This window comes from Palaemon carinicauda, chromosome 7 (assembly GCF_036898095.1).
Source record: "Palaemon carinicauda isolate YSFRI2023 chromosome 7, ASM3689809v2, whole genome shotgun sequence".
Taxonomy (NCBI): Eukaryota; Metazoa; Arthropoda; class Malacostraca; order Decapoda; family Palaemonidae; genus Palaemon; species Palaemon carinicauda.
The window spans coordinates 136,870,638-136,942,726 of record NC_090731.1 but is presented as its reverse complement, the minus strand read 5'-3'; the positions used below and the strand labels follow the sequence as shown (position 1 = coordinate 136,942,726).

The 72,089-nt window shown below is 43.9% G+C and overlaps 1 protein-coding gene across 1 annotated transcript; it reads left to right on the top strand.

Annotated features, from left to right (window-relative positions):
• The first annotated feature begins 14,574 nt into the window (after positions 1-14,574).
• LOC137644028 (gastrula zinc finger protein XlCGF57.1-like) lies at positions 14,575-49,236 on the top strand. The gene is made up of 3 exons (XM_068376911.1): positions 14,575-14,898; positions 46,710-46,790; positions 47,383-49,236. Exon 3 carries the CDS (start codon positions 47,474-47,476, stop codon positions 48,881-48,883), a length of 1,410 nt encoding a protein of 469 aa, XP_068233012.1. The 5' UTR covers positions 14,575-14,898; positions 46,710-46,790; positions 47,383-47,473; the 3' UTR covers positions 48,884-49,236.
• Positions 49,237-72,089: the final 22,853 nt, after the last annotated feature.

The window sequence follows — 72,089 nt, the reverse complement described above, 5'->3', positions numbered from 1 at the left end:
CCCTGGCTGACTGTGATCCTGACACGTCGCATTTCCAATTAATATGGTTATACTTTTTATTTTATGTTAGGCGTCACCATATTGACAGCTGTGTGTGTATTTATGAAAATCTTCGCATTTTATGTGCGGATGCATTAAAACTAAAGGTGAAACTTTAATAAGGAGTCTCAGTTAATGTCATAATTCGGTGCTACGCTATCAGCTATATATAAAGGACTTTCACTACCCATTAAAGAGGATCGGGGATATATATATATATATATATATATATATATATATATATATATATATATATATATATATATATATATATATATATATATATATAGCCCACACACGCACACAAACACAACCCTAGTTGGAAAAACAGGATGCTATGAACACAAGGGTTCCAACAGGGAAAATAGCTCAGTGAATAAAGGAAATAAGGAAATGAAAAAAAAAAAACTCTAGTATATATCAGAGCCTATTGTAAAAATATAAATATCTTAAGATAAATAATAACGTTGAAATAAATTTGTCAATTATAAACCATGAAGAGAGGATCATAGCCTGTAATATAAAAACATTCATCGCGAGTTTGAAATTCTGAAGTTCCACCGATTCAACTGCCTGATTACATTTATCATTCCACAATCTAGTTACAGCTGGAATATAACTTCTAGAATAGCCTACTGTGTGGTGTTAAAGCTTATAATGGTAAAGGTAAAAATGTTAGAATTAATTGCATAACTAGTACTACGTACAAGATGATACAATCTTGGAAGATCTGAATGCAAATGATGGTTAAAAAAAAATAATAATAATTATGCAACATGCATAAAGAACCAACTGAAAAAAGGGTGCCAGAAATTACTAGATCAGGATTAAGAAATTTGATAGACTGCAAGCTTTTGTCTGTAGACCAGACACGAGAATAGTCGAAACAAGGTAAAATAAGAAAATAAAATCTTTTGGATAGATTTTCACATGTACATTTTATCTCTATTTGCTTCATGACATGGGCATTGCCTTAAACAAATTTAAGACAACTTAATATACAACTATGTATTTGGAAATATATGCTAGCTCAGTTTCCAATAAAGCAAATTAGATTTGTGCTCTTTAGTTTTGGTGGTAAATTACGTTACTTCGTTTATTTTTTGCATTACATTTCTGGTCTCATGCTAACTGATGGTGCTAGTCTGGCTTTGTGAAGCAGAGGGTGCACTCAGACTCATTTTTGAAGCAGAGGATGCTCTCACGACGGTTTTTTTTTTTCTTTTCTTTTTTATATACAGAAGATGCTCTCAGGCCCGGATTTTAAATGGAAGGTCCTCTCAGACCCAATTTTATAAGCGAAATGTGCTCTCAGCCCCCCCCCCCCCTTTTTTTTAAATTAGAAAGTACTCTTAGACTAAACTTTTGATGCAGAAGGTGCTTTCGCATCCATTTTTCTTTTAGCAGAAGGAACTTTTTGACCATTGTTTTTTTTTTTAATAAAGCCGCTCTCATATCCAGATTTTAAAGTAAAAGGTGCTTCTAGACCCATGGTTAAGCTGAATGTGCTATCAGACCGAATTTGAAGGTCAGTCCAAAGATATGAAGCAGAAGGTGTCTTTGGCCCAATTCTTGAAGCAGAAGGTGCTTTCAGACCCAATCTCTCTAGCAGAAAGTGCTCTCAGACCGAATTTGAAGTTCTTTGATCCAGTTTTCTGTGAGGAAGGTGCTCTTCTTTGCAGAAGGTGCTCTCAGACCAAATTTGAAGCTCTTCGATCCAGTTTTCTATACAGAGGGTGCTCTTAAACCGAATTCAAAGCTCTTAAATCCAATTTTCTAAGCAGAAGGTGCTCTCAGACCGAATTTGAAGCTCTTCTACTCAGTCTTCTAAGCAAAATGTACTCTCAGACCCAATTTTGGAAGCAGAATGTGTTCTCAGTCTCTCAGACCCAGTTCTTGAAGAAGAAGGTGCTCTCAGACAACCTTTTAAGCAGAAGGTGCCCACAAACCGAATTTGAAGCTCTCAGATCCAATTTTTTAAGCAGAAGGGGCTCTCAGACTTAATTATGAAAACAAAAGGTGCTCTGAGACCCAATTCTTGAAACAGGAGATGCTCTTAGACCAAATCTTTTAAGCAGAACTTGCTTTTAGACCGATTTTTTTTTAAAATAAAAAGTGCTGTGAGACCGTGTTTAACTAGAAGGTGTAAAGCTATTCCTCCATTCTGCTTCCTTTCTTGTATCTTGCTGTCCAACCTTCTAGCTTTACACTTCATAGAGCAAATATTGGGTTTTAACCCAGTTATTCCTCTGCTCTGAGTATCCTTCCCATCTCCAGACACAAATTCTATAAATGTAATTTTATGAATCAGACAATTTTTGCAAGAGAAGATGCTCTTATACAATTTCAACATTTGTATATGCAATTCAAAGTTGGATTTATATAAGTCATGTTCCCTTCGCCCATGGGTTTCATTTCCTCTAATACATTTCCTTAGAATATGTATTAATTTAAACTTGATGTATTTTCAAAATTGCATAAGTGCTTCATAACCTCGAATGAAACTGGTGTGCCGATAGAGTTCAAGGTCAATGTTAGCATCATACTTTTAAGATAAAATGTCGGCTAAGAATTTAACCATGGCTATAACTTTTGAACTTTTGTAAGCTAGAGACTTCATATTTGTAATTCATAACCCACTGATTAGGCCATTGTATATAGGGAGCTCAAAGTCAAGGTTGACATCCAACTTTGGGGTAAAAATATCAAATAGAAGTTCAATTATTATTAATTACTTTAGAACTATACAAGATTGAAGCTTCACATCTGGCTGTCATGATCTAGTAATAAGGTACTTGCAGAATGAGAACAATGTCATTTTTAGTAACCAACTATATGAGATAATGTTTCACATTTGGCCTGCATAATTTACTTAGAGTAAATATGTGTATAGTAAAATCAAGGTTAATGTCGTACTAGAAAACAGAGGTCAGATATTAATTTTACTATTGCTTATAGAATTCAGGTTCATTAATAACTGCTTTTCGGCACGAGAAAGATCAGGTATTCTGCTATGTCATTATACAACAGATGCAGGCATAGAGAGACGCTGTACTATGGTAGTGCATTCCTTAGTTGATGGAATGAGCATTTTGAAGATTTGTTGAATGTGAAACATAGAAGAATGTGAATTAAACAATAGTGTGAAGGATTTGATTAGTGAAACGTTGAAAGGGATTGTGAGAGTGAATTGAATGACGAGTTCAAACTGTTCAGTATGTTCATTCTTAATTTCAACCATAAGAGCTTAGACTGGCTGATCCCCAATTAACTGAATGAATAGCACGGCATTTTGATGAGTCCCTTGTACCGCATAACATAACTTCATGAACAACAGCTTTCTGGGGAGGTTATCGGAAAGTAAGGTAGTAGTATCTTTTTTTCTTTTGGTGACAGGACTACTGCTTGAAACCCTGTGAAAACTCCTACTGATTTTTGTTGGTGGTGAAACCAATTTTTCCAGGTTATCCAGTCTTGCCGGACTATGGATGTATAGTTTTCTTCTACATTGCCAACCGTACTGTACCAGGGGTAATGTCAATTGCCGGCCTTTCAGCTGGTTGACCACGCTTGAATGTATTTTAAGATTGTGCTTAGTGTGTCTTTGAAGAATTTTTTTTTCTTTTTCTTTTTTTAAAGATCTCGAGGCTTACAGTCTGTGAGTAGCTTGTTTATTTGAGTCATTTCTAGCAATACTGTCAGGCTGCACAAACATGACGTTTGTTCAATGAGATGTGTTTGCTCCAGTGAGAGTCTTATCACGGGTCATTATTGTCTAGGATGGCTATCGCTGGACAGCCTGAAGCCAGTTCATAAGGGCAAACAGTGTTTTCTCTGTCATAATTTTCCCCTGTTGTATACAAATTTAGAACATCTTGTTAGCTTACACCAAGGAAAAAGTTTGCAGAAGGTCACCTATCTTGCGACTCTTTGAGTCTATGTACAGTTAATTACAACTGAATTTTGAAAGTAGTTCTGTTTTTGGTGATATGTTATATATAAAGAAAACAAAGGTGCCACTTCTACATCCTTACAATGTATAGAGAAGTCATTTCCAGAAGAATTCTTAAGCCAGCTTAAAAATTGTCGAAAAAATTTACCAGGCTCTTCGTGATTTTCCAATTCATGCACAGCAGGTGGCCACTTCATGATATCCTCTTTTGATAGCTTTCTTTCAGAAGTCGAGCTATAGTGTTTATCAATTGCTCGTCACTTACACCTCTATAATTTATCACAGCTTCTGCGTATGGCCCTCCAGCTGTTATGTTGTGCACGATTGTGCTCTGATATTTGTGATAGTGGTCATGGCAACATAACTTATTTCCAAACTATTCCTTCAATAACTGTTGATTCTGCTTCTTTTGGTCGATGACACATCAAAACCATAGTTCATTGTCAGATTATTGTAGTCCTACAGAAGACCTTGTGGTGTTTTGGGCTCATGCATTTGCAGTACAAGGGAGCGGGCTCTACGAAAAAATCCCCCGAAGGAAAAATCCCCCATGGAAAATATCCCCTCAGCAATAATCCCCCGCAGGAAAAAATCTCCCCAAAGGTAAAAAATAAAAATATGTATCATTAAAGTAATATATTGTGTTTTCATACAGCAAATTTAAAAAAGTCGAGATATAAAACAAAATAACAACATAATCTATAATGTAATTAAGAATGATTTAAAACCTAAGATTAAAAGATAAAAGGCAAGAGTTTGGCATTTACTATTAATTTAGAAACTAAGATTAACAGCTAGCAAGGAACTGAGTGACAGAAACTTCATGTAACGCTTGTTCTTTTCGAATACACCGTATGAAATTCCAAATGTTAGTATGGAAACAACCAACCAATGAAGCAAAACTTCGATGCCAACCTTCCACTGCATTATTCACTCTTGAATACATATTCCAAACACGTCAAATCTTGCGGGTCTTGCCGATATAAGTATCTTCAAAATAATCCAGTACCTCATTTGTATCTTCAGTTAAATATTCTGCAATTACCTCAAAAGCTTCATCTACTTTATCTGGTATATCCTGAATGGCTAAAGTGGAAGAAACGCCCTTTGATTTCCGTATGAGGAAATATTATTAAGATGCTATTCATCATAGCTTTTTTCAAAATCTAGCTTAAATACTTAATTTAGAAAACTTTAAAACCAATTCTCTCATTAGCTGTGTGTTATGACTTCTTTTCTAGCCTTATCTTTTCAGTCAGTTAGAAAAGATACCTCCAAGCGAACTCTTCGCCATATCTCACCACTGTATTTATATTTGAAAATATATACAATAATTAACCCAATGGAATTCATTAGCTCTAACAGAGGTAGGATGAAAATAGTTTATGAAGGCTATGTTTATCTGACACAAAAGGAATTGGCCAACAATGTGATATCTTATGAGCGTGAACTACGGCATTCGAGGTTACAGATCAAGCCCAAAATAAAAGTGGAAGACAATGAAGTACTTAATGAAATTAATGAGCACACACATGGCCCAAATGTGAACCGGATAGAAAATATTAAAGCACTGCAAGATATGAAGAGAAGAGCTAGAGATACACAAGACTCAACAAATTATTTCTCAGGCCGTTGAGGGTATGGATGAAAGTGTTTATGCAAGTCTGCCGACAGTAGTTTGTTTTATTTCCCTGTTTTGAAAGTTTCCAGATGAAAATCGTTAAGTATTTAAAGAAACCGTTTGCGTAAATGAGCAATCTACTCTTTCAAACACTCAATTTTCTACAATTTCTTTTTTTTTTAATTTCCCCATTGAAAGCTTTTGCTTGTATATATACATTTAAATTTAGTGTTGGGGGATTTTTCCTCCGGGGGATTATTGCTGGGGGGATTTTTTCCAAGGGGGAGTTTCTCCTTCGGGGGATTTTTTCCTGGCACCAGGGAGCGGCCATGCTGGAATAACATGTGTTTATCTTCAACAAAGTGCTTATTCTGAAGGTGCAATTTAGAATCATCACATTCTTTGCTTTGTAATGGACGAATATATTTTTTCCAACAAGATCTGATATCTAATTTCAGAGGTAAATTTATCATTAGCTTCATTAATGACAGCTAGGACTCAGTCCCTTGTTGCACCATCTTCTAGATGTGTGCAATTTGAATGTTTTCCATACATTTCTTTTTGTATCTTCTTTCATGCACCAGATACAGAGATCTTTGTAATGTAATGCCCCTGTTTTACATCTGGGCAACCTAGGTTGAACTTCATGTTCACTCAAGTTTGGATTTGAAAGATTGCCAAGTGTATCTATTTTGCACGCTTCCGAGCTTGTTCAAGCTGTCGCTGACTTGAAAATTTTGCTTTTCAAAGCTTATGAAATAAGATCCTTTGTGGTTCATCATCATTATTATTATTATTATTATTATTATTATTATTATTATTATTATTATTATTATTATTATTATTATTATTACTGTTGTTGTTGTTGTTGTTGTTATTATTACTAGCATAGCTATAACCTTAGTTGGAAAAGCAGGATACTATAAGCCCAAGGGCTCCAACAGGAAAAAATAGCCCAGTGAGGAAAGTAAATAAGAAAATAAGTAAACTATAAGAGAAGTAATTAAAAATTAAAATTAAATATCTTAAGAACAGTAACAATATTAAAACAGAACTTTGATATATAAACTATAAAAAGAGACTTACAGTATGCCAGTCTGTTCAGTATAAAAACATTTGCTGCAAGTTTAAACTTTTAAAGTTATGCTGATCCAACTACCCGATTAGGAAGATCATTCCAAAACTTGGTCACAGCGGGAATAAAACCTCTAGTCTAGAATACTGTGTAGTATTGAGCCTCAGGATGGAGAAGGCCTGCCTATTAGAATTAACTGCATACCTAGTATTGCAAACAGGATGGTACTCTCCGGGAAGATCTTAATGTGAATGCTGGTCAGACTTATGAAAATTCTTATCTAAGTTAAGGTAAATTGTCTGGTTTCAGTTCTAGTTTCATCAGAATAGATGCTCACCAGAACGTTAACCGGGTAGCACAACCCCCTGTGTGGTGCCAACTACAGCAGTTGCCTCCCCATTAAACAGCTTAAACTCATGGTCCCAGGCTGTGATTGATCTGCTGTCATGCGAATGCAAGGCAAACACGTTACCACTATACTAGCCAAAAACTAATTCAATGACGGTGCCAAGATTAACTTCTAGATCAGGAATAAGAAATTTAATTGATTATAAGATCCTGTCCAACTAATAAAGATGAGAATCTGCAGCTGAAGACCAGACATGAGAACAATACTCAAAACAGTGTAGAATGAAAGAATTAAAACACTTCTTCAGAATAGATTGATCATCAGAAATCTTACAAGACTTTCTCAACAAACCATTTTTTGTGCAATTGAAGAAGACACAGACCATATGTATTTTTCAAAAAGGAAAAATTTGCTGTCGAGGATCCCTCTTAAAATTTTAAGAGTCATAAAGAGTTAAAGAAACATTATCAATGCAGAGTTTTGGATGTTGAGGAGCAATAGTCCTTGACCCACTTACTATCATACTTTGAGTTTAGTTAGGATTCAACTTCATGCCTGATAATTTGCACCATGCACTAATTTTAACGAGACCTTTATTAAGGGACTCAGCAACCCCAGATATGCATTCAGGAGATGGAATTGATGCAAAGAGAGTACCTTCATCAGCATATGTAACGGCCTTGCTTTCTAGGCCAAACCACAAGTCATGTGTTTACACAGTAGTATGAAAAGGGATAGGACAAAAACATTACCCTGAGGAACACCAGACATCACATCCCTATACTCACTTTAGTGCCCATCAACAACAACTCTTTACGTTCTATCATTTGAAAATTCAATAATGATGTTAAGAAAAGACTCACCCACTCCCAACTGTTTGAGTTTGAAAACAAGGACCTCATGATTAACACGGTCAAAGACAGCACTAAAATCAAGTCCAATCATACAAACTTCCTGACAACAATCAAGGGATTCCTGTACAGCATTGGAAATTGTAAGAAGAGTATCACATGCTCCAAGGCCTTTATGAAAGTCAAATTGCAAACTAGAGAACAGATGATTACCTTCAGCAAACCCTTTTAAACATTTTACCAAAAGACTTTAAAAACTTTAGATAATATGGGAGTTGTGGAAATTGGGTAGTAATCAGTTAGACTTGAGCTACCACAAACACATTTACGTAGTGGAGTAACATTACCAATTCTCCAACAATTGCTAAAAGCTCCTCTTCTTTCTACTTGCACAAAATAGCAGATAACTTTGGAGCTAAGAAATCTGTAGTCTTCATAAGAAGAAGAAATACAATTTGGTTTTACACCTCCATAATCATTAAGTTACATCAAGCGAGCTTTAATTTCACGAAATCAAAAAGCTAAACTAGTTATTTTAGCTACAGGAAAACAGGGATGAAGAAGATAAAGTTTCTCATTACTCTGCTTACTGTCAACCACATCAGCCAAAAGGGTGGCCTTTTCCTTTGGACAGTGAGTGACTGAGCCATCTGGTTTAAGTAAAGGAGGAACTGTTGCCTCTCACCAAAGAGTGCAGATTTAAGGGTAGCCTACCACTTATGTCCTGGGTTGTACCAGAAATGGTTTCTTTTATGGTTACTCTGTATTCCTTTTCAATTGAAGCATAAACTCTCTGAGCAAAATCTCTAAGCTGAGTATAATTATTCCAAGTCAATCTGATCTGCTTCCCTTCTAAAGATGATAGTCCTCCTGCTTCTCCAAATAAACACGTCTACAATCATCATTGAAACATGGTTTGTCTTTCACTTGGTACCTTGGCACACGAGAAAAGATATGCACATCAATTATGTTGATTCTCTTTCAGGGAAACAACAGTATCAACACTATTATATAATTGTGACCAATTGAAGCCCAAAAGATCACTCAAAATGCTATTCCAATCTTCTTGAGATTTAAAAAAACAAATTTATATGAGTATGATACATCGGAGATCAAGGCATAATCAGATGTCCCAACTGGAGAACCAAAATTACTTGTTATACCCCTAGAGGAGTCGGAATATACGAGGTCCAAACAGTTACCAGACTTGTGAGTAGCTTCACTTAAGATTTATTCACAGCCAGATTCAGAAGCAAAGTCCAAAGCTCTTAAGCCATGGCAATCATTAGGAGAAACAGAAATGAACCACTTCCTGTGGTGAGCATGGAAATCACCAACAAAAACAAAAGAGGTCTTTCTATCATCATCTTGGATCTTAGCCCTAATGGTGAGAAGACATTCGTAAATAGAATCAGCCATATAAGGATTCTGATGGACAAACACAAATAGAAGTTGTTATGCATGCTAATTTTGCCATGTAAATCATCATGCCTGTCTAAGCCTTTCCACTTTATACGCATGTCTTTAAGCCGAGACAAAAGATGTGCAGGATAATAAGACTAATTTTCATCACTTTTTTTTTTCTTTTGCATATTATACATAACATATTGTCATTCACCTTTGCCCTTTCATATCTAGGAATGACTTTAACAGTGCTTCAGACAACTTTATATAGTTCTTGGAAAGAAAAGAAAAGATAATCTGTAACGCCAAGGATCAAACATGTTCAAGGACAATAGAAACAACACAAATGCAAATTCTAATAATAGCTGAATCAAATTTTTGAGGGTCTGTGATTGATATTTAGACATCTTTTCAATGTTTATATATATATATATATATATATATATATATATATATATATATATATATATATATATATATATATATATATATATATATATATATCTCGCCTATAGCATGATGATCTGTGTATTTATGCGAGCTAAATTTGAATTGCCAAATATCAATAGAGATTTTTTTAACGTCTGAACTAAGTCAGCCCTGAACTGGCCATCAGCGTATTTGTGATGTCCACGTTATTTTTTTTCTTGTTATCTGTTATGACTGATTTAATTTTCAAGAAATGCTATGAAAATAAATGGCTCGTGTGTTATAAGTGTAAATACACTCGAGTGGAAGTGCAAAGCACTGCTGATTGTCAATATATGCTGATAAATGAATGGTCTAAGAGAAACTGAGGGCCAGCTTGGATTTTGCCACTTTACGGAGTTAGCCCACCCCGCTAATTTTGCAGAGTAATAGCACATGATATGAAAAATATCATTTAAAGTCTGTCCCCAAATAGTGGTCACGGACCCTTTATATTTTTAATTTGACTATTAATGTAAGAAGTTGCAGGTCAAGGCTTCCACTTTAGGAATTTTTACCCTAAACTAGGGTAATTGGTACCTCTTTAGGATGGAGTTTAGAGTGATGACATTTTAAGCTAATTCTAGGGTAATCAACTCAAATTATAACTCGTTCAATATGGATATAACCTAGGTTTATTTCCTCACAACCAGAAAAAGTCAACAAACAAAAAACAAGGAGCATTGGCAGCTTTGTTGTTGCAAACGATCCAATTAAAAGGTCAGCACGTAAAATAGAATTTCAGATGTGTGCCTTCCTAGTTGAGCACCAATTACCCATATCTCTTTGTGAACGCCAACTAGGCCCAATGAAAGCTTGGTTTTCAGATGCCATGTGTCTAAAGGAAGTAAAATTCTGGAAATAAAGAGCTTCTGATTCAATAATTAGACGATTTTGGCAACATTTTTGGGAGAAAATTGTATGGAATATTAAGAGAGAGGCTCTTTTTCATAATAATATATGAGACAACAGCTCGTGGTACTGCAAAAAGACTACGTATATTGGTACAATATTTTGATAAAGATAAGGTAGAAAATGTTAAAGTTTGATTTTTGGTTATGTGTGATATATCTCTCCATTTATTTCATTCTAATACTTTCTATCTACCTTCGTAGTCGGATTAAGAAAAACACCTTTGCACTCGTTGCGTTTTAATGCCCAAATGAAGTTACAATCGTTCGTTGTAGATTGCCCAGGACTTGTATCCGGACGTGGGCTCTTTGACCATTAGTCTTAGCCCCCCCCCCCCCCCCCAAAAAGAGGTCACAAGGTACGGGTGACAGAACAACACCTTACAGCGTCGTCTCGCCATATGGGCCGGGGTTGTTTACAATATGGTAAGGGAACGACCGACGAAGAAACTATTGAAGAAAAAAGAATATAATGAAAAAATTAAGATTTATTAAAGGAAATGGCCCTCTGCCTTATATCAGAGAAATGTATCTGGATAAGGCATCCCTTGTGATGAAAGCAAGATTAAATATGCTCAACTTAAAAGCAAATTTCAGGGGAAAATATGATGACAATTTGTGTGATTTATGCAAAGAGGAAGAAGACACCACCGAACATTTATTTTTTTGCCCAAAGTTAGAACAGCTAAAGAATGTAGAAATAAGTTTAGGTATGCTGAAAAATCCTAGCAGGGATCTGGCTGCATTTATAGATAGGGCAATGAATATAAAAGAAGAGTTTAAGAAGCCCAAACTGATTACCACAACAGGTTGCCAAAACTGATGAAAGCAAGGTGTTATCTTATCCAATTTCAAAGTAGAAGGGAATAAAAGTAAAGATTGAGAACCTCATTATGATATTAATTTATTTAAGGCACAGATGATATAAACTTAATAACAATAATAAGAATAAGCTTAGAAGCTTTGCACCTATCTATAAAGAGATAGAGTGCCCGCAAACTTATTTTGCGGAGTGAGCAATAAGGAACCAGGAACCAGGGACTGCCAGGCGGTAAAGTTGAAATCAAATAATTACAATGAAACAAAACTGAGAATCACATAATCATATTATTTTAACAGAAAACTCATTTGCAGATTTAGTTGAACCTCGGGATGGTTCTGCTACCGGTTTATTTAATGCAATGAAAGAAAGTTTCACATCAAAAGGCATTCCACTGAAGAACATTGTTGGATTTTGTTTTGATATCACTAATGTAATGATGGGGTCCAACCACTCCGTAGCAACGTTATTCAAAGAAGCTTGACTTTGTGTCATAATAATAAAATGACCATGCCATATGATTCACCTCTGTGCATCTTATGCATATCCAAACCTTCGCAAATACATTGAAGACAAATGCCGTGGTATATTTAGACACTTTAGCCTTAGTCCTAAGAGGCAGCAAGCAGTCATTTAGAATTTCAACATTTTATTGATATTGAACCCCATAAAATCCTAGCTTCAGGACAAACCAGACTCTTCAGGCATGTGTCAGGCGATTAATAGAACGTGGAATGCCTTAGAGTTGTATTTTGCACAGAATCGGCTTTTACAGATGCAACACAGGTAAATGACATGATATTTTCTGCTTTGTAAAACAAATGCACTCTCGCATAATTTAAAATTCTAGATTGTAACTTTGGTAAAATTAATGGATTTAACACACATTTCCAATCTGAAGCTCCATTTTTCCACACTGAAAACTGAGCATTGTAAGCTTATTAGAATTTTTGTTTCGATTTTATGGATGTTAGTCTGATTAAAGAAGCAGATATATCACGCCCTAATCCTGATCCTCCCGTCTTTTCAACCACATTTGTTCCTGCTGAGAATGTATACCAGGAATTGAAAGCAACCATTACATAAAAAAAAAAAAACAGGTGATATAAGACCATAAAAAACTGTTAGGCTTAACAAATCCTGTCATTGTTTTTTTTTTTCCAGTGATAAAATTCATGCGATAATAGGATCCATAAATCCAAATCCTCGTTCTGCTTCTGTTCTTAAACCTCCATCCTTATTATATCTATTTGATGTCACCCCAGTTAGAGAGGAATGCTGATAAGAAACTTGTGGACTTGGAATGCAGAGCACACTGCCTAGATAAAGAAATTTCAAACCAGGCCCACTGTATAGATTACTGGAATATTGTGCTAATTAGGAAGAATAATGAGGGAGTGCCTCGTTATCCGAATTTAGAAGTAGCCATATCTACCCTACTTTCGTGGCCCTTCTCTAATCCAGCAGTTGAATGTTTTTTTTTTCTATTTTTTTTTTTGGCAGCCAACTAAATCCAACTCTACATCAATTTTAAGAACTTCGCTTAAAGATCAGACTTTTAAGGGAATTGATGCATGTTATGTATCACATGAAGAGGATGGAGTTTCATCTTCTAGTTTGGGGTTTGATGAAAATGCAGTTAGAACAATGAACAATGTTAAAAGCAATGTAACATGTGCAGAAAAATATACAAGTGATAAAAATTATGTGAATAAAATGTTGCCAGAGTATTATATGTTAGTATCAGTAATTTCCAGCGGTGGGTACCTACTTTTTTTTTTAGTCAACACTTCTCGATTCCATGAACTCATTATTATGGACAGGTTACTAATTTACTCATCTGCAAATTATCTGGCTTTGCCAGTCCACAAACGAATTAATTTTTTTTTACAATTACATCCTTGCCAAATTATTCTTTTCTTTGTATATTTTGGACAATATTGGATTACTTTTTGTAATACAATACTTTTTATGCCAAAACCATAGTAGTTCATTGTTAATGTAGTATCTTGTAGGTCAGGATTCCAGAAAACTCCAAAATAATCAATCAGTCCTGTAGGTCATGAATGTCAATCACCACTTTCAGGGTAAAATAATCAAATCTAGGGTAAAATTGGCTTAGCTTAAGGGTAATTGGGATAGAGCTTGTGGAAGCACTATATGCGGTAGCCTGTGTGAATAACAGCGTGTGCAATGAACTGGGATCATGGGGATGCTGGTGGCGAGTCCTGTGCATAGGATTATGAAAAAAAAAACTTTAATTGTGAAACTTGGAAGTTTTATTGCTTAGGGCGTTAATCCACGACTCTGTAGTTTAAATAATGAATGTGACCATGTCTGTTGTGCTGTTTCCACTGGAGCTACCCATTGGTAAACAAGATAGCTGTGTGCGTCTTTGTAGAATAATCATCATCTCCTACGCCTATTGAAGCAAAGGGCCTCAGTTATATTTCGCCAGTCGTCTATATCCTGATCTTTTAAATCAATACTTCTCCATTCGTCATCTCCTTCTTCACACTTCATAGCCCTCATCCATGTAGGTCTGGGTCATCCAACTCTTCTAGTGCTTGTTGGAGTCCAGTTGAAAGTTTGATGAACTAATCTCTTTTCGGGAGTGTGATGAGCATGGCCAAACCATCTCCACCTGCCCCCTACCATGATCTCATCCGCATATGGCAGTAATGGCACTCGAGTAATCTCTCTTTTAGTTTCATTTCTAATCCTTTCCTGCCATTTAACTCCCAAGATTCTTCTGAGGCCTTTGTTCTCAAATCTATAAAATCTGTTGGATTTTGTTTCATTGTTATACCACTACTCATGTTCATAATATGCAGTAACACCGATCTCACTAAACTGCTATATCGCCTGATTTTTATATGTAATTTCAGGCGGTTCAATTTATAAATTTTATTTAATCTATTCATTGTATGACAATGACTCAAATTAGTTTTAAAACGTAACTTTATCATTAGTTTCTTCCGTTTTGGTTTACTTCTTTGAAACCACCTGTTTACTGAATCGTGCGTCTGACAGTATGTAGGAGGGCCGGCTGCTGCTGCATTCACTCGATGTTGTGCCTGTCTTATTCCCTCCCCCTCCCCCGCCCCCTACAATAGAGGATGAGATTGAGACCAGTCCGTCACCAGTACGACACCACTGTGCAATTTCGTCCCCGTCACTTTAAGCTATAAATGACCTGCAAAATCGATAGAGTTGCGCTTGTTTTACCTGTCAAATACATCTTAAGACCACATTGACAGATGCGGAGCGTTTTCCGTCACGTCGAATGTAAAACTTGTTAAAATTGTAGTTATGAATTGTGTTAAAGGAAGATAATCCAATCGGGCGAAACTTATTCGTACAAGCCTATACTAAGGGGAGATTGTGGCAGTTTTTGAAAAAAGATGGGTAAGTATTAGACTAACCTTTCGCTTGTCAATAATAGGGTTTGCCATGAGTTAGGACAGGATTTTTTGGTTAGTATGGGTTAAGGAGTTTTGCTCTTTCCAAGTCTAGCTCAAAGAGCAACGACAAAATGCAAAAATTGCCATTTATGTCTGACCTCCCCACTATAGAGTTGGATAATTAAGGTCACAAATAAAAAGTGAATTAGAAAAATTTCTTGTATACAGTTGGTTGGGACAGGCTGTAAACTTTCTTATTGTCAAATCGATTTTCTTTATGGGGAAAATGTTTAGCTTTGTTTGAAACATGGTAATATGAAGCTAGTTTTACGATTTATGAAATATTATGGTTTAGTATAACCTTGTCATGAGAGGAGCCGATTGGGAAGTGATCAGCGTTGAGATTTAGTCTTGGGTTAAGCTAAGGTAACAGATCCTGGGACCGAGAATCCTCCCCTCAATAGGTAAGGATGAGACTCTTAGGCTAGGTGAGTAACCTCAGGTTAGGTGGTGTTCCAGTGTGTTTCCCTTTTAATTTCTTTTTTTCTTTTTTTTTCTTTTTAGTCAACTTGGGTTGGAATAGTCTAGATGTAAAATTTCAAGTTATGAAGGAAAAACCACATTTTAAAAGGGAAACAAACAGAAGAACACCTCTGGTCTTAACCTAGGAGCTGCAGGCATCTTTACGTATCTAGGGAGCTATGCCCCACCTTAGACTGCCGTATCGGTTCCTTTCCCTAAGATTAAGTCTTAACCTAGTGTATGCTTCATATTATCGTATTTCAGACCAAGATAACTAACACCTTCCCCATTAAGAAAATCGATTTGACAATTAATAAGAAAGTTTATACCCGTCTCCACAAACTACATTCACCCCTATTTCCCTGGTAAATATTTACACTAACACTGTATATCATATATATGACAACACATAATTCATATCTTCTTGACGCTGTTCTTGCCAAATCACTTCTTTTACGTTACATTTGTCGCAATTGAACAGATTCCCCCTTAAAAATTATACTTTATTTTTAATTTACCATTTTGCCCTAGATTTAGGACTTTACTGCCTTCTACAATAATGTGTCCTGAGGTAAGGTTCCCCATCTAACCCATGTTTCCCCAAATAACCTACCTTATCTACCATTGGGTCCCCTTGCAACCCCCCTAGAATGCTGAGGCCTTAAATTTCTGACCTTAGAGTTTGAAAGTATGTATCCATGGTTATCAGTTGTGCATTACTGCAGTTCTATCATCTTTGCTGTGGTAGAGGACGGGATTAATGAAAAAATGCACTCAAAGTTGTCCAGGGTTTTACAATTGACTCTTCCTGGTGGAAAAGTTGACTTAGAGCTGTAGAGCAGTCATCGGCTTATCCTCATAATGAATTTGTTTTACAAACTACATTCAAGATCAAGATGGCAAGTATTGTACACTCTGCCATCAGGAGAGAAGACTTTGTGTTTTATGTCGACCTGAAAGACACGCATTTCCAAATATCGATCCATCAGTCAGCTAGAAAGTGCTTCTGCTTTTTACTCACAGTAGGACTGTTTACTGCTCCCCAAGTGTTCAATGTGAGTGTTCACGCTCATTGATACCTGGCCCCACTTGAACGAGATTCGTCTCATTGGGTATCTTTACGATTTGCTGATCTTGTCCTGCAGGAGGTAGTTGCTCCTTGATCAAAAGAGACTAATTTGTTTTTACTGCACTCTGGGGATTATGATCAATTGGTTGAAGTTAAATCAAGCAGCCAGGCAGATTGTGGAGTACCTGGATATGTTAGATATAGCAGCAGTGAGAATCTTCCCATCGGATGATCACATCTGCAGACTCATAGGTAGCACAGCTATGCCTACACGATCAAGAACTTTGTACTCAACATTTACAGTGTCTTCTAGGACACCTTTCGTCATTAAAGAAGCTCATTCTACTCAGACGCCTCCACCAATTCAATTCACATCCCCATTGTTACTGCAGTCAAGGAACTTTACTGAGACTTAAAGATTATTTGTTCCTACACAAATACAAACCCTTGTCCTTTAATTGAGTATATTTTAGCCTGGCTGGAAGGCGACAGTTAAAATTTTAACGAGATGCCAGTAGTTACTGCCCAGTGGCAGAGAAACCCCATCCACCCAACAGGCCACTGAGCTCTGTACTTGCAGGTGAATCAAATTATTTCAACTCAAAATTTACCTTTTATTTTTTCCTATGAATTCTACCTACGAACCCCCCCCCCCCTCCCCTGAATATGCTGACTCTCCCCTGGCACTGTTGATGACCTCTTGGCAATTCATTTAAAGAAAATTCCGTTGACAACTTAGGAACTAAAAAGAACCATTCTTTGAATATTTGAAAAAAGGGTAATTTGGGCAACACAGGAAAATTGAAAATCCTGTGTTACCCAAATTCCATTAGAAGCCAATTATGATGTGCTACATAAGATATTTGAATGCTATGGATTAATAAAAGAAATTAGAGTGAAACTTCAAGATGATAATTGGAGTTCTTGGTTATCATTTAATTGTCATAAGGAAGCATTCAATGCAAGCTGTAACATTATGAATATTAAAGTAGGTAATATGAATATTATGGGTGCTGGATTGATAAAAACACAGAAATAGTAATATCCTCCCAAAGATAGCCAAAACCACCAATGTGGGTTGCTGCTCAATCTACAGGAGGTACAAAAAATTATTTGTTCCGTAACCGAAATTCAAACCACGCTATTTACATTGGGTTTACCTTTCGGCGTAGCTGAAATGACGAGCCAATGATTTTTAACGAGGGTTAACTACCCCCGCACTAGTTAGCAGGGGTAGGGGAAGGGGTAGCTTGCTACCCCTCCCCCCCACACACCGGTGATTTGCTTCACTTTTGGCTCCGGCGATGAACAGACGTGTCTGTCCATTGTCCTCGTTGACAACCTTAATCTTTTTTTTGCTTTTTCTTCCAGTTTGTGTGTGTGCGTTTTGAAGTTGGCCTCACCCTTTATTGTTCACCATGCGCAAGTGCCCTGGGGTTGCCGGTCGCCCTTGCGGTACATTCATGTCTGCGGTGGACACGGATCCTCACACCCTTTGCCCGCAGTGTCGAGGCCGACGGTGTGACAGAGAGGACACGTGTGGTGAGTGCATGGAGTGGTCTGCCTCCCAGTGGGAGAGGTTTGGCCGCCGGCGCAAGAAGAAGTCCAAGAGAGACCGTTCTCCTTCTGGGGTTGCCTTGAAGGAGGAAGGCTCTCGGGACTCTTCCTTTGCCGCCCAAACCTCCTCCGAAGCTCCCCCTCGTTTGGCTCCTAAGGAGAGACCGCCGAGTGGGAGCGCAGGCCCTATTTCTGTTTCCCGACCTTGGATTGGGGGAGAGGGCGTCGCCTCCCATAGCGGGGCGGCTCCTCCTCCTCCTCCGGGGGAGGTTGTTGCTAATGACTCCTTGTCTCATGATGATCTTTTTCAGATTTGGGCTTCCCTGGGGCTTAAGGGCCTGCCCTCCAGGGAAGTCCTGATTGACCTTGTCCAGTTGGGGGCCACTGTTAAGCAGTCGCCGGTGATAGCAGAGGTAGATCCAATGTCTATCGTTGACGTCGTGGTGGCAGAGGCTTCCGACGATTCGGGTCAATCCTCTGCGGTTGCTGTTGTGGATGATGGTGCTGAAGGCTCTCCTCCCCCTTCCGTACATCTTTCGAAGGGGGAAGATAGTGTCGCGGGCTCTTCTGCTGCCAAGCCTCCCCCTAGGGGGAGCGCTTTGACTGAGACTCCCCTTCGGAGGACTGATGGTCCTGACGATCTCCCTCGTGGCCGCCTTCGCCGTCGCCGCAAGGGCCTACCGTCTCCCTATAAGGGTGCTAAGAGGCGCCTTTTTTAATCTTCGCCTCCTTCCTCCGAGGGGGACTCTCCTCGCCGTAAGCAGCCTGCAGCTCCAACTTCCTTAGACCTCTCCGGGGATCAGTGTCCTACGCCTTCCAGACCTTCCGCTTCTGGTGCAGACGTCCAGCAGCCTGACCTCGTCAGCCGACGGGCAACGGTCCCTTCGGGGCAAAGGGATGCTTCCCACGGTGTGGGTTCTTCCCTTGCGCATCAGGGTTCCCCTGCGCGCCCTTCTGCAGTGTTAGCGCACAGGCGCTCCCCTCCTCGTCAGCGCTCTCCTGATCGTCAGCGTTCTCCTGTTCGCCAGCGCTCTCCTGATGATCGTTGCCCCTCTTCTCGCCAGCGCTCTCCTGAGGACATCCTTCAGCCTATAGTTCCTGTTGAGCGCCCAGTGCACCAGCGTTCCCCTGAGCGCCCTAGATCTCCTGCCTGTCAGTGCGCACCTGCACTCCCAGTTCCTGACTCGCTCCCTGTGCGCCCACGCTCGCCTGCCCGACCTAGAACTTCGGTTCAGGTCTTGACCAAGGGCTCTGCTCCTCGCCCTCGCAATCCTGCTTGTCAGCCTGTTCCAGCGCAACAACGCTCGCGGTCCCCAGCGTGTACTTCCAAAATGCCTGTGTGCCCATGCGCCTCCTGTTCCTGAGCCCGTTCGTGAGCGTTCGCCTCTGCGCCCCGCGCCGGCAGCTCCCTCACAGGATTCCACGCGTTGCCCTCCTGCTCGCCAGCGATCACCAGCATGCCAGCGATCACAGACGCATCAACATTCGCCTGCTCATCAGCGATCTCCTGTCAACGGTCTCCAGCGCGTCAGCGATCTCCTGTCAACGGTCTCCAGCGCGTCAGCGATCTCCTGTCAACGGTCTCCAGCGCGTCAGCGATCTCCTGTCAACGGTCTCCAGCGCGTCAGCGATCTCCTGTCAACGGTCTCCAGCGCGTCAGCGATCTCCTGTCAACGGTCTCCAGCGCGTCAGCGATCACCTGAACATCGGCGATCTCCAGACCGCCCGCGTGACTTATCGCCTGCACGCAAGCGCGCTCTGACGCGCCGTCGCCCAGAGGATCTGGAGGGACATAGGTCGCCTTCTGTCAGCTCGCCTACGCGGTCTACGCGCCATCGCTCGCCTACGCGCCAGCGTTCGCCAGCGCGCCGCCGATCGCCTGCTCGCCATCGCTCTCCCACGCGCTACAGGTCTCCTGGTCAACATCGTCAGTGGTCATCGGAGCGATCTCGTTCGCCCACGCGTCAACGCGCTCCCTCGCCAACGCGCTAACGTGCTCACTCGCCAGCTCGCCCACGCGCTCGTTCGCCTGTGCGCCCACTCGCCCGCACGACCACTTGCCTGCGCGCGATCGCTCCCGCGCTCGTTTGTCTCCGCGCGTTTGCTCGCCCGCGCCTCAACATTCTCTCGCGCGCAATTCTGTAGTTTTGCCTACGTACGAGCGTCAGCACGACCCCCGTTCGCGTCGGGTTTCGCATCCCCTTCGCAGGCGCTTTCTCCTTCTCCCGAGGACGAGGCTTTTCCGTCCTCGTGAGAATCCAGTGAGGTGATGGTCTCCCCCTCGGCACCAAGGGGGGAGTCGTCTCCTCATGGAGGGGAATCGTCTCGCGCGGAGGGTGCCTTCCGAACCTCTTTGTTGGGGTCGTGTATCCCGCCCAGGAGGGAATCCAAGGACTCTAAGATAATCCCGATCCCCTTCCCTCCAGCGGGAATTTCGGACCCTGTGTCTGTGTCTCGGCAGACTTGGTTTGGTCCTCTGATGCGGGCGTTAGTGAAGGCTATGAAGCCTGCACTCGCCGATCAAGGGCACAAGCCAATGGCTGCCTCGCCCCCGCTGAAGAGAAGGAGAGGAGTGGACTTCGTGGTGACTTCTCCCAGGGAGAAGTTGGTTCCCAAGAGGTCTGTCAGGAAGGCTCCATCCCCTTCGCAGGCGCTTTCTCCTTCTCCCGAGGACGAGGCTTTTCCGTCCTCGTGAGAATCCAGTGAGGTGATGGTCTCCCCCTCGGCACCAAGGGGGGAGTCGTCTCCTCATGGAGGGGAATCGTCTCGCGCGGAAGGTGCATTCCGAACCTCTTTGTTGGGGTCGTGTATCCCGCCCAGGAGGGAATCCAAGGACTCTTAAGATAATCCCGAAGTTGTCTTCTAGGATTCGTCAGGAACCAACTGCACCCCGGGAGAACGTCCACGCATCTCCCCAGGAAGAGATTCCGGGGACGGGAGACTTAGCTGCCAGTCCGCAAGGAGGAGACCAGCAGGAGTCTGAGCATGCCTTCTGGCAGGTCCTGAGCCTGATGAGGCAACTCAATGGGTTCATGGACCCCGTGATCGCCCCCCGAGAAGGCAAGGACACAGTCCTGGACCAGGTGTACGGTACTCAGAAGCCCCCTAAGGCCAGTGCGGCTCTGCCCTGGTCCCAGGGGTTGAAGAGTGCCAGAGCCAGGGCCAATGCTCAACTCGCGGCTCTTGCTTCCTCCAGTCGTTCCTCTGCCGGGAACAAACTCCTCCCACCTCCTCGTCTCCAGCAGAGGAGGTATTTTGAGATCTTGGGGGAGTCTAGTCTCGCTCTTCCTCTCCATCATTCCGTAGAAGAGCTTGCTAAGGGAGTTCCTCTCGATAAGCTCTCCGCCCGGCAGGTGACGTTCTTGGCGTCGGAGATCCTGAGCCATGAGAAGGTCGCGAAGTACGCCATGCAGGCCACTTCGTAGCTGGATATATGGCTAGGGTCTCTGGGTATCCTATTGCGCTCCGAGGATTTGTCTAAGGAGGCCAATAGGAAAGCCCTGGAGACCTTCCTACTCTCTGGCACCCACTCCATTGAGTTCCTGGCACACCAGGTTACCACCCTGTGGGCCAACTCGGTATTGAAGCGGCGTGATGCGGTGACCGAGAAGTTTCACCCGAAGGTCCCCGCCGTGGATGTCTGTAGGCTCAGACATGCTTCCCTCCTTGGGGGGAATCTGTTGGAGCCTCAGGACATGGAACGAATGGCTGAGAGGTGGAGGAAGTCTAGCCAGGATTCCCTCATCCATAGGGCCCTTACAGCTCGGCCCTATAAGCCTCCAGCTCTGCAGCAACAGCAGCAGCAGCCTTGCAAGACACCAAAGCAGGCACCGGCAGCTAAGAAGGTGGTGTCTAAGCCCCAGCCCTTTCCAGCCAAGGACAAAAGGGGTGGTAAGTCCTCCAGGGGAGGCAAGACTCTTAGAGGGGCGGCCGCGTCCGCAAACGCTAGGAGTGGCAGTCCCCCCGCGTGTCCATCTGTGGGGGGATGCCTTCGATGTTGCGTACACAGGTGGCAGCAACATGGGGCCGATGCTTGGACGATTTCTGTGATCGGCCAAGGCTATCGCGTCCCGTTCATAACATCTCAACCTCCCCTGACAGCGAATCCAGTGTCGTTGAGCTCCTATGCCATGGGATCGGTAAAGGGGCTGGTCCTTCGGGCGGAAGTCGAGACCATGCTCAAGAAGGATGCTCTCCAGGAGGTCGTCGACGGCTCCCCAGGCTTCTTCAGTCGACTCTTTCTTGTAAAGAAGGCGTCTGGAGGCTGGAGACCTGTCATCGACCTCTCGGCTCTGAACAAGTTTGTCAAACAAACTCGGTTCAGCATGGAGACAGCGGACACGGTGCGGTGAGACCTCTAGACTTCATGTGCACACTGGATCTAAAGGACGCGTACTTCCAGATCCCAATCCATCCGTCTTCCAGGAAGTACTTGAGATTCAGCCTAGACGGCAAGACCTATCAGTTCAAGGTGCTGTGTTTCGGTCTCTCCACAGCACCTCAGGTGTTCACCCTGATTTCATCTTGGGCACACAGGAACGGCATCCGTCTCCTTCGTTATCTGGACGACTGGCTGATCCTAGCAGACTCGGAGTCGACCCTTCTTCGACACCGAGACAGGCTTCTGAGTCTTTGCCAGGATCTGGGGATCGTGGTAAACCTCGAGAAGTCCTCTCTGCAGCCGTCCCAACGACTGGTTTATCTAGGCATGTTGTTAGACACCAATCTCCACAAAGCCTTTCCATCAGACGACAGGATAGCAAGGCTGAGGAGGGTGGCGGAACCCTTCCTCAGGCAAGAAGAGCTTCCCGCCCAATCGTGGCTGCTTCTCTTAGGTCACCTGTCCTCCCTGGCTCGTCTGGTTCCAAACGGCCGCCTCAGGATGAGATCCCTGCAGTGGCGGCTCAAGTCCCGGTGGAATCAAGGATCCGATTCCCCGGACGTACACCTGCGAAAGGGAGTGGATCTTCTCGTCCTCCCCCCAGAATTGACACTGTTTTCGGACACGTCAAAAGAAGGGTGGGGGCGCACGTTCTGAACCAGAGGACCTCAGGCCTTTGGTCAGAATCAGAAAAGTACCTACACATCAACCTGCTAGAGTTGAAGGCCGTCTTTCTGGCTCTTCAACAGTTCCAACGGACCCTGGCGGGTCCGTGGTGGTGATGAGCGACAACACCACGGTAGTGGCTTATATCAACAAGCAGGGAGGTACTTTTTCGCAGCAGCTATCCCATCTTGCAGTAGAGATTCTGAGGTGGACCGAAGTCCACTCAATAACACTATCAGCTCGCTTCATTCCTGGCAAGAGGAATGTGCTCGCCGACAGTCTGAGCAGGGCTTCGCAGATAGTGTGTACCGAGTGGTCTTTGGATCCTCAGATAGCCAACAAAGTCTTGACTTTGTGGGGTTCCCCGACCGTGGATCTGTACGCGACGGCGTTGAATTTCAAACTGCCTCTGTACTGCTCCCCAGTCCCGGACCCCAAGGCACTCTGGCAAGATGCTTTCCAGCAACGGTGGGACAACATCGACGTGTACGCCTTCCCACCCTTCTGTCTGATGAGAAGGGTGCTCAACAGGACCAGACTATCGGTCAACTGTTCGATGACTCTGATAGCTCCGCTATGGCATCACGCGGAATGGTTCCCGGACCTTCTGGATACCCTGACGGAGCTCCCGAGAGAACTTCCCCAACGACGCGAGCTACTCAGACAACCACACTCCAACATCCCTCACAAGGTGGTGGCCTCGCTTCGGCTTCATGCCTGGAGACTGTCCAGCATCTCCTCACGGAGAGAGGCTTTTCGCAACAGGTTGCGGAGAGAATGTCTCGGCACCTGCGAAAGTCCTCTGAGGGAGTCTACCAGGCAAAGTGGAGAGTCTTTTGTGTTTGGTGTCGTGGGAGGGGTATCTCTCCACTAGATGCCACTATTCCAGCAATAGCGGAGTTCCTCGTGTATCTGCGGGAGGAAATGCGCCTTTCTGTCTCAGCAGTGAAAGGCTATCGCTCAGCCTTAAGCTTGGCTTTCAGGCTGAAAGGTGTGGACATTTCTTCCTCGCTGGAACTCTCTCTACTCATACGTAGCTATGAGCTTACCTGCCCCCAGTCGGAAGTGAGACCTCCTCCTTGGAACGTGGTTTGGGTTCTCAGGGCTCTTAAGAGACCTCCCTTCGAACCATTACGCCAGGCCTCTGATCGCCACCTGTCTTGGAAGACGGCTTTCCTGCTCGCTTTGGCTTCGGCCAAGCGAGTTAGTGAACTTCATGGTCTCTCATACAACATCGCCCATTCACGGGGATGGGGGGAGGTAACGTTCAGGTTCGTCCCTGAGTTTCTTGCCAAGACTCAGAATCCTGGAGTGCCGGACCCACGGTTCGACTCTTTTAGGATCACGAGTCTCCGTTCTGTAACAAGCGACCCAGACCAGCTGCTACTATGTCCAGTGAGGTGTCTGAGGTATTACTCGAAGAGAACAGCTGCAGTTCGTCCCCAAGTGCGGGCATTGTTTGTGAGCACAGGCAGGACGAAGAGGAGGGTCACCAAGAATACCATCTCGGCTTGGATTCGAAGGGTTATCTATCACGCCTTGATTCCAGACCCTCCTCCGTCACGTCGCCCTAGGGCACATGACGTCAGGGGCGTTGCTACGTCCCTGGCCTTCAAGAGAAACTTCTCTGTGACGCAGGTGCTTCAAGCTGGGGTCTTGAAGTGTCAAACAACCTTCACAGCCCTCTACCTGCAGGACGTGACCCACAGGAGCCTCGATACGTTTTCTATCGGCCCTGTGGTGGCTCCTATATGGACAAGTAGCAGTAGGTTGAGGGCGTTGTTACCCGGTTTTAGCCTGCGTGAATGAAAGAGTATGTCTGACCCTTACTTCTTTCTTCATTCTCCCCTCTCTTGGGGAAGCAGCATCCTGGCCTTCGCATAGCTGACCTCGACCTCTGCAGGTAACCCATGCTTCCTTGTGCTCCTAGTATTAAGTTTAATACTGTCGCGTCCCCCATACCCTGACGAGGTGGTATTGGGAACGTCCTATCCTAGATTCCTATTTAAAGGTCTCAAGGTCAACTTCATAGGACGAGTCACGCTTTCCTCCACACACAACTTATGTAGGCCACTCGTTCCTAGCGAAGCAAGGAACTTGTGAGGTGCAGGGGCTCCTTTTCTCAAGTGCTACTCACTGGGAGGCGGAGCCCCCGGGCAAAGCCAAAGTCAGTAAGGCTGGGGACTTTCCACCCTTCCTAAGGGGTAAGTCACCCAATGTAAATAGCGTGGTTTGTATTTCGGTTACGGAACAAATGACAAATTCGGAGATAATTTGTATTTTTCCTAACCATACAAACCTTAGCTATTTACACATATTTGCCTGCCAGCCCTGACCCCCAAGTCAAGTCCTACCTCTAAGTGAAGTGAAGCAAATCACCGGTGTGTGGGGGGGGAGGGGTAGCAAGCTACCCCTTCCCCTACCCCCGCTAACTAGCGCGGGGGTAGTTAACCCTCATTAAAAACTATTGGCTCGTCATTTCAGCTACGCCGAAAGGTAAACCCAATGTAAATAGCTAAGGTTTGTATGGTTAGGAAAAATACAAATTATCTCCGAATTTGTCATTTCTGGGCTCCGAGCTGTGCCGCCCAGTGAAATGCTCCTTTAGCACCATTTCTAAGGTATATAACTGCTATATGTTACCAGAGAAAAAATTGCATAGGAATGCCAGGTTGAACCCAGCTCGCTCACCTTTATAAGGTGTCGATATAATACTGGGGCGTGATAATTCACAACCAGAGGTCTCGCACCATTTAGATATCTCCTCTTCAAAACCCCCGCCACAGCGAGGTGCCGATCAACACTACTACCACTAACCCAACCCACGCCAGTGACGTCACTCCTTTATAGCACAGCTTTCCATGAACATTTGTATTTGTTCCGTAACCGAAATACAAACCACACTATTTACATTGGGGGGGTTTACCTTTTAGCGCAGCTGAAATGGCGAGCCATTAGAATTTAACGAGGGTGTATTACCCCCGCGCTAGTTAGCGGGGGGGTAGGGGAGTGGTAGCTAGGTACCCCTCCCCCCCCTCACACAGATGAATGCCCACTTTCACTTTTGGCTCGGACTGCGACAGACGTCTCTGTCTTGGTCCTCTCTTGGCAGCCATTGTTTGTTTTGTCTTTACTTATCGCTTACTTTTCTTTTACTCAATATATATGTAAACATGTTTTCATGTTTGTATATATATTTGAGTATAGAAATCAGTAAGTTTCCTTTTCAGCGTTGTGTGTGTAGTGTACGATATCTCCGTGGAGTCCTCGGCAGTTAGGCCACCACGGCGTAATTTTATGGGTTGCGATCGAGTTTGACTTGGGTCTTTCTCTCTCTCTCTCTTGAGGTCGTTCACCCTTTTTCTACGTGTTACTATGCCCTTGTAGCTTCCTTTCCGTGTGGGGGGGTTGCTACGCCGTACGTTTGTCTCAATTAGTTTATGAATCTAATTGTAGTTGTTTTTTTCAGCTTGTAGAACGATTCCTTTCGGGATTTTCGTTCTTTCTTTAGTGTTCATTCTTTTTTAAATTACATAATTACATAGTTTCATAATTATAATTGTTATAATTCTGTTTTGGTTACAGCTCTCCTTCCGTGAGTGTAATGTGGTTGTGAGGGCACGTGCCTGTTGTGTAATTCTTGTTTCCTTTCCCTCGGGATTCCTCTTCGGAGCCTTCCCGGGGGAATGAATGTGTACTAATGATTTTTAAATATTAAACTTAGCCGGTGAATATATAATAGCTGACGTCTCCGACGGCTCGACAGATTCCAAAAACTCGCGAGCGATCGCCATGAAGGTTGCGGGTGTGCCCATCAGCGCCGACTATCGGCCAGATACCGCATATACATGTAAACAGCCTCAGTTCTTCTCTGTCGGTTTCATCGACAAGTCGATTCCACTCGCTTTATGACCTCGAGTTTTCTACCGAATTGGTGAAATACTTGGTTTTGGTTTTATTGCTTTCGCCGTGTTGGATTATTCAATACTATCTTCAAAAGAAATGCTTTTGAAAGGAGAGTAAAAGTGTTTTGCCCTTGCTTTTTTATCTCTGGTTTTTCCATAGAGTAAAGATGGCCGACCCTTCCCTCAGTGTACGGAAGTGTGTTTTTAGGCTTTTAGTAATTATTTTATCACGTTATAAATTATTGTTGATAATTATAGATTTTCCTCTATATATTTTATATCTCACCCGCCTTTATTAGGCCTCTTCGGTTAGCTTTCCATTTATACTAAACATCAAGATAGATTTTGTTTTGTTTATATGCGGCCTTTACCTATTCCTCCCCTAGACCGAGATGTAGGCGGTCCTAACTTGGAAACCGAAGTTAAACAACGTTGAGCCTATTCAACTTTTATTTTCGTTAAGTTTAAATCATTTGCTCTGTAAGAGTTATGAAATGAATATTTTTTAGAAAATATTTTAAGAAAGATATTCTTTGAATAGTCTTCGTGCTGTTTTTTCAAAGATGAACTAACGTTTGGTTTATTTATGCTACGCAGTTTGCGCTCTATCGTTACGATAGAGAAAGAGAGAATCACGGTTTCACTTTGCAGAAAGAGTAAATCGATTTTGACGTTTTGTTCATTCTTCTTTCAAACTGAAGTGTTTTAAATACTAATTTAAAGGAACTTGTTAATTTTCAATTTCTTAGTCCTTTCAGTTTTTTCCTTTGGTCAAATAACCTGTTTATTGACGAAGGGTGAGTGGGCAATTCTCTTGTGTGTGACAAGAGAGAGAGAGAGAGAGAGAGAAAGAGAGAACGATCCGATCTTTATTCTCGTCCCAAGTAAGGAGTTTGGGAGCGAGTAACGTTGTTCTCGATTCAGTTTTTTACTCTCGTCCCAAGTCTCTGTACGGGGAGAAAGGATAAAACGTTTTTAGTTTTTATTCTCGTCCCAAGGCACTGTACGGTGAGAGATTGAAAACGTAGTCTTTAATGAACTAGAGTTTAGTCTCCTTCCCAGTCACTGATCCTTTTTAACTTTATATATTTCCGTTTTATTCGATATATATGTATATGTTTTTTTGATTTTTGCATGTGTGTTTCATTTTGTACTAATGTGCTTACATTATACGACTCATTTCGCAATTATAACCTTTTGATGTAAGGGAGAATTGCGTGCTTCAGGTAGATATCAGTTTTATTCATGCCTAATGTGAAATTCTTGAAAAATACGATATCAGTGAAGTGAGTGCTAGAAAACATGTGCTGTGTTGCGGAGGGTTCGTTTGTTCGTGCTTGTCACTTGCCTAGTCCGAGACCTCTTTCAGGCTCCCATGCACCAGGGAGAAGGAATGTCGTAGGACCTAAGGGAGTGAGGAGTGTAAACCAACGAACAGACGTTCCCTCAAAGGTATCAGACGTTGCTCGACAAGCACATCCTTGCCATAAGACAGGAAAGACGAAGTTTCTCCTCGTCATCCGAAGACTTTTCGCAAAAGAAACCTTGGCGCAAGGTTTCTAGACCCTTTAAGCGAAAGTCAGTCCCTTCAGGACAGGTCCAGCGTCCTGGCTGTAGCCATGGGGACAGCTCTGACCCTTTGCAGTCGTCGGAAGACGGTTCGCCTATTAAACGCAAGCGTAACACGGGGTCCGAGGGTCGCGGTAAAGGCAATGTTTTGCCAACACAGACGTTACCGTCGTCTCGGCCCGTTCCGACTCCCGTTGATCCTAAATGGGTTGTCCTGCAGAACATGCACACTAAGCTTGCCTCCCTTATGGAGAAGTATGACGTTGAGCAGGTTCACGATGAACCTTCGCTTTCGAGTCGCCGTTACGCTAAACGAGACTCTGGCCGTCAGCCGCCCAAACGAGCATTTACTCGTCCTTTTGACGTTATGAAACGTGATGTCGGTAGTTTGTCACGTCAGTCACGTGACTTGGATCCTCACTCGCTGCACTTTCAGCCGCTGCCGCAGCCTCGTGTTGACGTTCAGCCGCTGCCGCAGTCTCGTGTTGACGTTCAGGACGTTCGCCAACCAGCTCAGTTGCCTTGTTTTGACGTTGAGCGTCAAGCACCGCAGTCAAGGGTTGTTTTGACTGCTCAATCTAGGCAGTCAAGGCAGTCTCGACTTGACGTCGAGCGTCCATCAACTCCTGTTGTTGTTGCTGGTCAGTCCTTTCAGCAGCGACATGACGTCGCTTCCTTGACTGCTACTGCTGCTCCTTTGCGTGTGGACTTTGCCTGTCAAGCATTGCCACCGCGGCAGATCTCTCCTTTTCATGAGACTCGGCAATTGTCGGACGAGGTTCCTTCAGATGAGGAAGTTGCTGATCCCCCTCCTACTGATATTCCTTTGGGGACTTTGTCAGACAGAGAGGAGCCTAAAGCTGCTCAGCCCTCTATGGACTTTAAAAAAATCATGCTTATTTTTAAGGATCTTTGTCCGGACCATTTTGTAACTGCTGCTCCTCGTTCGCCTTCGTCAGAGTTTACACTAGGCCTAGCTACTTCGAAGCCGTTGTTTTCTAAGCTAGTGCTCTCTCGCTCTTCTAAGAGAGCTTTACGTTTGCTAGGTGACTGGTTGATCACCAGGAGGAGTTTGGGGGAGACAGCCTTTGCTTTCCCTCCTTTTATACTGGCTTATAGAGCGAGCGTCTGGTATGACACGGGAGAAGTTCTCGGCTTGGGAGTTCCTGCCTCTGCCCAGGGAGACTTCTCAAGCCTCTTAGACTCTCCCCGTCGCCTGGCCATGAGACGCTCCAAGATTTTATAGTCGGCTTCAGAGCTAGACCATCTCCTGTTAGGAGTTTTTCGAGCGTTTGAAGTTTTGCTGTACAATTATGTCATGCATAAACAAGGCTATCAGGGATGGCTCCAATGATCTGACAGCCACGTTCTCTGCAGGAACAAGGCTATCAGGGATGGCTCCAATGATCTGGCAGCCACGTTCACTGCAGGAGTACTTAAGATGTAAGTGCGCTCAATGTGTTCATTGTCAAGACAAACTTCACGATGAAGACTACCAAATCTGTCTTGGCAGCATTAAGGGAAGGCGACTGGATGGTCTCTCTCGACCTTCAGGATGCATACTTCCACATCCCGATTCATCCAAACGTTCAACAACATCTGAGGTTTGTGGACGGGAAAGTAATGTACCAATGTCGAGCACTGTACTTCGACCTCATTCCTGCTCCTCTTGTTTTTACAAGGCCCTTGCAAAATGTAGCAAGCTTTCTACATTTTTTGAGGATTCAGAGCCTCCCTTTATTTTGACGACTGGCTAATCAGGGCGTCGTCATTATATCGCTGTCTGGAGAGCCTCTAATGGACATTAGACCTAACTAAGGAGCTAGGTCTCATAGTGAACGTAGAGAAGGCGTAACTTACAGGACCCCATCCCAGACTATTCTTTATTTGGGAATGGAGATACAGTGTCTGATTTTTTCGGGCCTTTTCGTCTCCCGCAAGAATGGAACAAGCTCTGTTAAAAGTCCTTCACTTGCAAGAGAAAAACAGTTGCTCTGTAAGAGTTTGATCTAGCCTCGTGGGAACTCTTTCAGCGCTGGAGTAGTTTATCTCTCTGGGGAGACTCAACCTATGCCCTCTCCAATTTCACCTAAACCATTGGAACAAGGAGAAGGGCTTAGAGAGTATCTCTTTCCCAATCTCCAACTCAGTCTAGACATGTCAGACTTGGTGGGACAGCAACATCAGACTTCGAGAAGGTCTTTCTCTTGCGATCAAGAACCCAAACCATGTGTTGTTTTCAGATGCATCGGATTTGGGTTAGGGAGCTCCACTGGACAGTCTGGAATGCTCGGGTCTTTGATCCACGGATCAGAAGGAACTCCATTTAAGGCAAGTAACATCTCTCCTTTGGCGAGATTTGTGCAAGGAAAATGAATGTCTTGGCGGACGGCCTCAGCAGAAGAGGACAAGTCATCTCCATGGAGTGGACGTTGCATAAGACTGTGTGCGAGAAGCTATGGATGACATGGGGTCAACCCACCATAGATCTTTTTGCGACTTCTCTGACAAAGAGGCTCTCGACTTACTGCTTTCCAGTTCCAGATCCAGAGGCAGCCCACATAGACGCTTTCCTGCTGGACTGGTCTCACCTGGACGTTTATGCCTTTCCAACTTTCAAGATCCTAAACAAGGTGCTGCAGAAGTTCACCTCTCACGAAGGGACCAGGTTGACATTGGTTGCTCCACTCTGGCCCGCGAGAGAGTGGTTCACAGAGGTACTTCAATGGCTGGTAGACGTTCCAAGGAGTCTACCTTTAAGGATGGATCTCTTACGGCAGCCCCACGTAAGGAGTCTTCATCTAAGCCCCCCCGCGCTTCGTCTGACTGTCTTCAGACTATCGAAAGACTCTCAAGAGCTCGAGGATTTTCGAAGGAGGCAGCCAGAGCGATTGCGAGAGCTAGGAGAGCATCTACCATCAAGGTCTACCAGTCGAAGTGGGAAGTCTTTAGAGACTGGTGCAAGTCATCATCCATTTCCTCTTCCAGTACCTCTGTAGCCCAAATTGCAGACTTTCTCCTACATCTGAGAAATGTTCGCTCCCTCTCAGCACCCACTATTAAGGGCTACAGGAGCATGTTGGCTTCTGTGTTCAGATATAGAGGCTTAGATCTGTCCAATAATAAAGATCTCCAAGATCTCCTTAAGTCCTTCGAGACCTCTAAGGAGCGTCGTATGGCAACTCCTGGATGGAACTTAGACGTGGTCCTAAGGTTCCTAATGTCCGACAGGTTTGAGCCATTACATTCAGCCTCCCTGAAGGATCTCACCCTCAAGACGCTTTTCTTAGTGTGCTTGGCTTCGGCTAAAAGGGTTAGTGAGATCCATGCCTTCAGTAGGAACATCGGCTTTTCTACAGATAAAGCCACATGTTCGCTTCAGCTTGGTTTCTTGGCCAAAAATGAACTGCCTTCTCGTCCTTGGCCTAAGTCGTTTGATATACCTTGCCTGTCAGAGATCGTAGGCAACGAGCTTGAAAGAGTACTGTGTCCAGTCAGAGCTCTTAAGTTTTATTTAGCTCGTACAAAATCCTTACGAGGTGGATCTGAGGCCTTGTGGTGCTCAGTTAAGAAGCCTTCATTGCCTATGTCTAAAAATGCTTTATCGTATTTTATTAGATTTTTAATCCGAGAGGCTCATTCTCACTTGAGTGAAAAAGATCGTTGCTTGGTTAAGGTCAAGACGCACGAAGTAAGAGCTATAGCAACTTCCGTGGCCTTTAAGCAAAACAGATCTCTACGAAGTATTATGGACGCGACCTTTTGGAGGAGCAAGTCTGTGTTCGCTTCATTTTACTTAAAAGACGTCCAGACTCTTTATGAGGACTGCTACACACTGGGTCCATTCGTTGCAGCGAGTGCAGTAGTGGGTGAGGGTTCTACCACTACATTCCCTTAATTCCAATATCCTTTTAATCTTCTCTTGAAATGTTTTTAATCTTGTTTTGGGTTGTACAGAAGGCTAAGAAGCCTTTCGCATCCTTTTTGATTTGGCGGGTGGTCAAATGTCATTTCTTGAGAGCGCCCAGATTAAGGGTTTTGATGAGGTCCTGTTGTATGGGTTGTCGCCCTGGATACAATAGCTCCTGGGAGTCTTTCAGCATCCTGAGAGGATGGCTGGGCTTCGTGAGGAAAGCGGACTAACAAGGCAGAGTAATCGTCAGAGTCAGCTTCCTTACCAGGTACCTATATTTATTTGGGTTTTGTTATGATATAACTGTCAAAAACTCTAAGCATATACGCCTATATTGTATTAATACTGGTCTCTACCCACCACCATGGGTGTGAATCAGCTATTATATATTCACCGGCTAAGTTTAATATTTAAAAATGATATTTTGATTATAAAATAAATTTTTGAATATACTTACCCGGTGAATATATAAATTATAGGCCCTCCCTTCCTCCCCGATAGAGACCCAGCGGAATGAGAAGAACTGAGGCTGTTTACATGTATATGCGGTATCTGGCCGATAGTCAGCGCTGGTGGGCACACCCGCAACCTTCATGGCGATCGCTCGCGAGTTTTTGGAATCTGTCGAGCCGTCGGAGACGTCAGCTATTATAAATTCACCGGGTAAGTATATTCAAAAATTTATTTTATAATCAAAATATCATTTTTGTTTTATTTTTTTTTTTACAGTTATCGATCTAGTTCGTTTCTGTAATATGGCAACGGTGTGAGCTGTCTTGTTGAGGCCTGGGGATTCGGCTGTTGCTGCCTCCCCCGTTGTATTTTCGTCAGGGGCGTGTCTCCTTCTACTGGAAGTACTCCCATGACGATTGACAGCTCTCCAGTTCATTTTAGAACTCTCAGGAGGCTTGCCTCCTTGGACGGGTAACTTTCCTTCCGAGGGAAGTTTGTCCTGTCCAGGCTTGAGTTTTTCCCCTTTTGAGGGGTTCTTCTCTTCCCTTTTTTTCGTGCGACTATGCTCTTGGTGCTGAGCGGTCACACCTGCAGTTTCCCTCAAGGGGCTGGGCAACTGCAGGAGCCCCTCTTCGGAGGATTGCTCCTTTTAGGTCACTGGCTGACCAGTCTCTTCTACGAGGTGTTTCTCTTTCATTCGAGAGAGAGTACACTCATAGAGACTCCTCTTCGGAGGATTCTTCTGCTGCTGTTGCTGTTGGCCTCCTTCGCCGTAAGGCCCACCGTCCGCCTCGTCGTAAGGGCCTCTCATCTCCCTATAAGGGTGCTAAGAGGCGCCTTTTTGAATCTCCGTTTGCAGCCTACAACTCCTTCTTCTTGATTTTCCGCCTTGGTGCAGATGGACAGCAGTCTGATCTCGTCTTCCGACGGGCAACGGTCTTCCCGACGGACAACGGTCTTCCAACGGACATCAGTCTCCCGGCGGACAGGCAACGGTCTTCCGATGGACATCTATCTCCCGACGGACAACGTTCCCTTTGGGGCAAAGGGTTGCCTCCCATGGGGGTTCTTCCGTTGCGTGTCAGGGTTCCCCTGCGCGCCCTTCTGCTATGTTCTCTCCTGCTCCTGCTCAGTGTTAGCGCACAGGCGCTCTCCTGCTCATCAGCGCTTCCTGATCGCTAGCGCTCTCCTGTTCGTCAGCGCTCTCCTGTTCGTCAGCGCTCTCCTGTTCATCAGCGCTCTCATGATGATCATCCCTGCTGTTCCTGTTGGTTCCTGTTACGCGCCCTGTGCGCCCACGTTCGCCCTCGCGATCTAGAACTTCGGTTCAGGTCTGGGTCAAGGACTCTTCTTCTATGCGCAGGCTTCCACGCGTTGCCCTCTGCTCGTCAGCGATCATCAGCTCGCCAGCGACCTTAGACGCGTCAACGTTCACCTGCTCGCCAGCGATCTCCTACGCGTCAACGATCGCCATCGATCTGCCTGCGCGCCCTTCTTTGCCACACACCAATGGGCGCCAATGGTTTTCTAACCGTCTAGGATCGCCTGATTAACAGCTGGCTTCAGCGCTCACCTTCCTGATGCACATGCGCGCCTTCTGTTAGCGCGATGCGCGCTAAACATCGCTAGTCTCTCTCGCGTTGGCAATCGCCTACGCACCCGCGCGATTCTTCATCTGCTCGCTAGCGTTTTTAACGCACCACCGCTCGCCAACGCGCCGTCGCTTGCCGACGCGCCAACGCCCACCTGCGCGTCAGCGCTCACCAGCTCACCACCGATCGCCTGTTTATCCACATCGTCAGCGGTCTTCCTCGCCCACGCGGCAGCCCGTTTCCTCGCCATCGCGCTAACGCTTGCGTTCGCCGCCTCGGACTCGCGCTTATTCACCTGCCCACCCTCGCGACCGCTCGCCTGCGCGCCCGCGCGACCGCTCGCCTGCGCGACCGCGCGATCATTCGCCTGCGCGTCCGTACACCCACGTGCCTGCACGTCTACGCTCATGCGCATCCGTGCACATGCTCTCCAATGTTCGCCCGCGCGCGAACCAATGGTATTCCATCGCGCAGACGGACGGTGTTCCGTCGCGCGAACCGACGGTGTTCCGTCGCGCGAACCGACGGTGTTCCGTCGCGCGAACCGACGGTGTTCCGTCGCGCGAACCGACGGTGTTCCGTCGCGCGAACCGACGGTGTTCCGTCGCGCGAACCGACGGTGTTCCGTCGCGCGAACCGACGGTGTTCCGTCACACGAACGTCGGCTTAATTCTTGCAGTATCCATTGCTCGTCTATGGGTTATCGCTCGCCGACCACTAGCTCTCGCCCTTCCTACCACGCTCGCCCTCCTTCTGCGCTCCTTCGCTCACCTTCGTTTGCGTTCTTGCGTGACCGCGCATGGGCGCTTCCACGGTCGCCCACGCGCAAATCTTTGAATTACCATCGCGCGAGCTCCAGGGTGATTGCGACCACGATTCCCATTGGGGTTTTCGCAGCATGGCCAGCCTGGCGAGTTCTTCTGGAGCGTATTTCCAGAACACGGCCTCACCCCGTAAACGCAGAGCATGGCACTTGCAAGAATAGGAAGAAACTTCAGGGAGGTCTGAGCAACACTCCTCTTTCCAGAACCTGGGTTAGCCCTTCCCCGTCATTCCCTGGAAGGATTTTTTGGCGGGGGGCTTTCCGTTCGAGATTTCTGTTACACAATTTATTTTATTTTTCCTCAGTTAGCTGTGTAGTTTTCTTCGTTCAACTAAGAGTGCCGATGAAGCAGAGCTGTTCTGTTCATGCCTGGGGAATCTGCTGTCACTGCCGTCCCTCAGAGGACGTCATCATGGGCGTCATCCCTTCTCTTAGAAGTACAGTACGCCCGTGACAACATGATCAGCATTTCAGATCATCTTAGAACGCTACCAGGAGGTTTGCCACCAGGGGTTGGACAACTTTCCCTTTCGAGGGAAAGTTTCCTTCCCAGGTGTGAGGTTGTTTCTCCCTTCCGAGGGAGAACTTACCACATCTTAATCGCTTCATTGACTCCAACTGCTGTTGCTGCTTTCGTCTTGACTACTCTCCACCCTTGCTGAGTCTCTCTTCCTTCAGGGGTGGAGCATAGTCTTAGGCAAGTCTCTCCGGTGAAGTGATCACCTCTCTCGTTCGCGAGAGGGACCACTCATAGAGACTCCTCTTCGGAGGATCGCTACTGCTGAAGGTCAGCCTGCTGATCCACCGGCCCTCATGGGCGTCATCCCTTCTCTCAGAAGTACGCCTGTGGCAACACCTGATCAGCACTTCATCTTCGAGGAAAGGTTGTTTCCCCCTTCCGAGGGAGAACTGCCTGCATCTTAATCACTTCATCGACTCCGACTGATGTTGCTGTCTTCGCCTAAACGACACTCCCCCCTTGCTGAGTCTTTCTTCCTTCAGGGGCGGAGCATAGTCTTAGGCAAGTCTCTACTGCGAAGTGATCACTTCTCTCACGAGAGGCGCCACTCATAGAGACTCGTATTCGGGGGATCGCTACTGCTGAAGGTCAGCTTGCTGGTCCACCAGTCCTCATGGGCGTCATCAGTTCCTGATCGTCCTACCAGCAGACCTACCAGCGCAACCTTGCGCTGCAGCTTAGTCCCTGGACTTTTCTATGGACCTTTCACGGTCGCCATCGGTGGATGTTCGCCCTTCCAAAGGGCACATCCCAGTTCCTGATTGTCCTGGCAGCTGACCTGCCGACCTACCAGCACAACCTTATGCTGCAGTTAGTCCTTAGACTTCGGTCCTGGACTCTTCTATGGACCTTTCACGGTCGCCGTCATTGGAGGTTCGCCCTTCCAAAGGGCTCATCCTAGTTCCTGGTCGTCCTGCCAGCTGACCTGCTGACCTACCAGCGCTACCTTACGCTGCAGTTAGTCCTTGGACTTCGGTCCTGGACTCTTCTGTGAATCGTTCCTGCTTGCCAAAGATCTCCTGTACCTGCCAGTGCTTTCCTACGTGCCCACACTCATGCGTGCCAGCATTATCATGTGTGCCAGCACCAACAGTCTTCCGCGCGCGTGCACCAGCAGTCTTCCGCGCGCGTGCACCAGCACTCTTCCGCGCGCGTGCACCAGCAGTCTTCCGCGCGCATACACCAGCAGTCTTCCGCGCGCATACACCAGCAGTCTTCCGCGCACGCCACGCAATCGCGTGCCCATGCACCTGTCCTTACACAACCAGTCGCGCGCTTCTGTACATTCTAGGGAGACTACACAAAACCCTATACAGTGCGCTGTGCTCTCATATCCAGCACCCTCCTGCTGACTTGCGCTTGCCAATGTGCCAACTCTTCACAAAGACCCAGTGCTTGCCTGTTTGCCAGCGCTCTTCTGCACTCTCCTGCGCTCTCAGACTAGCGCTCTCCTGTGCATTCACCAAAAACTGCGCTTCAGCAGAAACTGATCACCAGCATCATCCTGTGTGCCATCACTCCAGTACTCTCCAGCACACTCGCGCAATAGGCAAAAAAGAATAAAATTTGAAAATAAAGGGATTTTGACGAAGGAAAAATCTATTTCTGGGGAGAGACCTGTGACGGCCGGTGAAAAAAGTCCTTCTTTACACTTTTCTGATATAAATCTTCCAAATATACCAGAGAAAGATAAAAGCATGGAATGAAGAGGTTACTACCCTCGCGCGAGCACCTCGTGGGTGTCGTGTATACATCAGGGGCGTGTGAAAAGCACTATTCACAGCCTGTCTTCCATTTAGATAATTCCTTCATCAAAGGGAAGGGCCGTAACAAAGGCCCCAGAAACCACACTTGGACCACGCCCCGTCACCCAACACGAACGCCCTCTAGGTCATCCTTCTGTTTTGGACAATAATTTGTATTTGTTCCGTAACCGAAATACAAACCACGCTATTTACAGAGGGTTTACCTTTTAGCGCAGCTGAAATGACGAGCCAATAGTTTTAACGAGGGTTAATTACCCCCGCGCTAGTTAGCGGGGGGGTGGGGAAGGGTAGCTTGCTACCCCTCCCCCCTCCACACACCGGTGACTTGCTTCACTTCACTTTTGGCTCGGCGGTGATCAGACGTGTCTGCTCATCGCCCTCGTGACAGCCTTTAATTTTCTGCTTTTTCTTTTCAGCGTGTGTGTTGGTTGAAAGTTGACCTTCAGTTATTTCTTCTATATTATTTACGATGCGTACATGCCCTGGAGTTGCCGGTCGTCCTTGTGGGACTTTCATGTTGGACGTGAATACGGATCCGCACACCCTCTGCCCTCAATGTCGGGGCCGACGGTGTGACCAGGAGAACATGTGCCGTGAGTGCAGGGAGTGGTCTGCCTCCCAGTGGGAGAGGTTTGGCCGTCGGCGTAAGAAGAAGTCCAAGAGAGACCGTTCTCCTCCGGGGTTAGCCTTGAAGGAGGAAGGTTCTCGGGACTCTTATTCCGCCGCCCAAACCTCCTCCGAAGCTCCCCCTCGTCCGCCTCCTAAGGAGAGTCAGCCGAGTGGGAGCGCAGGCCCTTGTTCTGTTTTCTGACCTTCGGTGGGGGGAGAGGGCGTCGCCTCCCATAGCGAGGCGGTTCCCCCTCCTCCTCCGGGGGAGGTTATTGATAATGCCTTATCCAGTGATGATCTTTTACAGGTTTGGTCGTCCCTGGGGCTTAAGGGCTTGCCCTCCAGGGTCGCTCTTATTGACCTTGTCTCGTTAGGGGCCGCTGTTAAGCAGTCGCCGGCGGTAGCAGAGGTAGACCCTCTGTCTATTGTCGACGTCGTGGTGACAGAGGCCTCCGACGTGGCTGGGCAATCCGCCGCAGGTGCTGTTGCGGGTGATGGTGCTAAAGGCTCTCCTCCTCCTTCCGTACATCCTTTGAAGGGGGAAGTGAGTCCTTCGGTCTCGGCTGCTGCTCAGCTTCCTTCTGAGGGAAGTGCTCTGACGGAGACTCCCCTTCGGAGGACCGGTGGTCCCGACGATCTTCCCCGAGGCCGCCTCCGCCGTAAGGCTCACCGTCCGCTACGCCACAAGGGCCTCCCTTCCCCTTACAGGGGGACTAAGAGGCGCCCTTTTGGGTCTTCATCCTCCGGGGGGGACTCTCCTCGTCAGCCTCAACCTACAGCTCCGCCTTCCTTGAACCTCTCTGCAGACCGCTCACCATCTCCTGCCAGATCTTCGCCTTCTGGAGAACTCGTCACCCGACGGGCAACGGTCCCTTCAGGGCTAAGGGATCCTTCCCTTACGCGAGCAGTGCTAGCGCACAAGCGCTCTCCTGCTCGCCAGCGCTCTCCTGATCTTCAGCGCTCTCCTGCTCGTCGACGATCTCCTGCTCGCCGACGCTCACCTGCTCTTCGGCTCTCTCCTGATGTTCGCCCCCCTCCTGATGTTCGCCCCCCTCGCCAGCGCTCTCCTGCTCGTCAGCTCTCTTCCGAGCGTCAGCGCTCATTTGAGGACCATCGCCCTGCGGTCTCTGACCACCCTTTAGTTCCTGTTGAGCTCCCTGCTCACCATCTGCCTGGTCCTGTGGCTACGCAACATCGTGCTGCGCGTGTGTCAAAAACACATGTTCGCCAACGCGCCAGCGATCTCCCAGTTCCTGCTCGTGAACGCGCCGCGCCACCTGTCCTTTCACATGACACGCGTCGACCTTCTGCTCGCCAGCGATCACCTACGTGCCAGCGATTACCTCCTCGCCAGCGTTCACCTGCTTGCCAGCGCGCACAGGCGATCTTAGTATCGCCTGTTCAACAGCGACAGCTAGCACGCCAGCGTTCTCCAACGCTCCTGGAGGAACATGGTTCGCCAGCTTCTAGCTCGCCATCGCGCAATCGCCCGCCTGCGCATGCTGCTCGCCATCGCTCGCCCCTGCACGATCGCCCTCCTGCGCATGCTGCTCGCCATCGCTCGCCCCTGCACGATCGCCCTCCTGCGGATGCTGATCACCATCGCACCCCATCACGCGATCGCCCGCCTGCGCATGCAGCTCGGCATCGCTCGCCCCTGCAAGATCGCCCTCCTGCTCATGCTGCTCACCATCGCTCGACCCTGCACGATCGCCCTCCTGCGGATGCTGATGACCATCGCACCCCATCACGCGATCATTCACCTGCGCATGCTGCTCGCCATCACTTGCCATTACGCGGTCATTCACCTGCGCATGCTGCTCACCATCGCACGCCAATGCGTCGACATGCCACATCGAGCCATCGCCAACTTGAACGACTGCACTCACCAGCTCGTCGTCGATCGCCCGTGGATCTACATCGCCAGCGATTTTCCTCACCTACGCGGCAGCGCGTTCCCTCGCCGTCGCGCCAACGCTTGCGTTCGTCGCCTCGGACACGCGTTCATTTACCTGCCCACCCTCGCGCCCACTCGCCTGCGCGCCCGCGCGACCACTCGCCTGCGCGACCGCTCGCCTGTGTGCCCGCGCGATCATCCACCTGCGCGATCGCTCTACCGCGCGACCATTCGCCCTCGCGCGACCATTCGCCCTCGCGCGACCATTCGCCCTCGCGCGACCATTCGCCCTCGCGCGACCATTCGCCCTCGCGCGACCATTCGCCCTCGCGCGACCATCGTTCGCGGCGAATTCCGCAGCCGGTGGTAGCAGCAGGAACGCGTGCTCCTAGACGGCACTTGGGATCACCTCCATCCAAACACAGATTGGTAGTGCAGGACGAGAAGAGGTTAGTACAGCATTCTTCCCCACCTTCTTTTCAGGCAGATACCGTCGTGTCCACTCCAAAGGATCGCCCGATCCCTTTCCCTTTAGCGAGGATTTCGGACTCTGTGTCCTTGGAGCAGCAGACTTGGTTTGGTCCTCTGGCACGGGCATTAGTGAGGGTTATGAAACCAGCACTCGCCGGCCAGGGTAACAAACCAACGGCTGTCTCTCCTACGCTGAAGAGAAAGAGAGGAGTGGACTTCGTGGTGACTTCCCCCAGGGCGAAGTTGGTTCCCAAGAGGTCGGTCGCGAAGGTCCCTTCTCCTGCACGAGTACTCTCTCCTTCTCCCGTGGACGAGGCCTTTCCGTCCTCAGGTGAGTCCAGTGGGGCGGTAGTCTTCCCCTCGGCACCAGGGGGGGAGACTTCGCTTCAGGCAGGAGATTCGTCTCGTGAGGAAGGGGCCCCTCGAACCTCGTTGTTGGGATCCTGTATCCCTCCCAGGAGGGAGTCCAAGGATTCCAAGACCGTCCCTAAATCCTCTGCAAGGATTCGTCAGGAACCCACGACTACCCAGGGGAATGTCCACGTATCACCCCAGGAAGAGATTCCTGGGGCAGGAGACTTAGCTGCCAGCCCGCAGGGAGGAGAACAGCAAGAATCCGAACATGCCTTCTGGCAGGTCATAAGCCTGATAAGGCAACTTAACGGGCTTACGGATCCAGTCATCGCCCCCCGTGAAGGCAAAGACACGATTCTGGATGAAGTGTTTGATGTTCGGAAGGCCCCTAAGACCAGTGCAGCTCTGCCCTGGTCTCGGGGGCTGAAGAGTGCCAGGGCTAGGGCCAACTCTCAGCTCGCACTTCTTGCCTCCTCCAGTCGTTCCACTGCCGGGAACAAGCTCATCCCTCCTCCTCGTCTCCAGCAGAGGAGGTATTTCGAGATCCTGGGTGAGCACAACCTCGCTCTTCCTCTCCATCACTCTGTGGAGGAGCTGGCGAAGGGAGTTCCCCTTGAGAAACTCTCTGCCCGGCAGGTGTCGTTCTCGGCGGCAGAGATCCTTAACCACGAGAAGGTCGCTAAGTGTGCCATGCAGGCCACTTCGTGGCTGGACTTCTGGCTAGGATCTCTGGGCATCCTATTGCGATCGGAGGACTTGTCCAAGGAGACCAATAGGAAGGCCCTGGAGACCTTCTTGCTCTCGGGCACCCGCTCCATCGAGTTTTTGGCGCACCAGGTTACCACCCTGTGGGCCAACTCGGTGTTGAAGCGTCGCGATGCTGTGTCCGAGAGATTCCATCCGAAGGTCCCCGCCGTAGATGTGTGTAGGCTCCGACATGCTTCCCTTCTGGGGGAGAGCCTGTTTGAGTCTCAAGACATGGAGCGAACGGCTGAGAGGTGGAGGAAATCGAGCACGGACTCCCTCCTCCACAGGGCCCTTACAACTCGGCCCTATAAGCCTCCAGCCCCGCCACAACAGCAGCAACAGCCTCGTAAGACTCCCAAACAGGCACCGGCAGGTAAGAAGGTGGTGTCTAAGCCCCAGCCCTTTCCAGCCAAGGCCAAGAGGGGCGGTAAGTCCTCCAGGGGAGGCAAGACTCCTAGGGGTGGCAGCCGCGGCCGCAAGCCCTAGGGGTGGCAGTCCCCCTGCATGTCCACCTGTGGGGGGATGCCTTCAGCGTTGCGTCCGCAGGTGGCAGCAACACGGGGCCGATGCTTGGACGGTCTCTGTGATCGGCTAAGGTTATCGCGTCCCGTTCACAACATCTCAACCTCCCCTGACAGCGAAGCCAGTGTTGTTGAGCTCCTATGCCACGGGATCGGCAAAGGGGCTGGCCCTTCAGGCCGAAGTCGAGACCATGCTCGAGAAGGGTGCTCTCCAGGAGGTCGTGGACGGCTCCCCAGGCTTCTTCAGTCGACTCTTTCTTGTAGAGAAGGCTACTGGAGGCTGGAGACCCGTCATCGATCTCTCAGCTCTGAACAGGTTTGTCAAACAAACCCGGTTCAGCATGGAGACAGCAGACACGGTCAGACTTGCGGTGAGACCACAAGACTTCATGTGTACACTGGATCTAAAGGACGCGTACTTCCAGATCCCAATCCATCCGTCTTCCAGGAAGTACCTGAGATTCTGCCTAGACAACAAGATCTACCAGTTCAAGGTGCTGTGTTTCGGTCTCTCCACAGCTCCTCAGGTGTTCACCAGAGTGTTCACCCTGATTTCACCTTGGGCGCACAGGAATGGCATTCGTCTCCTTCGTTACCTGGACGATTGGCTGATCCTAGCAGACTCGGAGTCGACCCTTCTTCGGCACCGAGACAGGCTTCTGAATCTTTGCCAGGATCTGAGGATCGTGGTAAACCTCGAGAAGTCCTCTCTGCAGCCGTCCCAATGACTGGTTTATCTAGGCATGCTAATAGACACCAATCTCCACAAAGCCTTTCCATCAGACGACCGGATAGCAAGGCTGTGGAGGATGGCGGAACCCTTCCTCAGGCGAAAAGAACTCCCCGCCCAATCTTGGTTGCGTCTCTTAGGCCACCTATCCTCCCTGGCCCGTCTGGTTCCAAACAGCCGCCTCAGGATGAGATCCCTTCAATGGCGGCTCAAGTCCCGGTGGAATCAAGGATCCGATTCCCCGGACATTCTGATCCCAATGGGGTCTCTGGAACAGACGGACTTGCGGTGGTGGCTGGCCGACGAGAACCTGCGGAAGGGAGTGAGTCTTCTCGTCCTCCCCCCGGAATTGGCTCTGTTTTCGGATGCGTCAAAAGAAGGGTGGGGGGCGCACGTTCTGAACCAGAGGGCCTCAGGCCTTTGGTCAGAATCAGAAAAGTGCCTACACATCAACCTGCTAGAATTGAAGGCCGTCTTTCTGGCTCTTCAGCAGTTCCAACGGTCCCTGGCGGGTCACTCCGTGGTGGTGATGAGCGACAACACCACGGTACAGTAATGGCTTATATCAACAAGCAGGGAGGCACTTTTTCGCAACAGCTATCCCATCTTGCAGTAGAGACTCTGAGGTGGACCGAGACCCACTCGATAACACTGTCAGCTCGCTTCATTCCTGGCAAGAGGAATGTGCTCGCCGACAGTCTGAGCAGGGCTTCGCAGATAGTGAGTACCGAGTGGTCTTTGGATCCTCAGATAGCCAACAAAGTCCTGACTTTGTGGGGTTCCCCGACTGTGGACTTGTTCGCGACAGCCTTGAACTTCAAGCTGCCCCTGTACTGTTCACCAGTCCCGGACCCCAAGGCACTCTGGCAAGATGCTTTCCAGCAACGGTGGGACAACATCGACGTGTACGCCTTCCCACCGTTCTGTCTGATGAGAAGGGTGCTCAACAGGACCAGACTATTGGTCAACTGTTCCATGACTCTGGTAGCTCCGCTATGGCATCACGTGGAATGGTTTCCGGACCTTCTGCAACTCCTGACGGATCTCCCAAGGGAGCTTCCTCCACGACACGAGCTTCTCAGACAACCCCACTCCGGCGTCCCTAACAGGGCCGTAGCCTCGCTTCGGCTTCACGCCTGGAGACTATCCAGCGTCTCCTCGCGGAGAGAGGCTTTTCGCAACAGGGTGCGGAGAGAATGTCTCGGCACCTGCGAAGGTCCTCTGAGGGAGTCTACTAAGCAAAGTGGAGAGTCTTTTGTGGTTGGTGTCGAGGAAGGGGTATCTCTCCACTCGATGCCACTATTCCAGCAATAGCGGACTTCCTCGTGTATCTGCGAGAAGAAATGCGCCTTTCTGTCTCGGCAGTGAAAGGCTATCGCTCAGCCTTAAGCTTGGCCTTCAGATTGAAGGGCGTGGATATTTCTTCATCGCTAGAACTCTCTTTACTCATACGTAGCTATGAGCTTACCTGCCCCCAGTCGGAAGTGAGAACCCCTCCTTGGAACGTGGTTCGAGTCCTCAGGTCTCTTAAGAGACCTCCCTTCGAGCCATTACGCCAGGCCTCCGATCGCCACGTGTCTTGGAAGACATCTTTCCTACTCGCCTTGGCTTCGGCCAAGCGAGTTAGTGAACTTCATGGTCTCTCGTACGACATCACCCATTCAAGGGGATGGGGGGAGGTAACGTTCAGGTTCGTCCCTGAGTTTGTGGCCAAGACTCAGAATCCTGGTGTGCCGGATCCTCGGTTCGACTCTTTCAGGATCGCGAGTCTCCGTTCTGTAACAAGCGACCCAGACCAGCTGCTACTATGTCCAGTGAGGTGTCTGAGGCACTACTTGAAGAGAACGGCTGCAGTCCGTCCTCATGTGCGAGCTTTGTTTGTGAGCACAGGCAGGACAAAGAGGAGGGTCACCAGAAACACCATCTCAGCTTGGATTCGAAGGGTTATCCACCATGCCCTGAATCCTGACCCTCCTCCGTCACGTCGCCCTCGGACCCACGATGTCAGGGGTATTGCTACATCCCTGGCCTTCCAGAGAAACTTATCTGTGACGCAGGTACTTCAAGCTGGGGTCTGGAAGCGTCAAACGACCTTCACAGCCCACTACCTGGAAGACGTGACCCACAGGAGCCTCGATACGTTTTCTATCGGCCCTGTGGTGGCTGCACAACAGCTGGTCTAACCTCAGGCTCCTTTTTGGACAAGTAGCAGTAGGTTGAGGGCGTTGTTACTCGGTCTTAGTCTGCGTGAATGAAAGAGTATGTCTGACCCTTCTTTCTTCATTCTCCCCTCTCTTGGGGAAGCAGCATCCTGGTCCTCGCATAGCTGACCTCGACCTCTGCAGGTAACCCATGCTTCTTTGTGCTCCTAGTATTAAGCTTAATACTGTTGCGTTTCCCATACCCTGACGAGGTGGTATGGGGAACGTCCTATCCTAGAATTCCTATCTGAAGGTCTCAAGGTCAACTTCATAGGACGAGTCACACACTCTTCCTCACACTGCTTATGTAGGCCACTCGTTCCTAGCGATGCTAGGAACTTGTGAGGTACAGGGGCTCCCTCTCTGTAGTGCTGCTCACTGAGGGATCGAGCCCCCGGGCAAGCCGAAGTCAGTAAGGCTGGGGACTTTCCACCCTTCCTAAGGGGTAAGTCACCCTCTGTAAATAGCGTGGTTTGTATTTCGGTTACGGAACTATTGACAAATTCGAAGATAATTTGTATTTTTCCTAACCATACAAACCTTAGCTATTTACACATATGTGCCCGCCGTCCCTAACCCCCAAGTCAAGTCCTACCTCTAAGTGAAGTGAAGCAAGTCACCGGTGTGTGGAGGGGGGAAGGGTAGCAAGCTACCCTTCCCCTACCCCCGCTAACTAGCGCGGGGGTAATTAACCCTCGTTAAAACTATTGGCTCGTCCTTTCAGCTGCGCTAAAAGGTAAACCCTCTGTAAATAGCTAAGGTTTGTATGGTTAGGAAAAATACAAATTATCTTCGAATTTGTCATTTTTCCTAACCATACAAACCTGAAGCTCTTTACACATACTGACCCACCATCACTTGACCCCAGGAAACTTGCTTGGAATTGCAAAGTGGCTTGTGTTGGCTTCTGCGTGTGTGAGCCGGATGATTGGTCTACCACCCTGCTATCTGCGCTTACTAGCGGAGGGTCATAGCACTTCACTAAAAGTTTTATTACTAGTTTCAGCTGCCGGCAAAATGTATCTCCATAGTAAAGAGCTTCAGGTTTGTATGGTTAGGAAAAATACTTATGATTTCCATAATTGTCATTTTAGATGAGTTATATTAAACTCAAAGATTTATCATATGCTTCATACAAAACAATCAAATTTAAGAATGGTTGAAGTAACTTCCATGTTAAGGGTAATACTTTTACTTCTTGTGTTCCACACTGTAGATTATTCTCTCTCTCTCTCTCTCTCTCTCTCTCTCTCTCTCTCTCTCTCTCTCTCTCTCTCTCTCATTTTTACGTTTCATCTAAGAATAAGTTCTCTCTTGCATTTTTAGTTTTCATTTAAGAATGAATTCCTCTGGCAGTTAATCTGTATAATGTTATAGAAGCACTGTATGGTTCAAGTGTTCTTTCTGATCTGCTCTATAGATCTACTTAGTAACTGTTTGTTACATGACAGTTACAGGATATTGATTTGTGCTTTTATTTGATTCATAAATTTAAAATGTAAAGCAATGGCAATAATCCAGTGATTATTGAGACCATTTCCATTTTCAGATTCTTGTTGACTGAGAGGTACAAATTCATCTCATCTTTCTGCTAGTCATGGACAGCGAGAAACCATTTATATTTCCAAAGGTAACTTGAAACTATAAGGATCAATTTTCCAAACTATAATACTCATGATCCATCACCATTTTTTAACTCCAAGATACTGTACATATTTAGATTATAATTTATGATGAAAGATCTTACTCGTAACAATTCAGGATAATGTAAAAGAAGATAAAGCACTATTCTTGTTTGACATACCAAATTGACTGCCATCTCAAAAACCATATAGAGAAGAATCTTCAAATTAGAAAACTGCACTATTTTTCTGATAAAGAATTAGAAATTTACAATATACAGTAGTACTGTACTGTTTGTGCAAAATATTAATTACAGTATTATCATTTGAGGAAATGAATTCTTAAAGAATAGAATTTTTTTTAGAACATGGCTACCAATATAAATAATTTATTGATGAAATATCATGTGGTTGTGGATGAAACAAGTTAGGACCATAATCTCATGGTTTCTGAAATCAGAAAAATTGTGCAAATATTAAATAATCTTTGTCATTACCTGTATATGTAAACTGATTTATATCGAGAGATTTTCATACCAAGTTTAGGACAAATTTGGAATCTTTCTTTTGACCTACCTACTTTTTTCTTTTGCTTTTCAGTTGATTTAAATTCTAAATCAAGACAAGATCTTGCAATCAGAAAACATTTTGGAGTAACTCGTTTGGCACAGATCTTACACAATCCTTCATTATGGAAGAAAAAAATTCTTTTTGCGATTCGGAAAGTACAGATACTGATACTCAAGATCCCATCTTCACAGAGAAAAAGGAGCGACCATTTTCTTGTGATATTTGTGGCAAATCTTTCTCGCACAAGGGAACTCGTAATAGACATGTAGCAGTCCATACGAGAGTAAAGCCATTTCCATGTAATTTGTGTACTAAGTCTTTTCTTGAAGAAGCACAACTGGAAAAACATATCAAACAGCATACAAATATTTGGGCTTTTTCTTGTGACTTGTGTGGAAAGGGCTTTACTCGCAAAGGTCACCTAGAGATACACAAGAGACAACATACAGGTGAACGACCGTATTGGTGTAGTCTTTGTGGGAAGAATTTTACCGAGAAGGGAAATCTCAAGATACATATGCGAAAACACACTGGCGAGCGCCCATATACTTGTGAGCTGTGCAATAGAGACTTTACCCAAAAAGGTAGCCTCTCTAAACATATTAAATGTCATACAAGGGAACCAGCATATTTCTGCGAGCCATGCGGCTTGTCTTTTGCAGAGCGTGGTCTTTATCATACACATATGTCACAACATGCTATAACGTGCAAAGTGTGTAATAAGATTTTCAGTGAAAAGGGAAATCTCAGGAGGCACATGAGAAACCACTCTGGTGAGCGACCATATGTTTGCAAATTGTGTGGTAAATCTTTTGTACAAAAAGAACATCTTAATAAGCATACAAGACACCACACAGGTGAACAGCCATTCCTTTGTGCCTTATGTGGTAAAACATTTGCTCAAAAAGAGCACCTTAATAGACATATGAAGCAACACACAGGTGAGCGACCATTTATTTGTGATGTGTGTGGTAAAGACTTTCGTGAGAAAAGAAATCTCATGGTTCATATGAAACAGCATACAGGTAAACTTTTGTACACTTGTGATTTATGTGATATGGGATATAACAAAAAAAGACTTTATGATTTGCATGTAGCAGAGCATGCTGGGATGGAGCTATTACCACTGTCAGAATCTGAGAATGGGGTCAGTTGGGAGATGAAAATAAAGGACCATGGAAGTGGAACTTCCTATGGACTTGAAGATACAAAAAATAATTGTGATAGAAATGACAATAGTGCTGGAAAGAAAAAACTTCCAAAAAGAATACCAGTTAGTCATGAAAGCACTGGAGATAGCTTTGATGATGACAGTAGTGTTGAAAGTATGAAAATTAATTGTGATCCAAGTGCATTGTTAACTGAAAACCATGATCAAAAGAGTCAAAATCCTCCTCCAGGCCTTTCATCTATGAACATGTCACAGATGCCTACAGAAAACATAAAAAGTGAATTAGAAGAAAATTTTATTTATATTAAAGAAGAAAAGGAAGATATGTCAACTGTTTCCCAAGATAATGTGTATTTATAACAAATATTTTAGACTGTTAGTTTATTATTGAATTTCGCCTATTTAAAAGATTATGAAGTTATTACATGTAGCAAGACCGAGTGTTTTAAAATAATTTAACCGACAGAAAGGATTATGTAAATTAGTCAGTGAAAGCTCTTACATCCAGATGCATTAACTGCTGTATTTGATTTCATACTGTATACAGTGCTGTACATGTATGTTAGTGCTGTAATAATCATGCCATATATTTGAAATAAACTTGATTATAGAAGAATGTTTGCTGTTTTGGATTCGGGGATGGGTTGCTACTGTACTCTCTCATGCTGGCTAAAGGAAGAAGCCAAGAGCAAGTTGGTTCAAGGTGATTTTTATTTTCATAGAATTTACATTGCCTGCTCTCATAGAATTGTTCCTCTTGACTCACAATCAAACCTATATCCTTAGTGAGGAGCTGAAGAATAAAAGTGGCTCTATCATTAATTTTCTTCTAAATTAAGTTATTCTAATTTTTAACATACGGTACTCAGTGAAGGAAAACGTGCATTTTTGACAGGTTTATCAAGATTAAAGAGGGCATACTACCCCGCCTAATTATGTATCAATATCTCTAGCTGCTTTCATTGGTCTTAATCTGTTGTCCTATCCAGCAGCCAAGTAAATTCTACTAGTAGTAATTGAATCAGGCTATTGAGTGTGAAAAGTTCTTAAACTTAGTCAATTCAAAGTATGAAAATAGTGCTGATTCAGTGTCAATAACCATGAAAAATTTGTGATGAAGGGATTACTTGTCCTGATGATTATTTGCTTTGAGGTGTGAATTACAGTTAATTAAGAACTGAAGGAATTTATATGATGTACTAAATTGACAAGTTTATAGTCGAGGTCAATTATGTTGAAGCTTTGATGTTGTCGCTGTCATTCTATTGTAAAATCTACTTTAGATTGTCCGTTGACAGCTTAGGCTTCTTGTATTCATTGTTAAGAATTAGGAGTCTCCTCCTACCTATTGTTGTGTGGGGTCTCTTCACTCCAGTCAGTAGTGGCCTTTGATAATGTGTGTTTTATAATTGAAATCCCTGTCGGCAAACATTCCCAAGGGTAACTGACAATGGCCAAGTACTGTAATGATAATGATGGACCTGGGAAGCATACTTAGCAATTTGAGACTCCTGTTGGTATACTATTTGAGAAGGATTATCTTCATGAATGACTAGTTTACAGGAAAGTGTTTATTATATACATACATTTTATTGTCTAATACATTTAACTGGATATTTTGCATATAGACTAGAATCAGGCCACAGTTCTAGTGTTTTTGCATAGCAATTGATGGATATGCATAAGAGTTTATTTTAATAGATAAATCCATCCCTGCGTAATTATGAATTTTGCTTGATTTTTTTAAGAATTTCATACAGAATTTCTGAAAAATATTTGGATTAAGAAATGGTACAATAATTTTCAAAAGGTTGACTGGTCATTGCAAATTCTCAGATGTCTTAAAAACATTGGAAAGATATCTGTAAAGTAGTCCTTTGATAATTTAGAATTTATGTATAGGGACTGAATGCAATAAAATAACCTATTGCAGCCACAAATAAAGTTTAAGGGAAATTTTTTTTGTTTCTTTTGCATTTGGTTTTAACATACTTCTCTCTTAAACCTTGCTGTATTCTTTATAGATATTCTTGTCCTTACCTTATTCGTTCTTTTCTTTTGTGACCCTTAAGTTCACTCTCCTACATGTTCCTATGCAGGTGAGTATATCTTCACAATATATGTTGTCATTTAACCTTGTGTGATAGGATAATGAAAGTGTTGATAGTACTAGAATGAAACATTAAATACAGTATAGTTCATAAAATTCTTTCATAACTAAATTCCTTAACATAAGATAATTTGGAAAGGGAATCTAGGGTTGATTTAGGCTTAGAATAAGAATAATGCCATATCTTGAAGGAGTCTCATATGAGCTTGATAAACGGTTGATTTCTTTGACAGAACCATCCTTAATGGCTGGCTCATTAAACTTTAGGGGGGAATGACACTTGGGTTAGGACTAATAAGGGAGGATGATGCCACATTCCCAGTCTCAATCCTAAAAAGTTGGTTATGCTTATACCTGTGCTTCTCTATCTATATTGGAGATGTTTATGGTATGGAGTAGAGGACTTTGAAGTGCTAGTCACTGAGAATACAGTACGTATTTGGTTAATTGCAGTCACTGGTGACATTTGTTGTCCCTCAGTAGGTGATTATTATTATATGATGAGTTCTTTTGACACAGTATTACTGCTCCTGTCATCTGTGTGCATTGTCCTGGCTCACCAGGTTAATCTTGGACTTGCTCACCTGTCATTATGTTGGACTTTTCAGATAAGGATTTTGGGTCTGGTGTGTTGGTACTGTCGATTTAGGATGAGATGCTCTGTGCTATCCTGCTTAAGGTCAGTGGTTGATGTTTATTTTCCAGACTGTGCAGTTCCTATCAAGGGTTCTCACGCTGGTTGATCTACTTTTGCATATCTTTAGGGTTGACTAGAAATTATAGGTCTAAAAACCCATTCTTGGGGGAGCAAGGTCTTTGGTGGCTTTATTTTAGTTGTCCATATAAGATTTGTTTTGGGAAATGTTTGTCAGTCATACAGTATGGTGCATGTTATCAAATCAGTTTAGTTGCTGTTTGGCGAGTATGGCTTCTGTGCTAGTGCATCCAATCCTTCCATTGAAGGCCAGAATTTTATGCATACAGAAAATGTGATTTTTCCAGTTGCTTGAGAGGGTGTTGATGTATAGTCCAGGTCTCTGTACTAAAGAAGAGAGTTAAAATACTTACTGCTTTATATAGAGTAATTGGATTTTAGTGGTCAGTCTCAGGCATTTCTAGATAATCCTGGTCCTCAGGCTGGATATTAATCTCTGGCACCATCATTCAGTTAGTTCTTAATACATGTTAGATAAAATTTTTCATAATTTAGATCATCCATTGCACTCAGATATTCCTAAACTCTATAATCCAGTATGTATTCCTAAGTATGTAGTTGATTCTAACAGCTATGCTTTCACCATCATAAGGCACAAAGCTACACAGTATTCTAGAAGTTTTATTACAGCTGCGACCAAATTGTGAAATGATCTTCCTAATCAGGTAGTTGAATCAGTGGAACTTCAGAATTTGAAATTTTGTAAATGCTTTTCTGATGAGCAGATTAAAATGTGTATCATTTTATAGTTTATATATGACTGATCTATTTTTTGCTGTTACAGATCTCAACATTTTTCATATTTTCTATTCATTACTTACTCATTATTATTATTATTACTTGCTAAGCTACAAACATAGTTGGAAAAGCAGGATGCTTATAAGCCCAAGTGCTTGAACAGGGAAAATAGCCCAGTGAGGAAAGGAAATAAGGAAGCAAATAGAAGAGTGTGCCTGAGTGTACTCTCAAACAAGAGAACTCTAACCCCAAGACAGTGGAAGATCATGGTGCAGAGGCTATGTCACTACTAGACACTAGAGAACAATGGTTTGATTTCGGAGTGTCCTCCTAGAAGAGCTACTTACCATAGCTAAAGAGTATCTACTACCCTTATCAAGAGGAAAGTAGCCACTGAACAATTACAGTCAAGTAGTTAACCCCTTAAGGTAAGAAATTTTTGGTTGTCAGATGTATTAGGAAAGAAGAGAATGTGTAAAGAATATGCCAGGCTATTCTGTGTATATGTAGGCCATAGAAAATGAGCCTTAATCTGAGAGAGATCCAATGTAGTGCTATCTGTCCAGTCAAAACACCCAATGAGTTCCTTTCACACTGGGCTACTCTCCTTGTTTGAGTCCTTGGGGTTGTAGCATTCTGCTTTTCCAATAAGAGTTGTAAATTGGCACCACCCACAGACATGCATCATAAATGAGGAAGATGACACATTCTGATTTAGTTTAGCTTGTTTTACTATGACTTGTGTTTCTCTTTTATTTATCTGAAAACCATGTGTCTTAAAAGGGTGTCTTAAGATTTGTTGCATTCGCTCTGGAGTTTGGACCAAGAGGGCACCATCATTAGCATTTTGTAAGTCAGTTGAGTATATGTAATATGTTTTTATGGACTTGTAACAGTCTGATATTATACAGACTACCAACCATCCGGTATTCCATTTGAACCTGTCTTTTTCCACCAAAGTCATTATTTATTAGGCCAAAATGTCAACTAGCCTCAGTCTCAGTTCCATTGGGAAGCATGAGGATTCTAAGCCGTTAATAAAGACTTATTTTCACGTTGAAGTAAAAGAGCTGAAGTATTTAGAGAAATTTGTTGGATACTCTATATTTTAGAATTATTTTTAAAAGGAACTTTTAGATGACTGCGTATAAGACTTTGATAAGGCTATTAACCCTTTTACCCCCAAAGGACGTACTGGTACGTTTCACAAAAGCCATCCCTTTACCCCCATGGACGTACCGGTACGTCCTTGCAAAAAAATGCTATAAAAATTATTTTTTTAAATATTTAACTTAGCCGGTGAATATATAGCTGCAACTCTGTTGCTCGACAGACAAACTCTACGGAAAAAACTCGCCAGCGATCGCTACACAGGTTGCGGGTGTGCCCAACAGCGCCATCTGTCGACCAGATACCCAGCTCTTATGTAAACAAAGACTCAATTTTCTCTCTGTCGACGTGTCGACAAGACGTACTTTACTCGCTGTTGAAACCTGGAGTTTTTCCCATCATATTTGGTGAAGTACTATATTCTGGTTTGAGCTTTCGCAGTGCAGGTGTTTTATCTTCATCTTAAATCTTGAACTCGTTTTGGATAGATTTAATTTTGGTGACAAAGAGAGTATGGACTTTCTTTCACTTTTAAATGGCCGACCCTTCCCTTAGACGGAAGTGTGTTTAGGCTTTTAGTAATTATCTTATCACGTTATAAATTAATTATAGATTTTCCTCTTCGATTAACTTTCCATTTATAATAAACATAAAAAATAAATTTTAATGTTTTGTTTATATGCGACCTTTCCTGAGAGTAGGCGGTCCTAACTTGGAAACCGAAGTTAATCAACGTTGAGCCCTTTATATCGTAAATAGCTTTTAAAGAGCTAAGGATTTAAAACTTTTTAAATGAAATATTTTATGAAAGAATTTCTTTGAATAGTCTTCGTACCTTTTTCAAAGATGAATTAACGTTTAGTTTATTTATGCTACGCAGTTGTTGACGTTCAGGACGTTCAACATGCGCTCTATCGTTACGATAGAGAGAGAGTGTATCACGGTTTCACTTTGCAGAAAGAGTAAATCGATTCTGACGTTTTGTTCATTCTTTCTAAGCTTAAATGTTTTAAATTCTATTTTAAAGGAACTTTTTAATTGAAAAACCTTTCAGTTTTTTCCTTTGGTCAAATAACATGTTTTTTTTGACGAAATGTAATTGGGCTCTTCTTTTAGGTGCGAAATCAAGAGAGAAAGAGAGAGAGAGATAGAGACGGAGGGAGAGAGAGGAGAGAAAACGTTCCGTTCAAGCGGGTAACGTTGTTCTCGAGTTGCTCTCGTCCCTAGTCTCGGTACGGGGAGAAAGGATAAAACGTTTTTAGTTTTTATTCTCGTCCCCAGGCTATGTGCGGTTAGAGATTGAAAACGTAGTTTTGAAGGAACTAGTGTTTAGTCTCTTCCCCAGCCACTGAAATTTTTATCTTAAAATATGTTTTCTGTTTTTTGCTGGTATTAATGAGTGCATTATACGACTGATTTCGCAATTACTACCTTTTGATAAGGGTAGAATTGCGTGCTTCAGGTAGAAATCAGTAAAAGTTTCGATTTCAGTGAAATAAGTGCAAAACAGAAAATCGAAGTGATAAAGTGATATTGCGCAAAGTGTTACAGTGTTGCGTCCGAGGGTTCGTCTGTTCGTGCCTGTCGTTCACCTAGTCCGGGACCTCTTGCAAGCTCCCAAACATGGGAGAAGTAATGTCGAACGACTTATGGGTTCGAGAGGCCTTGATCAACGAACAGACGTTTCCCTCTATGGTATCGGGTGTATCTTACCAAGATCTCCCCTACCATAAGACGAGAGAGACGTTTTTTCTCCTCGTCATCCGAAGGCTTTTCGCATAAGAAACCTGTCACAAGGTTTCTAAGCCCTTAAGCGAAAGTCAGTCCTTTCAGGACAGGTCCAGCGTCCTGGTTACAGCCATTAGGACAGCTCTGACCCTATGCAGTCATCGGATAACTGCTCGCCGCCTAACAAAAGCGTAACACAGACTCCGAGAGTCTTTTTTGTTGGCAAAGTGTTGCGGTCACAGACGTTACCCTCGTCTCTTACCACAACCATTTCCGTTGATCCTTAATGGGTTGTATGGCAAGACATGCAGAATATGCTTGCCTCCCTTATGGAAGACTATTCTGCCGATTAGTCCGTTGAGTCTAGCCGTTTATCTCATCGATATCCTGGCTTTCAGCCAACCTAACGTTCCTTTGTGCTTCCTGTTGACGTTGGCGTAGCTAAGTCACGTCTGTCAGGTTGTTTAGAACCACACTCGATGCGGTCTTGTGTGGATTTTCAGCCGCATTTGGATGTTAGGCCACTTGCTGATGCTCCTGTTGACGTTCAAGACGTTCGCTAACAATCGGAGTTGACTTGTTTTGACGCTGTGCGTCAACCTCCGCATTCTAGAGTTGTTTTGACTGCTCAGTCTAGGCAGTCAAAGCAGTCTCGAGTGGACGCTGTGCGTCCTCACGCACCTGTTGTGGTTGACAGTTCAGTTGTTGACAGTTCACAGACTGTCAAGCAGTTACATGACGTTGCGTTCTGGTCCGCTACTAATGCACCAGTGAGTGTGGACTCTGCTTGTAAAGCATTGCCACCATGGTAGGTCTCTCCCTTGCTTGAGACTCAGCTTTTATCGGACAAGGTTCCTGTAGATGAGGAAGTTGCTGTTCCCCCTCCTACTGATATTCCCTTGAGGACTCTGTCAGATGGAGAGGAGCCTAAAGCTGCTTAGCCCTCTATGGACTTTAATTAAATCATGATGATTTTTTTTAAGGATCTTTGTCCGGATCTTTTTGTAACTGCTGCTCCTCGTTCGCTTAAACGTCAGAGCTTACACTAGGCCTAGCTACTTCGAAGCCGTTGTTTTTAAGCTAGTGCTCTCTCGCTCTCCTAGAGAGCTTTACGTTGGCTAGGCGACTGGTTTATCACCAGGAGGAGTTTGGGGGATACAGCCTTTGCTTTCCCTTCTTTTAAACTGGCTTATAGAGCGAGAGTCTGATATGACACGAGAGAAGTTCTCGGCTTGGGAGTTCATGCCTCTGCCCAGATAGACTTCTCAAATCTCGTAGACTCTCCCTGGCGCCTGGCCAGGAGACGCTCCAAGTTTTTTACAGGTCAACTTCACAGCTGTTTTCGAGCCTTTGAAGTTTTGCTGTACAATTATGTCATGCATAAACAAGGCTTTCAGGGATGGAAAGCGGTACCGCCTCAGTCGCTAACCCCGTCTGTTGCCGCACCTGCTCCCGTAGACCCTAAATGGGCTTTGCTGCAAGACATGCAGTCCAAGCTTGCGTCCTTGATAGAGGACTTTAATGCGGAGAAGGTTGCTGCCGAACCTTCTGGCCAACAACCTTCCAACCGGTCGGTTGTGCGCCCTGTTGACGCTGAGGTAACCTTCTCGCGTCTGCCAGTTGAGGTGGTTCCTCCACCGATGCGACCCAGTGTGGGTTGCCAGCCGCACGTTGACGTTAAGCGACGCTCGGAGGTGGTTGTTGATGTTCAGGACGTTCAACAACCAGCAGAGGTGACTTGTTTTGACGCAGTGCGTCAACCTCAGCAACCCGGTATGGTGTTGACTGCACAACCCAGACGGTCTAGACAGTCTCGGGTGGACGCTGTGCTTCCTCGCGCACCCATGGTTGTTGACAGTTCACAGACTGTGCAGCAGTTCCATGATGTTGCGTCCGGCTCCGTCACGCATGCACCAGTGCGACCGGACTCAGCGAGCCAGACGTTGCCCACTCCGTTGCCGTTTCCTCATCAGTTTTCGGATGAGGAACCCTCTGATGAGGACGTTGCTGAACAACAAGACGATCAGCCCCCAGAATAGATCAAGCCCTGCTATCCATCCAGAAGATGCTGAAGAAGGAACGCTGCTCAGTCAGGCTGTGGATGATTCTGGTAGGGACGCTGTCATCCGTGGAACAATTTGTGTCACTAGGAAGACTACACCTCCGTCCTCTTCAATACCATCTAGCTTTTCACTGGAAAAAGGACAAGACGCTAGAAGCGGTCTCGATCCCGGTTTCCGAAAAGATAAAGTCTTGTCTGACTTGGTGGAAGGACAATATCAACCTAAGAGAGGGTCTTCCCCTGGCTGTTCAGACTCCCAACCACGTTCTCTTCTCGGACGCATCGGACGTGGGCTGGGGCGCGACACTAGACGGTCGGGAATGCTCAGGACTGTGGAACTCGAGTCAGAGGAGCATGCATATCAACTGCAAGGAGCTGTTGGCAGTACATCTGGCCTTGAAAAGCTTCAAGTCTCTCCTTCGAGGCAAAGTGGTGGAAGTTAACTCGGACAACACCACGGCCTTGGCGTACATCTCCAAACAAGGAGGTACCCACTCACTGACGTTGTACGAGATCGCAAGGGACCTGCTCATCTGGTCAAAAGGTCAAGACATCTCCCTAGTAACGAGGTTCATCCAAGGCGACTTGAACGTCATAGCAGATTGTCTCAGTCGGAAAGGGCAAGTAATTCCAACCGAATGGACCCTCCACAAGGATGTGTGCAAGAGACTTTGGGCTACTTGGGGTAAACCATCCATAGATCTCTTTGCAACCTCGCTGACCAAGAGGCTTCCAATCTATTGCTCTCCAGTCCCGGACCCAGCAGCAATACATATAGATGCTTTCCTCCTAGATTGGTCACATCTGGATCTCTACGCATTCCCACCGTTCAAGATTGTCAACAAGGTACTGCAGAAGTTCGCCTCTCACGAAGGGACAAGGTTGACGTTAGTTGCTTCCCTCTGGCCCGCGAGAGAATGGTTCACCGAGATACTTCGATGGTTAGTAGACGTTCCCAGAAGTCTTCCTCTAAGGGTAGACCTTCTACGTCAGCCACACGTAAAGAAGGTACTCCAAAGCCTCCACGCTCTTCGTCTGACTGCCTTCAGACTATCGAAAGACTCTCGAGAGCTAGAGGCTTTTCGAAGGAAGCAGCCAGTGCGATTGCTAGAGCAAGGAGAGCGTCTTCCATTAGAGTCTACCAATCGAAGTGGGAAGTCTTCCGAGACTGGTGCAAGTCAGTTTCTGTATCCTCGACCAGTACCTCTGTAGCTCAAATAGCTGATTTTCTCTTATACCTGAGAAAAGGACGATCCCTTTCAGCTCCCACTATCAAGGGCTACAGAAGCATGTTGGCATCGGTCTTCCGGCATAGAGGCTTAGATCTTTCCAAACATAAAGATCTGCAAGACCTCCTTAAGTCTTTTGAGACCACCAAGGAGCGTCGTTTGGCTACCCCTGGATGGAATTTAGACGTGGTACTAAGATTCCTCATGTCAGACAGGTTGGAGCCGTTACAATCAGCCTCCCTGAAAGATCTCACTCTTAAGACTCTTTTCCTGGTATGCTTAGCCTCGGCTAAAAGAGTCAGTGAGATTCATGCCTTCAGCAAGAATATCGGATTTTCGTCGGAAAAAGCCACTTGTTCGCTGCAACTTGGTTTTCTAGCCAAAAATGAGCTGCCTTCTCGGCCTTGGCCTAAATCTTTCGATATTCCCAGCTTATCGGAGATCGTAGGCAATGAACTAGAAAGAGTCTTATGCCCTGTTAGAGCTCTTAAGTTCTATTTAAAGCGTACTAAACCTTTACGAGGCCAATCTGAAGCTTTATGGTGTTCAGTTAAGAAACCATCCTTGCCTATGTCAAAGAATGCTTGGTCAGACTTTATCAGATTGTTAATACGAGAAGCTCATTCACATCTGAGTGAGGAAGACCGAACTTTGGTTAAGGTGAAGACGCACGAAGTTAGAGCTGTAACAACTTCCGTGGCCTTTAAGCAAAATATATCTCTGCAAAGTATAATGGACGCAACCTATTGGAGAAGCAAGTCAGTGTTCGCGTCATTTTACTTGAAAGATGTCCAGTCTCTTTACGAGAACTGCTACACACTGGGACCATTCGTAGCAGCGAGTGCAGTAGTGGGTGAGGGCTCAACCACTACAATTCCCTAATTCCTTATCCTTTTAATCTGTCTCTTGAAATGTTGTTTTTTATGGGTTGTCCGGAAGGCTAAGAGGCCTTTCGCATCCTGGTTGATTTGGCGGGTGGTCAAAGTCATTTCTTGAGAGCGCCTAGATTAGGGGTTTGATGAGGTCCTGTTGTATGGGTTGCAACCCTTGATACTTCAGCTCCTAGGGGTCGATCAGCATCCTAAGAGGATCGCGAGGCTCCGTAAGGAAGACGTACTTAAAAGGCAGAGTAATTGTTCAAGTCGACTTCCTTACCAGGTACCTATTTATTTTGTTTTTGTTATTTTGATAACTTCTAAAATGAAATAAAAAACTCTTAGCTCATAAAATGTAAACATATATTACTGGTCTCTACCCACCATCCTGGGTGTGAATCAGCTATATATTCACCGGCTAAGTTAAATATTTAAAAATGATATTTTAATTATAAAATAAATTTTTGAATATACTTACCCGGTGAATATATAAATTAAATGACCCTCCCTTCCTCCCCAATAGAGACGCAGTGGGACGAGGAGAAAATTGAGTCTTTGTTTACATAAGAGCTGGGTATCTGGTCGACAGATGGCGCTGTTGGGCACACCCGCAACCTGTGTAGCGATCGCTGGCGAGTTTTTTCCGTAGAGTTTGTCTGTCGAGCAACAGAGTTGCAGCTATATATTCACCGGGTAAGTATATTAAAAAATTTATTTTATAATTAAAATATTTTTCATATTTTTGATAATTTTTTGAGAAAATTCAGGCATTTTCCAAGAGAATGAGACCAACCTGACCTCTCTATGACAAAAATTAAGGCTGTTAGAGCAATTTAAAAAATATATACAGTGAACCCTCGTTTATCGCGGTAGATAGGTTCCAGTCGCGGCCGCGATAGGTGAAAATCCGCGAAGTAGTGACACCATATTTACCTATTTATTCAACATGTATATTCAGACTTTTAAAACCTTCCCTTGTACGTAGTTCTGTTAACAAACTACCCTTTAATGTACAGAACGCTTAATGCATGTACTACAGTACCCTAAACTAAAACAGGCACAAATATTAAAGGTGATTTTATATCATGCATTTCCTAAACACGCTAAAAAGCACGATAAAAAATGGCAACCAATGTTTTGTTTACATTTATCTCTGATCATAATGAAGAAACAAACTGGAGGTAGAGCTTTGCTTATTACCCAGACATATTTCCCATACTTTTCCCTTAGAACTACATCACATCTTCCTACTTTAGATATATATATATATATATATATATATATATATATATATATATATATATATATATATATGTATATATATATATATATATATATATATATATATATATATATATATATATATATATGTGTGTGTGTGTGTGTATATATATATATATATATTTATATGTATACACATATACATACCTACATATATACATAAATACATGCATACATATATATATATATATATATATATATATATATATATATATATATATATATATATATATATACTGTATATATATGGGTTATGGAAAAAATCCGCGAAGTGGTGAATCCGCGATGGTCGAACCGCGAAGTAGCGAGGGTTCACTGTACTGCTAAATGTGCTGGGAAAAAAATAACCCCTGGGGGGTTAAGGGTTGGAAATTTCCAAATAGCCTGGGGGTTAAAGGGTTAAAGGCTTGAATATACTGTAAGTCTGTGTTTAGCTCTTGACATTTATCCTTTGTTTACTTCAGAGTAAAAATTGTGTCAATTGCTTTTCTTTTCTTGCTTAACCCTCACTGGTCCACTGGTAACAGATTTATAGTGAATATGTTCAGTTAAGCTTGAGAACCTAACTGGTATCGATACAGAATTGAAACAAATCCAGCCTTCGGTGGATAAATGGTCATCTTGTAATTCTACAAGTAGGAGGGATGACATTATTTTAACTAGACTGCGTATTGGTCATACACATGTAACCCACAATTATTTAAGGAAGACTGGGGAAGGGAGACAGGCCCCTCTTTGTAATACCTGTCAAGTGATAATAGATATTAAACATATTTTATTCTTTTGTTCTCTTTTTAATCTTCGGAGGAGGACACATTTACTCCAGGACAAACCTTTAGGAGATATACTGAGGGAAAACTGCAATACCCCGAGCTTGAAGAAATTTATGTAGAGTATTGTTTATATCACATGCTTCGATTAATTTTAACAATTTATTTTTCTAATACTTTTAATTCCTCTTATTTCACATTTAGATGTTATTGTATGAAAGTTGTGTGATTGGCTATAAATTTATAGGTTAAAGTGATAACCAAATCTTGAGAGTGTACGGTACGATTGATTCGTTTTACGTTATATAGCGCTGAATGGCCTTCGATACCCCAGTGCTTGGCTTGAGGCCAAAATTTTATATTCAATTCAATTCAACATTTGGCATTTTCTCTTACCTCAGTAGGACACACAGCTTGTGTAGTTACTTTTTTAGAGTGTAGTTCCTGTGCTTGAAAAATGTTGCCAGGAATATAATTAGAATTGTAACTTTTGCCTTTAAGGCTTTTTGTTGTGCTGAGAACTTTGTGCAATTTTATAAATGTGTCAAGATCCTGGGTGATTGGTTAGTCAAGCAAAGGATCAATTATTGTCTCATCAATGGCATTACAATGATTCAGTGTAAGATGGAAATGCTCACCTTATAGTTTAGAATCTCAGTCCATTCTTTAAGGAATGTTGTGCCATCAAGTGTTCTGACCAAATAGGTCATAGATGGATTTGATGTCCTTAAAAAAGCTTGCATATTTGTTTTGGTTAGCTTTGGCCTGAATTTCTTAGGCCTTCAACCCAATACAGTTCTCTAGGGTGAATATTTTATATTGACTTTCCAACTTCAGGTCTCTCAATCTTTAGACCAGTGCAGTTCTGAATGGAGATTTGCAAGATTTGTGTCATATTTTATTTTTATTCAAGTAATTGGTGGATGTTTTCAGAGTTCTCATGGAGCTAGTTTGTACTAAGCTGGTTAGTGAAGCCAGCCGTTACTTGAGCAGCATTTTGTATCGGATTCCAGATTTTATTCCCTTAGTTTGTGAACCATTCTCAGGAATGTAGGCAGTAAATAGAGATACTTGAGAATTTGAATGAGAAAAGATATCCTTTTCTTTTAATTTTTATAATATTCTTAGGCATTTAAAGTATTTAATATTTTTTTTACTGACAAGTATAAATTTCCTGAACATACTAATTTCCACTCCTATGGATCTGCTGACCTATAACAGCACCATTAAATGGCTATTGCATCTTCTTCAGGTGTCATTTCAGTGACAGGGTGTGTGAAGGAAATGCTACTGCTTTGTGCAAAGGATTAAACTTTGAAGTACATGTGATCGAAAGTACTTTTAAGCTTATGTTGTCTTTAGGGAAAGAATATGAATTTAGATGTAAGGTCAAGATCATATATATGCATAATATCTTTGTTGAAGATTGAAGATTTTTTTCTAAAACTAGTCAGTGCATCTGACTTTTACTATAAAAAATGCTGTTGTCTTTAACCCAGAACATTTATTTATACAAAGATCCTCTAAATATCCAAAACAATATGGGTAGGATTCCATGACATGGACATCAAATGCAAGGGTAAAAACATTTCAGTCAAGGCAGGTAATGGTTGCTGGGTAGCTTTACCGACTACCTTCAACCTTTTTGCAAAGGTTGAAGTATAGCAGTTAATCATAATTACTGTTCTGTTGCTTATTGGGTCATGTTCCTGTCAATTGAGCATGTCTTGGTGCACTACTTCTGCTTAAGTAAGATTGGGCTTCATTTTAAATCTATTCATTAGAATTTGGTTGTAGAAATTTTTAATTGAGCCTCATGATTTTTATAAAGCTTTTTTTTTTTTTTTTAGGAAATTTTGAAAAATTTGTACAGTTGGATATGTTATGAAGTTTTTATTTGTAACTAACTTTTAAATATACAATACAAATCTTTGAATAAGTTATATTTATAAATATAGGGTTGTGCTTGAATGATATGTAGTTTTCAGGCTTAAGCGAGTTGTCTTTATCTTATAAAATTCTATTTTGGTTTTTAATTTTTCAAGATATCGCTGAATGGCCCTCTGCAGCGTCAGCACTAGCTCTTGAGGTCCAAATTCAAAGTTTAATGATTAATCTTCTCTTCCCAAAATATGTATAGATATATAATTATTGGATATCTGTATAGGCAGTGCTTAGAATATTATGAATATGGCCACTAAATTAAAGTGACAGCAAACAGAGTTATGTGCATAAAGAAGAGTGTTCTAGTCAGCCTGTCCTGTTGATGAGTACAGTATAATTATTATATGAAAATGAAATTGCTCTACAGACTAACCTAGCAGCTTATATAAAAAAGGCAATGCTTAATGAAGATGACTGGGGATAATAACATTTCTGAAAGGGAACAAGCTTATTTTATAAAGAAAAAAAAACTGTGCTCCACAGACCAATTTGCAGATTATATGAAAGCCTACATTCAACCGGTCTAAAGGATGTTCTCTCCAAACTTAATTCTCTGCTTCTTACAAATCTGTCTCAAGCATATTTCTCTTCCAGTAAATAAATCATCTCACCAATGTCCCAGACATCATCATCATCATCATTATTATTATGAAAATTAGTTGTAGCAAGAGTGGGGAGATGTAAAAGGGAGCTAGTGAGGGTTGCAGAGTTAATAAAACCTGAGGGAAAAAGTGAATATCAAGAAAGGTTGAAAATGGCATATGACAGAGTGAAAGTGAGAGAGACTGGTAATTTAGAGGAGTGGAAGTTAGTAAAAGAAAACTTTTGTTGGGATTGCAAGTGATGTGTGTGGAAAAAAGATTGTTGGAGGCAGCATGAGGAAGGGTACTGTATATACATACATATATATATATATATATATATATATATATATATATATATATATATATATATATATATGTATATATATATATATATACACACATATATATATGTATATGTATATATATATGTATATATATATATATATATATATATATATACATATATATATGTGTATATATATACATATATATATGTGTACATATATACATATATATATGTATATATATATGTATATATATATATATATGTATATATAGATAGATATGTGTATATATATATATATATGTGTATATATATACATATATATATGTGTACATATATACATGTATATATATATATATATATATATATATATATATATATATATATATATATATATATATATCTATTATAATAAATAAATAATAGATATATATATATGTATATATGTACACATATATATATATATATGTATATATATATATATATATATATATATATGTGTGTGTGTGTATATACACATATATCTATCTATCTATCTATCTATATATATATATATATATATATATATATATATATATATATATATATATATATATATATATATATATATATATATATAACATATATACATATATATATGTATATATATATATATATATATATATATATATATATATATACATATATATATACATGTATATATATATACAGTATATGTATATATATATATATATATATATATATATATATATATATATATATATATATATGTATATATGTATATATGTTTATATACATACACATATATATATATATATATATATATATATATATATATATATATATATATGTATGTATGTATATATACACATACATGTATATATATATATATATATATATATATATATATATATATATATATATGTATAGATATATATATATATATACAGTATATATATATATATATATATATATATATATATATATATATATATATATAGTATATATATATGTATATATATATATATATATATATATATATATATATATATATATATATATGTGTGTATATATGTATATATATATATATATATATATATATATATATATATATATATATATATATATATATATATATATATATATATATATATATATATATATATATATAGTGTGAGAATAGTGCCACTACGGACTGTTCTTATACTAAGGTGAAGTCACATAGACTAAAACACGTGTGCCACATGTTCCTAACATGAAGTGTATTTAAGACATTCTAGAAAGACTTTATAATTCCTATGGGATTAACGTGTGTGATGGCAAGTTTTTCCTTTTCAGATACCACATTTATTTCTATTTAATGTCCCAAGTCTATGTAACTAATTTGCATTCCATTAAAATTATTACATTTATGTATGTTAATTCTTATTTGCCCAAATACAAGAAATAAATTTACTTGTGCGTCTTATTTCGCCCTCCTATTGTAATAAAATACTGTTTGAGAGTTTTTATTTCCCTCTATAACATGTAATTATGTATGAACAATGAATATATTATTGTTCCTTATTGATACAAACTCATCTAGACTAAGGTAATTTGTTCCAACACATTGTACGGCAGGAAGCCGTAACATAGCCCATGTTTATCTGAAGTGTCTTATAACGGTGTCACAAGGTCTCTGTGGTCACTAGACCAAAGGAATATTGTCTAGAAGTCGAAGGCACTACAAAAGGGAAAAATCCACGATACATTAATTCTCTGGTACACTTCCATCAGGACGACATGGCAAGAGCCCAAAAAATGGATGTCGAGCGAAGCGAAAAATCTATTTTTGGGTGAGATAGCCATGTCGTCCTGATGGACTCGCCCTTTTTTCTATTTCAAGCCTTGACAGGTCCCTCCCTATCTTATTGTATCATGGAGGTTGGCCTAGACGCCGGCAGGAATGGACATGGCGCGCGGTCGTGACGTCAGCCAAGATGGCGGCCAAACATGGCGTCGTTCATGATGTCATCGAGTACCGTAACAGTAACGGAGGAGGAGAACCTTGTATCGGCTACTCCCATAACTTGCCACCAACTTCCCCCTCGAAGCGTAAACGCTATGTGGGCTGCAGATAGGTATGTGGCGTGTCAAGCATACGTCCCGTTATTATACGATATCCCAAAGGGAAACCTTATGGGTACTTGCGCCAGAAGTTGGAATTCTGTGAAACCTTTAGTTTTAAATATTTAACTTAGCCGGTGAATATATAGCTGCAACTCTGTTGCTCGACAGACAAAAAACTGTACAAAAAAACTCGCCAGCGATCGCTATACAGGTTGCGGGTGTGCCCATCAGCGCCAACTGTCGGCCAGATACCAAACTCCATGTAAACAAAGACTCAATTTTCTCTCTGTCGACGTGTCGACAAGACGTACTTTACTCGCTGTTGAAACCTGGAGTTTTTCCCATCATCTTTGGTGAAGTACTATATTCTGGTTTGAGCTTTCGCAGTGCAGGTGTTTTATCTTCATCTTAAATCTTGAACTCGTTTTGGATAGATTTAATTTTTGGTGACAAAGAGAGTATGGACTTACTTTGACTTTTAAATGGCCGACCCTTCCCTTAGACGGAAGTGTGTTTAGGCTTTTAGTAATTATCTTATCACGTTATAATTTAATTATAGATTTTCCTCTTCGATTAACTTTCCATTTATAATAAACATAAAAAATAAATTTTTAATGTTTTGTTTATATGCGACCTTTCCTGAGAGTAGGCGGTCCTAACTTGGAAACCGAAGTTAATCAACGTTGAGCCCTTTAAATCGTAAATAGCTTTTAAAGAGCTAAGGATTTAAAACTTTTTAAATGAAATATTTTATGAAAGATTTTCTTTGAATAGTCTTCGTTCTGTTTTCAAAGATGAACTAACGTTTAGTTTATTTATGCTACGCAGTTTGCGCTCTATCGTTACGATAGAGAGAGAGTGTATCACGGTTTCACTTTGCAGGAAGAGTAAATCGATTCTGACGTTTTGTTCATTCTTCTTTCAAAGCTTAAATGTTTTAAATTCTATTTTAAAGGAACTTTTTAATTGAAAAACCTTTCAGTTTTTTTTTTCCTTTGGTCAAATAACATGTTTTTTTGACGAAACGTAATTGGGCTCTTCTCTTAGGTGCGAAATCAAGAGAAAAAGAGATAGAGAGATAGAGACGGAGAGAGAGAGAGGAGAGAAAACGTTCCGTTCAAGCGGGTAACGTTGTTCTCGAGTTACTCTCGTCCCTAGTCTCTGTACGGGGAGAAAGGATAAAACGTTTTTAGTTTTATTCTCGTCCCCAGGCAATGTACGGTGAGAGATTGAAAATGTAGTTTTGAATGAACTAGTGTTTATTCTCTTCCCCAACCACTGAATTTTTTTATCTTAAAAGATGTTTACTGTTTTTTTGCTGGTATTAATGTGCTTGCATTATACGACTGATTTCGCATTTACTACCTTTTGATGAGGGTAGAATTGCGTGCTTCAGGTAGAAATCAGTAAAGTTTCGATTTCAGTGAAATAAGTGCAAAACAGAAAATCGTAGTGATAAAGTGATATTGCGCAAAGTGTTACAGTGTTGCGTCCGAGGGTTCGTCTGTTCGTGCCTGTCGTTCACCTAGTCCGGGACCTCTTGCAAGCTCCCAAGCCCAGGGGAGTAGTAATGTCGTACGACATGGGTTCGAGAGGCCTTGATCAGCGAACAGACGTTTCCCTCTATGGTATCGGGTGTATCTTACCAAGATCTCCCCTACCATAAGGCGAGAGAGACGTTTTTCTCCTCGTCATCCGAAGGCTTTTCGCATAAGAAACCTGTAACAAGGTTTCGAGACCCTTAAGCGAAAGTCAGTCCTTTCAGGACAGGTCCAGCGTCCTGGTTGCAGCCATTAGGACAGCTCTGACCCTATGCAGTCATCGGAAAACTGCTCTCCGCCTAACAAAAGCGTAACACAGACTCCGAGAGTCTTTTTTTTTGGCAAAGTGTTGCGGTCACAGACGTTACCCTCGTCTCTTACCGCAACCATTTCCGTTGATCCTTAATGGGTTGTACGGCAAGACATGCAGATTATGCTTGCCTCCCTTATGGAAGACTATTCTGCCGATTAGTCCGTTGAGTCTAGCCGTTTATCTCATCGATAGCCTGGCTTTCAGCCAACCTAACATTCCTTTGTGCATCCTGTTGACGTTGGCGTAGCTAAGTCACGTCAGTCAGGTTGTTTAGAACCACACTCGATGCGGTCTCGTGTGGATTTTCAGCCACATTTGGACGTTAGACCACTTGCTGAGGCTCCTGTTTCCGTTCAGGACGTTCGCTAACAATCGGACTTGACTTGTTTTGACGCTGTGCGTCAACCTCCGCATTCTAGAGTTGTTTTGACTGCTCAGTCTAGGCAGTCAAAGCAGTCTCGAGTGGATGCTGTGCGTCCTCACGCACCTGTTGTTGTTGACAGTTCAGTTGTTGACAGTTCACAGACTGTCAAGCAGTTACATGACGTTGCGTCCTGGTCCGCTACTAATGCACCAGTGCGTGTGGACTCTGCTTATAAAGCATTGCCACCACGGTAGGTCTCTCCCTTGCTTGAGACTCAGCTTTTATCGGACAAGGTTCCTTTAGATGAGGAAGTTGCTGTTCCCCCTCCTACTGATATTCCCTTGAGGACTCTGTCAGACGGAGAGGAGCCTAAAGCTGCTTAGCCCTCTATGGACTTTAATTAAATCATGCTGATTTTTAAGGATCTTTGTCCGGATCATTTTGTAACTGCTGCTCCTCGTTCGCCTAAACGTCAGAGCTTACACTAGGCCTAGCTACTTCGAAGCCGTTGTTTATAAGCTAGTGCTCTCTCGCTCTCCTAGAGAGCTTTACGTCTGCTAGGCGACTGGTTTATCACCAGGAGGAGTTTGGGGGATACAGCCTTTGCTTTCCCTTCTTTTAAACTGGCTTATAGAGCGAGAGTCTGATATGACACGAGAGAAGTTCTCAGCTTGGGAGTTCCTGCCTCTGCCCAGATAGACTTCTCAAATCTCGTAGACTCTCCCTGGCGCCTAGCCAGGAGACGCTCCAAGTTTTTTTTTACAGGTCAACTTCACAGCTGTTTTCGAGCCTTTGAAGTTTTGCTGTACTATTATGTCATGCATAAACAAGGCTTTCAGGGATGGAAAGCGGTACCGCCTCAGTCGCTAACCCCGTCTGTTGCCGCACCTGCTCCCGTAGACCCTAAATGGGCTTTGCTGCAAGACATGCAGTCCAAGCTTGCATCCTTGATAGAGGACTTTAATGCGGAGAAGGTTGCTGCCGAACCTTCTGGCCAACAACCTTCCAACCGGTCGGTTTTGCGTCCTGTTGACGCTGAGGTAACCTTCTCGCGTCTACCAGTTGAGGTGGTTCCTCCACCGATGCGACCCAGTGTGGGTTGCCAGCCGCACGTTGACGTTAAGCGACGCTCGGAGGTGGTTGTTGACGTTCAGGACGTTCAACAACCATCAGAGGTGACTTGTTTTGACGCGGTGCGTCAACCTCAGCAACCCGGTATGGTGTTGACTGCACAACCCAGACGGTCTAGACAGTCTCGGGTGGACGCTGTGCTTCCTCGCGCACCCATGGTTGTTGACAGTTCACAGTCTGTGCAGCAATTCCATGACGTTGCGTCCGGCTCCGTCACGCATGCACCAGTGCGACCGGACTCAGCGAGCCAGACGTTGCCCACTCCGTTGCCGTTTCCTCATCAGTTTTCGGATGAGGAACTATCTGATGAGGACGTTGCTGAACAACAAGACGATCAGCCCCCAGAATAGATCAAGCCCTGCTATCCATCCAGAAGATGCTGAAGAAGGAACGCTGCTCAGTCAGGCTGTGGATGAGTCTGGTGGGGACGCTGTCATCCCTGGAACAGTTTGTATCACTAGGAAGACTACACCTCCGTCCTCTTCAATACCATCTGGCTTTTCACTGGAAAAAGGACAAGACGCTAGAAGCGGTCTCGATCCCGATTTCCGGAAAGATAAAGTCTTGTCTGACTTGGTGGAAGGACAATATCAACCTAAGAGAGGGTCTTCCCCTGGCTGTTCAGACTCCCCACCACGTTCTCTTCTCGGACGCATCGGACTTGGGCTGGGGCGCTACACTGGACGGTCGGGAATGCTCAGGTCTGTGGAACTCGAGTCAGAGGAGCATGCATATCAACTGCAAGGAGCTGTTGGCAGTTCATCTGGCCTTGAAAAGCTTCGAGTATCTCCTTCGAGGCAAAGTGGTGGAAGTAAACTCAGACAACACCACGGCCTTGGCGTACATCTCCAAACAAGGAGGTACCCACTCACTGACGTTGTACGAGATCGCAAGGGACCTGCTCATCTGGTCAAAAGGTCAAGACATCTCCCTAGTAACGAGGTTCATCCAAGGCGACTTGAACGTCATAGCAGATTGTCTCAGTCGGAAAGGGCAAGTAATTCCAACCGAATGGACCCTCCACAAGGATGTGTGCAAGAGACTTTGGGCCACTTGGGGTAAACCATCCATAGATCTCTTTGCAACCTCGCTGACCAAGAGGCTTCCAATCTATTGCTCTCCAGTCCCGGACCCAGCAGCAATATATATAGATGCTTTCCTCCTAGATTGGTCACATCTGGATCTCTACGCATTCCCACAGTTCAAGATTGTCAACAAGGTACTGCAGAAGTTCGCCTCTCACGAAGGGACAAGGTTGACGTTAGTTGCTCCCCTCTGACCCGCGAGAGAATGGTTCACCGAGATACTTCGATGGTTAGTAGACGTTCCCAGAAGTCTTCCTCTAAGGGTAGACCTTCTACGTCAGCCACACGTAAAGAAGGTACTCCAAAGCCTCCACGCTCTTCGTCTGACTGCCTTCAGACTATCGAAAGACTCTCGAGAGCTAGAGGCTTTTCGAAGGAGGCAGCCAGTGCGATTGCTAGAGCAAGGAGAGCGTCTTCCATTAGAGTCTACCAATCGAAGTGGGAAGTCTTCCGAGACTGGTGCAAGTCAGTTTCTGTATCCTCGTCCAGTACCTCTGTAGCTCAAATAGCTGATTTTCTCTTATACCTGAGAAAAGGACGATCCCTTTCAGCTCCCACTATCAAGGGCTACAGAAGCATGTTGGCATCGGTCTTCCGGCATAGAGGCTTAGATCTTTACAACATAAAGATCTGCAAGACCTCCTTAAGTCTCTTGAGACCTCCAAGGAGCGTCGTTTGGCTACCCCTGGATGGAATTTAGACGTGGTACTAAGATTCCTCATGTCAGACAGGTTGGAGCCGTTACAATCAGCCTCCCTGAAAGATCTCACTCTTAAGACTCTTTTCCTGGTATGCTTAGCCTCGGCTAAAAGAGTCAGTGAGATTCATGCCTTCAGCAAGAACAACGGATTTTCGTCGGAAAAAGCCACTTGTTCGCTGCAACTTGGTTTTCTAGCCAAAAATGAGCTGCCTTCTCGGCCTTGGCCTAAATCTTTCGATATTTCCAGCTTATCGGAGATCGTAGGCAATGAACTAGAAAGAGTCTTATGCCCTGTTAGAGCTCTTAAGTTCTATTTAAAGCGTACTAAACCTTTACGAGGCCAATCTGAAGCTTTATGGTGTTCAGTTAAGAAACCATCCTTGCCTATGTCAAAGAATGCTTGGTCAGACTTTATCAGATTGTTAATACAGTACGAGAAGCTCATTCACATCTGAGTGAGGAAGACCGAACTTTGCTTAAGGTGAAGACGCACGAAGTTAGAGCTGTAGCAACTTCCGTGGCCTTTAAGCAAAATATATCTCTGCAAAGTATAATGGACGCAACCTATTGGAGAAGCAAGTCAGTGTTCGCGTCATTTTACTTGAAAGATGTCCAGTCTCTTTACGAGAACTGCTACACACTGGGACCATTCGTAGCAGCGAGTGCAGTAGTGGGTGAGGGCTCAACCACTACAATTCCCTAATTCCATATCCCTTTAATCTGTCTCTTGAAATGTTGTTTTTTATGGGTTGTCCGGAAGGCTAAGAGGCCTTTCGCATCCTGGTTGATTTGGCGGGTGGTCAAAGTCATTTCTTGAGAGCGCCCAGATTAGGGGTTTGATGAGGTCCTGTTGTATGGGTTGCAGCCCTTGATACTTCAGCTCCTAGGGGTCTG

Bases quoted from the DNA above. Each gene is read 5' to 3' on its own strand.
- LOC137644028 (XM_068376911.1), top strand. From the start codon at position 47,474: ATGGAAGAAAAAAATTCTTTTTGCGATTCGGAAAGTACAGATACTGAT.